This window comes from Pezoporus flaviventris, unplaced genomic scaffold (assembly GCF_033815535.1).
Source record: "Pezoporus flaviventris isolate CSIRO_AGI_PZ_B2104156 unplaced genomic scaffold, CSIRO_AGI_Pfla_v1 ptg000007l, whole genome shotgun sequence".
NCBI lineage: Eukaryota > Metazoa > Chordata > Aves > Psittaciformes > Psittacidae > Pezoporus > Pezoporus flaviventris.
The window spans coordinates 26,731,266-26,803,354 of record NW_026892555.1 but is presented as its reverse complement, the minus strand read 5'-3'; the positions used below and the strand labels follow the sequence as shown (position 1 = coordinate 26,803,354).

The window sequence follows — 72,089 nt, the reverse complement described above, 5'->3', positions numbered from 1 at the left end:
TCTTACAATGGGAGGAAAATCAGAATGGTCTTCCCTGTGGTACCATCAGAAAAAAAAAAAAATCTGTTTGCAATGCTTACCATGACTATTAAAAAAAGTACACTTTAAATATATAAAATGAAAGCACCATGCAACCATATTAACAATACAAAGCACGATTGAAGAGATTTAAAAGGCATAAATATTTTTTTTTCTTGCTTTCTTTCTGATTTTGGTGTCTTTTACTGTTTGGATACTTTGCCACCACTTTTAAATGCCATCTCTATCAGAGACCCTTCTCCAGCCAACATTAAAGAAACCATTCTGTCACCTAAACACAGTAATTTCTATCCCTGTAAGTACCCTGAGACAATGTGCTAAGATTATTTATGGAGTTCCAGGGTAAAAAATAGGAATAAAAATGTCAAAACTCCTCTCACTTCTCTTTTTGTTAACCCTGATGCTTCTAAATACGAGTGAGAAATCTTGTTTTATATCATTAACTTGGCAGTATGAGAGGAGGCTGTGAAGAACAATATCTTGGGACTTACTTGTTTCTGTCAGTTTATGTCAAACATTACATTTATTTTAATGAGGGGGTGTTACCTTTCATGTCTGCCTATGATAGCTAGATTAAACCAAATGGATAAAGACAAGAAAGCTAGCAAATTCTAAAGCATTAGGTATTTTTATAGCCGAGACCTCTATTAAAAAAGATAAATGTAGCTTTATAAAAAATAAAAATAAAATAAAAAATATCTTCATTAATTGGTTATAAAATCAAGTCATTTTGCTTAAAGGTGGACAGAAGTGTTTATTCCTCCTTAGAGTTTTCCTGAAGAATTTCCTTTGAAGTTTCTGGTGCTGCTTGCTGGCAGAGAAGACTCATGAACTCAGGCAAATAACATGCTCTAGCATGGTAGCTTCCATGCTGTTACTCTTCTTTGTGTGAATGGCATGAAGAAATTTCAGTACACTAGCTAGATTATTGAGGAAAAGACACCTTCAGCTTCTGAACAATACAGTCCTGAAATTTTCCCTTTCATCCAAGCAATGTGTACAACTGTTGTTTGAGCAGAGTACTGTGTGATGCCATGCAGTTTGTGTTATATTTCATTACACCCTATAATGTTGGCAATTCTTGGCTTACAATGCCTCCTTCTATTTTTTTGTAGCAGGGACTGAAGGGAAAGACAGCTGCCTGCTACCAGCTTTTAACCCAAACAAACTAAAAGGGGTTATAGTCACCATTACTTCCATCACAGATGTGGAAGACACACCTGTTTCCTTGGGACTGTATTTACCCCCAGATAAGAACTGTCAAAGACTGTTGATAGACTACAAAACAGAGTGAAAGGAAGAACAAAAACAAGAGGAATAGGACATTGCTCCAGGTTAGACTTTGCACTGAATTTAGAGGATAAAAGAATTAGCTCACCATTTGCTGTGGCACAAACAAATTCTAAAAACCAATTTTAATCTAGATACCACCTAAGCTGTGATTCTTCTGGCTTGATGTGACATGCTACAAACTATAGCTGGTTCTACCAGTTAGAAAAGAATATTGTTTTAAATTTAGATAAATAATTTCCATTCAGTCCTCTATCAGCTTTTGTTTCATTCTGTGTTTCCTAATTTATTTTCACCTCACCAATACTATTTGTTTCATAGGCAAGGCAATTCACTCTTCACCTGGACAAAAAAAGTGGCATGCCTATGTATTCTCTCATGTGTTTCTTATATTGCTAAATGAGCTATTTGGTTCTTTTTAAACAACCTGATTAACATACTTTCTTTATTAAAATTCAGATATTTTTATATTTGCTTTATAAATCTTCCACCTGTACACCATTTGTTTATGGAAAAACTGTAAGGGATTTTAGTATAAACAAGACCTATGACTTTTATCTTTCATTCTTCATTTCCACCTCTCTGTTTCTCTGACAATTTTGCATCAAAGTGTTAATAACATCTTTCTGTTCTTCATCACAAACTCAAATACCACATAATCTGCTTTACACCTAATTACATTGTTTATTCTTTTAATCTGTGAAATAATTCTTCTACTGGTAATGTCTGTAAACTGTCAGCTGTATGTATTTCTAGAAGAGTGCGAACCACCATGTGATATGTGCCTCTTTTATAACTGCCTGAAGAGAACTAGACGCATAGGTATATCATGGGTAGAGCTATAATGCTACACAGCTCTGTTCACCTTGCCTTAAGAGTATTAGCACTGTTGCCTGAATTCTTCCTCTAGTTAATCTCCCAACTCTTCTGTTTTAAACCAGATCCAAAGACTTTAGATTAAGCTAAGAAAAGAATCCAAACTTTTCTTCCATGCACAGAATTTCCACCCAGCACTGTCCACACCATCTGTATGTAAAGGTCTGGAATATTTACAATTCACTCACAGAGAAAAAATTTCTGCATGTTAGAAATGCATGATTATAGTCTGAGGTTTTCTAGTCTTGTAAACCCAGAAAGAAGCCAGCGGCCTGAAGTTCACTCCATTCAATTCTAACTAATTTGCACAGCAAGTCCTGCAAAAGCTTCTTTTGGGCTGCATCATGATTTCATAAATTCTTCTATTCTTCCTATTTCCTAAAGAAGGAAAGAAAGAATCTTGGCATAAATAATAGTCATCATATAGCTGAATAAGACACAGAGGACATCCTGGTCTTAGAGACTTGTCCAGCAATAAAACTGAGCAGTGGGAGGAGACCATGGTTCATAGGGCCATAGTGCACTCTGCTCTTCATTGAATACCAAGAGTCTTGATTTCTTTAGCAGTAAAAGTGGGGACAGAAAGCATCACCATTTGTTTTGGAGTGCGAAGCAATTATCAGGTGTTCACACTGAAGTCATCACTGAGTGTATACTTTACCTCTGTGTTGCTCTGAAGTACAGCAGGGTCAATAACCCATCCTCCTTTTGCATATTTAATTGATTTTGGCTGCATACACTCCATTTTGGTAAGTGCACCACAGCTTGAGACGTAGACCTCCATAGCACTGTGTGCTGCTAGACATGGGACAAACAGAGGTTGATGCTGTCAAGGAAATAACATTATTTTTTTTTTTCCAGAATAGCTAATGCACTCTCTCAAGGAAACTTCCAGCTGCTCTGTTCATGCTGTTTTACCCTGAGAAAGGATTCAGCTGCAACTTGAATTTACAATTGAACAGATCCATTTAAGTTTAAATCATTGATAAAGTAAGGTTTTGGTGGAAGCATTCTTTTCAAAGTTTCCATTGATTTCTACATTTGAGTTTTCAGTAACTGAAATTTATGTGCCAGTTATGCACACTCTGTTAAGATACACATTTTGGTGAAAAAATCCAAACTATTGAATGTATCATGTTTCATATTCGCTACATGACCTCTATGGCTCTCACAGACACATTAGTTTCTCTACATTTAATCTGAAGGAAATAAAAATGGATCTAGTCTCTCACAAAATTTCATAGGCATGAATCAGTGCAGGACCCCCTCCAAAGTCTAGTCAGGATGACATACAAGATTCATGGTGTATGTCACCTCAGCCTGCAGAAACACAGAAAAAACAGCTTTGCTAGAAAGCCAAGGCAGCTACTTACTAAGAAAGCGCTACTAATTTTACTGTTTCATTCGTTTCTCTTTTCTTTTATTCAACCCCCATCTTTCACTGCGTCTTGTGATTCCCAAACCTATCTTTAATAGGTTAGATTGGATATCACTACATTTTTACTACATTTGTATAAGAGATTCTTCTGTAAAAGAAAGCGTTTGGAATGTCTTAATCTTTTCTAACAAGGAAGCAAAGGACCAAGATGTACAATAACTGCCTGAGCCACCAGAAAGTATAAATGTTTCCTCCAGAAAGGACAACTGCTTTACCATTCACATGGCACCTGTCATTTGGGACACTGAACAACTTTGGAAAATCTTCTCAAGGCAATAGCCAAGTCACTTAGATTTCAAATAAGAGCTATGTTGCTTGCATAACTCTTTCCTTCCTAGCAGATCACCATTAGGATATGTCTCTGCCGTGTGTTATTCTGACGGTTTGACTTAATAAGAGTGGACTATCTTGTAAGTGAATTGACACCAGTATTCACAGTTCTTAAAGGATGCAAGCCACACCAGCAATCTTCCAAAACACCTTTCTAAGACTGGTTCTCAGGAGTAGAGCTCTATGGAGTGGTAGAGACTGAGGCATAACATGGCACTCAGCCTCTACAGAATCTAGGAGAACTGTCCAGCTTCTTGCTATTACCTGTTTCCCTGTGCCTTCCCTACAAGAGCATCTGCGGACAAGGATGTGAGCTGGCTGGAGGAGAAGCCTGCTCTCCTTCAAACGACACAGAGATTCCTTGGGCATTGCACTCAATGGTGGGTGTTTTCTTTTGTTGTTTCTTTTTTAATCTGGCAAAGAATAGTAACAACTGGAAATCAGTTGTAGTTTAGGAATTCATGGACCATTATGAACAGTTCAGACACTGAAAAATTCAAAGCAGAAGCATTTACTAGGACTATTTTTAAGATGGCAGGAGTACATATTTACTCAGAATTTGATCAGTGATTTAATCAGTCACAGATTATTAATGGGAGTTGACCTTTGCTCTTTCCCTGGTTTTAATTTTGCGTCTTTCAATTCTTCATGAAGCAAGATGTCTTTTGCCATGTGCTTTTTCTCCATGTCATTGTTTCCCTGTTCAAAACATCTTGAAAACTTCCAGAAGAGGGACTGGCTTTCTTTGGAATGGTTTGGCTTCCTTAGTCCTGAATCCTTCACAGTAATTCCTTTTCCTAGATCAGGTAAGTTTCTGCTCCTTTACCACTGCCCTTTGCAGATGCGCTCATAATGGTACACTGGCACAAATTTCAGGTTACCTAAGGAAGCAAAACTATAAATTTTGCTGACCAAATTATTTTACAAGAGTAGCTGAGCCATCCATGCAGGAGGGAGAAAAATCTGCAAGAAAAGGATAGGGCAGAGAGCTGGGGAAGGGAGTACTGTTGTAGCTACTCTATCAGATGCCTTTCCTTGGCAATGCAAGACTCAGTTCTTCCACTGTTTTGATTCTGGGAGCCACAGTTGTGTTTCTTTGTTATAACTCCCTTTACCATTGCCCTTCCTAGTCTTGGCACTGCATTCATCTATTACCAAACTGGTGTCTTATTTTGTAGTACTTCAGTGGAAGTTTGTAGGCAGTTGTAGAACTGAATTTGACAATGATGTGTAGAATGTTTGGCGGCCCATAGTGATTGCTCTGCTGTACTGTTGAGGAGCTCAATTCAAGCATCCAGATTAATTTCAGGGGCAGTCAAAACACTTATTGCTTCACCTGCCATTCTTAATATTTAAAACCACACTTCCCACATGATTGTCCCTACTGTGGTGTTTGGGAAATTAAACAGAAATGACAGGTAACTGACAGGCATTTTAGAATACCTGTTTACTTTGGAGACTTTGTAAATCTAAAAGCTTCACAAAGCTACTTAGAATTCTGATCATCACTTTGTTTCCCTCTTAGATAATAATTCATTAATAATGATGGAATTATAGAATTATAGAATGATTTGGGTTGGAAGCAACCTTAAAGATCATCTAGTTCCAAACATACAGATTTATACAGAAAGCTGTCCCTTCAGGGCTGTAATGAGCAATGATGAATGAATGCCTATACCACCAGTCCTGTACTGGAGATTGTTAACTTCTCTTCAATTTCTACCACATCTACATTTTTAAAGAAGGAATGAGGTACAGACCAACAGAGTAATTTAAAAAAGTGCCACAAGCACATGGCAGTGGTGAAAATATAGAACTCTAAATAGAGAAGAAAGATAGGTATGAAAACCTCATACAGTGCAAGGTATTGAATCAAAGGTAACGAATTAAATTTGTTCTTCAGTATAAAGTAAGGTTTTCAAGATTGACAAAAAAAGGGAGAGTAACAACCAAGTATTAATTCCATGATATCCAAAGTTCTTTGCCTTTTTAAATTATTAATTGAATATATACTAGCCACAAAAAAAAAAAAAAAAGAGAACCAAATAACATACTTTCTGGAAGACCTTAACTTAGTACTCAGATTGCAAGTAAAACACAAAGAATTAAAACACTTTGCAAATTGTGACAAGGATTTTCCTGAGTCTTTTACAGAAGCAAGGGGTTTGGAACTAGATGATCTTAAGGTCCTTTCCAACCCTAGCTATTCTATGATTCTATGTTCATCCCCACTGCCAGCTTTGTGTCAATAAAGTATAACACAAAAATGCCGTGGCTTGTTTTTCTGTAATAAAAAAAGCCTTAATTCACCCAACTTCCTGAAGTCCTGTTCTAGAAAAGAGAGCTCAAGAGAGCTCCAAGGCTTCTACAGCAGCTCAGCATGGTGCGTGGAAATCACAGAATGGAAGTCAGTGTACTGTGTCACAGTGAACATGACAACTTGGCTTTCAGTCCTATGCCTATTCTTGTCTGTCTGTGCTTGCCTCTACCCATTTATCTTATCCTACATCTACCCCTGCTCTCAAACCTAGGCTCATCACAGCTGAGATCTGATCATTGCCTCTTATCTGTCAGACAAAGCTACCCTTATTCTTGTTCTTATCCTAAAAATAACAGGTCCATTGAACTAACTTTACTGCTGTCTGTCACCAGTCCATATTTATCCTGCTGTTGTGGTTTAAACCCAGTCAGGCAACTTGTTCACTCACTCCCAGTGAGTGGTGCCGGGCTGACAACAATCGAGGCCTCCCCCCTCCCAACCGGGGCTCTCCCCTTCCCCGTTCCCGGAGGAACGGGGAGGAGGATCGAAAGGGTGCAACTCCTACGGGCTGAGACAAGAACAGTCCAGCAACCAATGTACAACACAAATCACCACCGCTACTACCAACTACAACAATGATAAGGGAAAATAACAAGGGAAGAGAATACAATACCACCGGCCAAGAAACGAGTCCCACCCGGAAGCCCGTGTCCTTCTGGGTAACCCCCGGTTACCCCCCACCCCGGGCATGACGTGCTGTGGTATGGAATACCTCCCCGGCTAGCCCGGGTCAGGCGCCCCATCTCTGCTTCCTCACAGCTTCCCCTCCTCCCTGGCAGAGCATGAGCCTCACAAAGTCCTTGGTCAGGGTAAACATCACTTAGCAACAACCGAAAACATCGGTTTCACCAGCACTGTTCCCAGGCTGGAAGTCAAAACACAGCACTGCACCAGCTACCACGAAGGAGAAACATGGCTGCTACTGCTGAACCCAGGACACCTGCCATCTGCTTTATACTAACCTAATGTAATCCTCAAAAAAAAAAAACAAAACAAAAAAAAGCCTTCTCTTGCAAGTTCCTGTTCTATTGCTCATGTGATTGCTAATCCAAAATCCAAGAACGCTTCTGCTGTCAGTTAAATATTGGTACTGTTTGAAGGGGCTTCTGTTCTGACCTGCCAATGTGTGGCTAGTCATAGATTGGGCATAACTAAAACTATGTGTTAGAAAGGTATTAATTCCCTGGCAAATGGTACTTATACGATAATGTTACCTGAGTAAAGTCATGCTGGGGAGGGGAAGCTTTGCCTGTGTAGAACTCCTGAAGAAGCATGAATTAACTTTAAGCTCCTTGCTTGTGTGGAAAATTGAGCATGGCTTTTTAGACATGTGTGAAATCAAAGTGTAAATACATTTTATATTTAGAACTTACTGAAGTGGTTGGGTGTGATTGGTGAGTACTTCTCCCACTACTGTGTTTTGAGGAGCTCCTGAGCTCTTTTGCAATACCAGAGAAGCAGTCTCTTATAGCCTGCTGAAACTTCTCTGACCAAAAATTCTAAAGATACTTCTGCACCACAGTCAGGACTCAGCTCGATTTCCAGCAATATGATAGCTAGAATGACAAGCATGTTTTATGGCATCAAGTCTTCCCTCATCCTCCACGATACATTTTTTCTTCTATCACATTTTTCGTCTATATCTTGTTTATCTTATTAAAAAAAAATTAAAAAATAGTTCGTTTGTTTTATGATGCTTACACAGAGATTGACTTTTTTACTCTGGAGTGACCTCTTCATATGCCACATAATAATGTTGTTACATTATTTTTCTGAAATCTTCTCAGATTCCTTTTCAATGGAATTTAGGACTCAGTAAGAAAAGGCAAAATTTCACTCCATTCCTGTTTATAAAAGTCTCTGGGTCTTCTCCCAGGGATTGTGCATTTGATCCAACATTTCATCCCATGACATACCCAGATTTGGCTTTGGCATAGTTTCAGAATTGCTCTGGTACCTTTAAGAGCTTGAGGAAGCTGATGAGGGCAGGATGCAGCAGGCAAGGGTGTTGATCAGATAAAATCAGTGTATACTTGAGTTGGAGGCCCTCTTTAAATATACAACACTATACAGCACCCATTCCTTTTTAAATGAAAGACTCTTTTCTAAATGTTCAACCTGGACATATTTGTATGAGATAAAACTACTATTTTACTTTACTGTAGAATAACACATACCATATATAATACCCTTTTATTTTACTGTAATGTAGCTGAATACACATTTAAGTTTAAAATTATCTTAATTTTCTTAATTAATTCTTAAAAATCTTAATTTTCCAGTCAGCCATGTATTGCAGTTTAACATAACTGACGATATTCAGAACTGCGAGGGCTAGCAATCTTCTTTGGAATAGATGCAAATTACAGACTTTCCCTGACTTGGTGGCCTGCGCTTAAAATGCTACATCTAAGGTTTTTCTCTGTATTATGCTTATCTCTATCAATATTAAATTAATAAAATCTGTTAATATACATTGAAATTTAAGGGGTTTTCTCTGTTATTAGTATGGTCTTCCCTTTTCTAAAAAATATAATTTGTTCAATGATTTCAACAGAAACCAAGGTTTTTGTTGGGTAGCAAATTCATTACAAATGGCTAGTTTTCCCTGGTGTGTTCATAAAAACGTAACATTGAAGCAAACCTGGCTGAGGGAGAAGTACAGAAAAGGCTCTTTTAATACAGCTTTGTGTTGTTTATTTTGAAGAACATGAGTATATACATTTATTCTAGTTGCTTATGTTTCCTGACTACACATTTCCTAGCATGTTCAGACCTTGCAGTTTGACTGCCTGCCTTATCACTCCAGTATGAACTCCTTCCTGCTGCACCACTGCGCTGAACCTTGACCTGCAGAGATTAGCTCACCCTAGAGAAAGGGGTAAAGGGTAGTTTGGTGTCCCAGCCCTTTCAGGGTGATTACCAGAAAATGTAGTCACTAGTAATTTGTAGTAAAATGCAGCTAGTAATTTATTGATTCTTCTGTGTTATATACCGGTATTTTCCTCCAACAAAAGAGTATTTAAATGATATTCTCTGGAATGTGAAATAGTATAATTATAACTGATGATATGGTACTAGAAGATAATCAGCTTTTCCAGAAGTTAAAATATTTGCTAATCTTATGGCAAAACTACAAGGGCATCACTGTACATTCTGAACATACATAGTCAAAAGACTCCAGCATGACTGAGGACTCAAATTGAACAAAGTAATAATGCAACAAAACTGCTGGAAAAGAATTGTGCAGATCAATAAAAGACCTTTTATTTCTCTGTCTTATACCTAATGTTGCCAACCATTCAGATACCAGTTACTCCCTTTCAGCTATAATGGTACACACTCTGATGTTCACACAAAGCAAATGAAAGGACCATACCTACCACAGCAGTGGCAAATAACTCAGTGCAACACTATTACCCAAAACTGCACAAAACCATAATAGAGTAGGACAAAAGTAAATTAGTCATAGAACAACAGGATATGAGACTCTTTGAATTCCAATTTTATGTAAGAAAGATAAATTAGACTGTGCAGTTCTGAATGACTTTTAAATAAACATTGTGCATCCTGTCTATATGCACTTACATTAAGTGTGAATATACTTCCTTGATTCCAAGAGAACAAAACCAAACCCTCACTGATGGAGCATAAGCAAAAATACATGCAGTTTACTCACTTACTTGGACCATCAGATTTGAATTTTTCCATATATTCACCAAAAGGGTAGGTTTACTCATTTTTTCCATTTGTTGCTAGGCTTACAAGTACGCAAAGAGTAGGGTTTATTTCTCAGTAGGAACACAGAGGTCAATAGGTTGTATGGTCATAGAGGAAATCAGCAGCAGAGACCACGACAATGCCTACAAGATCTAACCTTACGTGTGTTGCTAACCAAGGAACCCATTGTTTGAACCAAGATCTCATTCCTGTGCAGTTTCCTAAACAGCAAAAGCACAAGCTCATCTGTATTGTGATGCCTGTTTACCACTTCTAAAGTTCCTCAAGCTGATGTATCCTCCTCCTAAACATGACAGAATATTATTCAGTGGAGTCCTAGCCAGATACCTGCACATGTAGCTCAGTTTTGTGCTCACTTCTGATCAACCATTCTCAAGTAATTCACTCAGTTCTGTAGATAGGAATTCTCAACATGTTTGAAAGTGACAAAGCACCAAACACATTGCTTTGGCCATTTGCCCTTTTAAAAATCCAGGTTGTGAATTATGTCAGTCTGACCTTGATAAAATCAATGCAGCTGTGAGCAATGGCAGCAGATAATGGAGAAGAATACATCCCAGTTGCTCAGGTGACTTCTCACATGTCATAAACAGACAACACTGCTTATTACATGTATTAACCTGCATTGCATTTTATCTAACAGTTTAATTGTGAATTGACAAAACACACATTTCTAAGGGTTTTTGGGCCTCTAAGTATTTGCCAATTAATTACTGTCTGCATGTACCATATTGTGCTCTGAATTCAAACATCTGCTCTGTGTTCTAGATGTTCTGAAAATTGTGTATTTTTAGCTCACAGTTTCACCCACCTAAGCAAAAGCAATGCCACGGCAGGACTCACATGCTTCTGAGACTCAGGCATTCAGCTTTCTGTTGTGACAAACACATATTACGTCCTCAATATCCATGTGTGGGAGCTGAAACTTTCATCAGAAACACACTATAATAAGGCTCTGAACCAGCTGACTTGACAAAGCTAATTGTCAAGTTTCCTCTCCACAAATAAAACTTTCTGCATTTTACCTTAGCTATGGTATTGTCCCATGAGTAGATGTGAATAGTTGATATAATAATAAGCTATTATTTCTCCAGACATTATTTGAAGTTTATCTTGTGCACAACACCAGAACAGAGGGCTGCATGTTCTTTGTTTTACTGAAGCTTTTAAGTTGCTCAGTGAACTGTGATCTTTAAAGAAGCTTGACTTTGATAGCTTTCTGTCCTATTGGATTTTCATCAAAATGAGTGCTAAGCAAGGATCCCATTACTGTTCAAATAGCTGTGCTAATGAATGATAAGCAGTACAAGATGACATGGCTGTGCACCACTATTTTTATCTCTCTTCTTCAAAGCTCAGTCTGCATTCCTTCTCCTGAAGCTCATCTGCAACTCCTAAGCCTTTGGTTAAGGAAAGGAACTCCAAAAGGACACCCTTTCAGGGTCACACTCCTTCAGGATCATCCCCCATCCATAGAGGAGTCAGCCTCTGGTCAACAGTTATATTAGTTTGTACTTGTATTCACAAAATTTACTATTGTAGGTTTTTTGCAAGCAGTGAATTTTTTAAATGCAACTGGACTTTCAATGTGCTGTATTTGCTAGAAGGTAGCAGGATAAGATAGACTCTGGACCCGCCTTGGTGTCTGACTGAGCTTGTAGTGTCCTTTCTTTCATTTGCCTATAAAGGGCTATAGAGTTTGGAAATTAGTATCAAGAAATACCAGGGGCGGGTGTGTTTGTGTGTGTAGAGGGGAGAAAGAAGGGTGTAAATCCCCATAAACCATACTTGAAATGCAGAGTTAAGAACAAACACAAAAAGGGTTTTTCTGGGAAAAAAAACAACAAACAAAACAAAACAAAAACAAAACACCCCCCCACCCCTCCTCACCCCACACAAAAACCCCAAACACTAAAACAAACCTCAAACCAAAACAACAAACCAACCAACCGCACACCAAAAAAAAGGTTCTTTTTGGTCTTATCTGTGTCTTTTAGGTCGTGGAAGGAAACTTGCAAAGATCATGACATTATCACAGCGAGTTCTCTAACAAGCATCTGTGGCTGTGAAACAGGCTATTTTTCACCGATGAAAATCTGCTGCTCTGATTCATCAGCATGTAAAGGGCTCCATCCTGTTTAAATAGAGCTACCATCAGAAGTACAGATGGAGTTCTGTAGTGCTTAGGAGCTGGTACTGAAAGGTTCAAGCGTGGCTTTCCCTGCCAAAGGGAGCAGGAAATCAGATGCTGGCATATAAATTCTCTAGTGTTAAGGAAATAAGCACATCCAGCCACCACCAGTGTGTTTTCTTTGTCCTTTCAGAAGATAACTTTGCATTTTTAGCTCAGAGTTTTGTCATCAGTGTCACAGAGGGCTTCTAACAGATACCCTCCAAGAAGCCTGTTTTCAAAACACTTCAATGAGCAAAACAATACTGAAAGTGTATTTTCAAAATACTGGGCCCAGAGAGTCCTTTCTAGAATAGAGTCTTTCCAACAGTCGCACCCTTGTTGTCCAATTCAGCTGCAAATTTCAATAGAGTTGAAGTAGGCTAAGTTATCAGTTAACCTACACATTCCTTGCTTTATCAGTCTTTTCACTAAAACGAATTTACTTTGGATACATTTATTAAACAAAACCATCTTTCGTGCAGGCACTCCAGCCTTAGTGAGAAATTAACACACCGGTGTTAACCAGGAAAAAATTTGACAGTATGTGATATAGAACGAAAAGTTAGTCAGAACAGGGGTCTAGATTAAAACACCAGCCGAAAGACAAATGACAAATACAGCAGAACAGAAATAACTAGTTTGACAACATTACTGCAAGCACAGGTCACCTTCTAAGCTTTCTATCAGTTGGATAAGCTGTGTGGCTTTCTCTCTAATGGAATATTAATCTGGTTTAGTTGTAATTAGCAAAACCAGTCATTACTTAAATAACAAACATTGAAGATAACTCAAAAAGGCTTGCATTTAGCCTTCTAATTATGGCAGTGAACTTGCACAGCTCTCCTTAATGGCAGCTTTAACTATTATTCAACAAGGTTTTAAGGAAAACATTAACAGGCAACACATGCACACCATCAGCCATGTGGACTCTCACAGGTACAGCCTTGAAGGTCACTTGGAACATCGGGTTTGTTTTTTTAACCCATATCTCAAAGAGCTTGTAAGTCTTTGGCTGCCATAACAGCAGAGCCAGCGGAGACCATGCTTTGCTCCCATGTTTTCTGGTGTGCTTCATGGTGAAAGCAGGCAATCATCACCTCATGAGTGCTGTCAATCAAGTATCTGCTCAGATCTTTTTCTAAATTGCAAGAATCCAGCACAGGCTTTCTGCCTCCCTTTTTTTTTTTTTTTCCTTAATAAAGCACACAAAATGCTCTTAGCAATGATGAGATTTTTATGGCTTAAAATAATTATGCATTAGTCTCTGGAGCTTAGTATAAACTATTTAATAGTACCTTACTCTGGCCACAGTATGTCTACAGTGGCTCCCACGTGGCAGAGTGCTGTAGACATTAATTTTAACAGCACAACTCTTACACATTACACAACCTGCATTATTCCAACAATGACATATGAAATTAACTGCCTGGATAATTTCAATATTACATGGAGTCATTAAAGCCCAGTTTAAATCAGTTCTGTCAATATATGTTTCCACTGGGAAAAGCAGAATATTAGTCTAAGACATAATAAAAAAATTTGTTAACCACTGCCATGCCTTGTATCCAGTAAAATATAATTCTGTTGCTTTGAACACTGATGCTCACCAGTAGCCTTGGAAGGTTAAAATCCAGATTGCTTGCCGTGCTTCAGATATATTCCTGCAAACACACTCTTTAATATTGCAGTCCAGAAAGTATTGAACAGCATCTTATCATATTTTAGGTATCTTTATGTATCTAGATACCAGACAGATATAAGCAATAGTGAAAATCTACTGTATGTCCAGAGCTCAAATCACACTAACATTTTTTGTTACATGTATTACAAATTCAGAAAAAGCTGTAGCTCATTGCCAGGTTTCTGCTGCTTAAAAATAAAGATCCATAGCAAGAATCATAGGGAGGAAGAGACAGAGGAAAGGAGGGAGGAAGGAAGGACTGTACAGTGGATCAGAATAGAGTAATTTCTGTGTTTAGTCTTCTTATTGGCAACTAATGACAGATGACTGTAAATAAGGAAAATTGTGTTTAAAATGGCTCCACATCAAGCATGAGAGACTTTGCTCAAATAAAGTCACTAGCTCGTAGGTGATATATTTTAGTAATGGAAAAAAGAGATAAGCTCTTTTGGCAAATAGACCTTTTAATCATATAAGTTGGAAAATACTTGAATCCACCACCTTGAAGCATGGGTCATGGCATACAGCAAGCGTGTGTAGTGAAGGAGGCTCAGTTCTTGTTTCAAAGTCCATGGCTTAGGCCTATGCATGCTGAAAATGTAGGAGTGTGGTAAGAGCAGAACAAAAATTCCTGTAAAAGTTTACTACTTACCCTGTTTTGGCTCCAGTGAACTTTGGTAAAGGCTGACAGTAATAATCTGTTCCTTGGGCAGTGCTGTACTTATAAATTTATTCATCTCACTTTTCCCTCCTCCCTCTTTGGAAATGCTCTGCTAAGTGTAATGAAAGCTGTTCAGCAATTTTAAGAGCGACGGTTTACGCTTCTCAGATGTGAAGACACAAAGAATTAACCCAAGATATAGCTGTGAAGAAAGAAAACCTGAAACAGAAGATGATAAGTCCAAAACATTCATACAGTGTTATAAATTTGCACAATGCTTTTCTCAGAGAGATGAGACACTGCAGCTTTACAGAGTGATCAGGAAGGGTTGGGTGGGCACCAGTACTGTGCAGCTGGGTCCTAGCACTGGCAGAGAAACTTATGCCGCAAATTTATCAAAGTCTAAAAGGTTTCAGGAGTAGTGATCTCCAGTCGGGTGCCCTGTAGTCTGTTTCAAAATCTCTCCTTGCAGCAGAAAGAAATATGGCTAGATAAGTAGAAAGGAATACAGACATAGCCTATTTTTTACTACTTGTTCCTAAGAAGAGTTCAAAATTCCACAAAACCTGAGATCTATAACAACATTCAGCTTTGAGAAAACTGAACTTAACCTAGGTTTTGTCTAGGTTTAAGGAGGGATGTTGGTGACATCTGTAAGTAAAATTTAGAGACAGTGACATAGTAGATTTGGCTGCATCTATGGAACCAAAAGATCTGTCATCTAATCAATATGAAGTCATAGAGTTTTAAAGTTTTACCTGAAATTATGCATGAAAACAATATTTCTCAAGTAAGTTTGTTCTTAATGCTCTTAAAATAACTTGTGGTAATACAAAGTAAACACCCAAGAATAAAATGTATAGTGTTAATGCAGATTGGCATGCTATCATAATAATGCTATCATAATAATGCTATCATTTCTATTAGTAGCTCTGTTATTCTATTAGAAGACAACAGTTTTGACTACATTAGGAAAGCACAATTTGAAAGGAGATATCTTTCTTTTTGCTAACTGATGCTGTTGGGAGAAAAAAAACAACCCACCAACCAAATAGGTATACTTTGGGCAAAACTGCAACTTTCAGTCCAGCACAGACTGAAAAAAAACTTCACTGAGTTTAACTAGGTTATACTAATAAGCTACACAATCAAAAAGTGAAGATGCTGTCATCTGTAGAGAATAGGGGAGTTTAAGAAGAGATCAGAGAAAGAAGAGAGAGAGAAAACCAATTATCTTCAGTGGAACCTTGAAGTGCTTGTGGGAAGACAGGGAATGTACCACAGAAGAAATAGCCCTCCTCTGTGATTTTGAATTCTACTAAATTAATGCTTTTTTCTTCCTAGATACATCTTTGGAAGGTGCTTCATGTCTCCCTGTAGGACCAGAAGCCATTCAGAGGTACTGTGCTTTGTCTGTGAAAAAGGCAAGATTTTATGTCACAGTGTTCATAAAATATTAGTTATCTCCTACTGGAGAAAAGCTTGATCATATCAAATTCACTGATAAGCGCTCTGTTTGTTAAAATATACTGACCTAAGTCAAATATCAAAAGCAACTTGAAACTGGGTGATTCAAGGGATTCATGTATCAATGCAAATGATTTGCTGTGTTACAGCTGGAAGATTATTTCACAATATCTCAATGATACTACCCATCAGCTTACATGATACTTTTGGGTGAGTACCGGTACAGAATTCATAACAAGTACCCAACACAGCTGGTTAAAAACTAGCTTAGGTGTGGCAGCACCAGACTGTGGTCACCAGTTATCTTACCCTTACTCACACTCCAGTAAAATCTCTGAAGCATTGCCCAGCCTAGTGCACATTTGGGTAGAAGTTTTTTGCCTCTTAAAGCAATGTTAATACAGAGCATGATTTCCAAATGCAGCTTGTGAAAGACAATCCTAGGTCATCCTCAGGTAAAAGGATAGGAGCCAGATTTAGCTGCCAGTTCTTCACTCATAGGGAAGTCACAGCAGAAGTGTTACAGTGATAACAATGTGACTGTTCAGGGAATGATGGAGTGGTACCTTTCTCAATAGTTCTCCAAGTTCCAGTCAGGAAATCCCTACTCTCTGAGATGAAACATCATCATTTGCTGAACTACAAAGTTAGTTTTCCAATACCGTGCCGGATATCCCATATGAAGATATCCTGTGGAAGCAGGATGAGCCTGGAAGAAAACAGACTGAACACTAAGTCTGACTTCACCTTGGAGTCACCCTTTACAAGATATTGCAGTTCAGAGAATGTTTCCAATGGACTACATGGGAACAATCAGTACTTGACAGCGTAGTATTTGGGGAATGAACTAATTAACCTTCATGTGATAAAGAATATTTCTTCCAGTATAACAGTAAGGATTTAGAAACCAATGCTACCTACAGTTATCTTCTCAAGGAGTTTATTTTTAAAAAGCACTTAAACCCGCACACACACAGACACATAAAATAGGACATACTTAGATCCAAGCTACTCACCTTCAATGATTGAATTAATCTGAAAACATAGTAGTCTTGACTTCCTAAAAATAAAACCTGACATTTAACTTCCCTACTATCTTTTTTTCCCCAGAAAATTATGATAGACTCAACATCTCCACACACTGGTAATTAGAAGGAGGAACAAAATGTACCTTTTCCTTTTTCTTCAGAAAATACATTGCAGTAAACTTTTTTCCAATAGGTAAAAACATGCCACTACTATTCTTTATACTGCATAAATACTTGCTCTTCTATCACGTATTTTAAAGTAATTTTCCAAGTGAGAGCATTGGTAGCAAACATCAGCAGGTTTCCTGTATGGAATAGCCATCATACACAAAATAGAATAAAACTAATGCGATTTAAATAATGATGCAACTTGCTTAATGAAAGCAGATGACTTGGATATTTTATTCACATTTTAGGGGACTTTTTCGTCTTTGTGTAGAATTTTTTTCTTACGAGATAAAAAAAAAAATAATCCTGAAGTAAGGCTTTTGTCTTCTTTACAGACCTCAGTCTCTCAGGATGGTGCCAATTTGGAAGTAAAGTATGGAAAATTTTTCTCCTGAAAACCATGTTTGTGAAAAATTTTCATAGGTATATTATCACTTGTTTTCTATAGGCAATGCATTTTTTTCTTTCATTTCTTCACGGAGAGTTATCCAAGTAAAGTGGCTGAAAACTGCCATCTACTGCCTCTGGAAGAAATAGCTGAAGCATCATGACTGGAAGAGCAAAAGCAGTTCTGACGTGGTCCTTCCTATGCCATTACAAGAAAGATTAGAAACTTGGGAGGAGACAACAGCACTTTCTCCCCCTTTTTTGTGCTATGTCAGACCCACAGGTTTTTATCTGGGGCAGCACATAAAGCACATCTGGAACATAGAATCATAGAATAGTTAGGGCTGGAAAGGTCTGTAAGATCTTAAGCCATGGCTTTAATGAACACTAATGCATATAGTCTGCTCTATGTGTATGTACGTACATACCTATGTGTTGGCATATATACACAGATCATCCACTGCATTGTTTTGGCCTTGGCATACTGGAAATAATTTCATATATACTCTCTTAGCAGCGCAGTTAAATTTCAGTCAGCTGTCAGACATTAAGATTATTGATATAAAGCTGGTTTCTACATCTGTTTCCTTATTGTTTTTGCTCTAAAGCTCCTTACTTCTAATGACTTTCAGACCCCAATTCTACACAGCAGACAAAATCCTTAGCTTGTATCCCTTGAACTTCAGAGGAGTTATCCTGGTACAGCGGTACCACTTCATTCAGAGAGTACATCTACCTGCACTTGTTTTTGTTGCTCTATTCCTGCTAGTGTACTGACATCCTAAAACTGTAAAAAACCCAACTTTTCCTTCTCATTCTAGGAAGAACTGTTATCTCCTAAAACAGAAAACATATTGCATGCAGATTTTTTGAGGCCTGGGTGGCAGCTACAAAACCACTGCAGTTATAATAGTCTTTCCCAGCTCCTTAAAACCTGGAAGACTTTCCAATTCCTAACAAGAAGATAATAAGATGATAATAAGAAGAGGGGGAAGCAAAAGAAGAAACACAGAAAAGGTTTCTGGGAGCAGCATTGCTTCAGGACCTAGTGAAGGAACCTTAAGACTCCAAATTAGATATGAAAATGCTGAAACAGTGCTGAAACAGACCTAAATTTCCAAGATATGTGTTATTTGTCTAGTTTTTAACAGGAACATATTTATCATGGGACATAAAGGGTCTGAAGAGGACTGTCTGTATGGAACAACCTAATGAGGAATTCTGGCAGAGAATTGCACGCAGAAAGAATTATATGCAGAGAATGATCAACTACTGCTTAGATCTTGCTCCAAAATTTGGTGACATTCAAAAGTAATAGATTACTTTTCTTACAGAAGCATATGTATATTCAGTTGGAAGGAGCATGGGACAGCCCACATAATAAAACTGACGTCTTGAATATGTTGGGCAGGCGGTTCCAAAAAAATACATCATTATTTCACTTTACCCCACCATCTGCTACGTTAAATGCTTCACACAATGCAAACTTTCCTGAAAATCTGCCAAATGCAGAAACTAAAATAATTATGTTCTCCAAATTAAGTTTGTTGTATTTGTACATCCCAGCTGAATCTGTTCAAGAGTTCATATCCTGTAAAAGATAAAGCTTCTTATACTGTATACAATGTGACAAACACGTCATGGTTGAGGGACATGAGATATCACTGTCAGTCACTTTGGCTTATTTTTCCCATGATGCTTGAAGTGAATCTGATCTACCTCATTTTGGTATAAGGTGCTCAGACATTTACTGCCTTGCAGTTGAGTTTCAGTATTCACTCACTGAAGGGCAGTAGGTTCCATCTGAAGACACAGTAATACTTTAAGTCAGCTTGTCTAGCTTAACCTATAATCATACTTTCAACTAAATGGACCAGCACATACAACAGATAGATCAGTTCTGTGACTGAGAGAAGGTTTAAAGTTTAAAATTATGGCTACATTCAGATTACAGAATTACAGCATTTCTGTCTGATATCCATTTCTGAAGGAGATCTTACAGTATATAAAATGATAAAATTCAGTCCGTAGGCTTTTTCAGAAGCTAAACTGTGTTTATTCTCCTCCCTCCTGTTTTCTTACATATTTTATGTACTCAACATTTCTTCCAATATCCTAGCCTGAAAAGTACATTTAATGTGATTAAAATTTACAACAGGGGAGAAAAGGAAAAACAAAACCCTAAACCATTAACATTTCTACATACACAGTTTAATTTGAAAACAAATTTTTTCTTGGCTCAAGTGAAGAATGAGCTCAACTGACAGAGGATTTTTGTTTGCTTTTTGGCAAAAGAAAAAAGAACATGATTTTAACTGACAAAAAATGAGAAATCACAACACTAACTACAAACATCAAAGAAGTGTAAAGCCATTTTTCTATCTTACATATCTACAAGATGTTTCTTACAGCCATAAAACAATTCACAGCTCTTTACACATGAAGAACTTTCCCCTGTTGCTTGACAAGCCAAATTACTTATCATCAAAGTACTTTGCATAAAAGTTCCTAGAATGTTGATGGGGTATGGCTGATGTCAATGGCTGACTAAGAGAGATTTACAGCAAAGTCCCTCGAAATATATGTTTTACAAACTCCATTCCTTGCTGGTGAGGGAAAGAATATTCAGTGTGTTTAACCACAATGCTGCAATGGGTTGCTCTGGAGTCACACAACTCCAAGGCTGGGAGCAACTATGTGACAGAAGATGGAAAGAATAAATGTGTTGTTACACCTTGGAAAACAGTATACTTCATGACTATCTTTCTGCCCATTTCCAGGCCTAGCTTGTATAAGATCAAAAAAAAATCTATGAAAGGCTACATATTCCCTTTGTTCAAAAGAGCAAATAGTAGCAAAAAGTTCATTAACAAAAATATCCGGTCTACTTCTTCTCTAATATGCACCCTTCTCATGTTGGCTACCAACAAGAACATGCATAACATAGCGCATGGCAGTGATAGTTTTGAAAACCTGGGACGATTACAAATAAACATTTCTAAAAAACGTCCTTTGTGGATGAACTGAAGGAGACAGTGCCACTGTCATTCCATTCCCATGATCAAAAGCACACTGCCCTTTGCCAGGTCTTCTCTCAAAGCCTTTACAAGCCGTTTGAATCCTACAGCCTTTCAGAGGGATTACCGATTTAATTAGGAAATCTGTGTTCATTTGTTTTCAGATATAGCTACATGCTTCTCACACGTGTCTAACTTCTTCAGTCAAATGAAGAAATTAAACTGAAGAACCAAAAAGAAAGACACACCCCAAAAAAAGACTTTGCTCCCCACATCCAGCATACAGGATCCCACTGCTTTTCAAAAGCTAACAAAACATAAACAAAAACCCCAGGTGAAAGTCCATAGTATCATTCCTTGGCTTCTGTTAAAAGCCAGGAAGAAATTACAACAGCTGAAAACTATCAAAATCAGAAACGTATCTGACCAAAGACTGGTTATTTCTACTGCCTACACCTGGTATTAAAGTAATTCTTTAGAACAGTTTGGGTGACAGTCTCCAGTCAAGCTCAAAGATACAAACATTTTATATATTCCTGCTTTCTGCCTCATACAGTAATGGGGTACACTAGTAAATTGGTCTTTTTGCATCATTCTTCCCTCTGCATCGTCCAAGAATCAGGTAAAAAACATGCAAATGAAAGGGAACATCAATGAGTGAGGAAAATTAGGATGAAATTACTGTAGAAGTAGTCTCATCAAGAATGAGATGTTCATCCAACAACTCTGATGAAAAAGGAAAAAAAAAACTTCATCATGTTCCTAAAAAGCTGCTAAACGGTTTTGCACCACATGTTCCTCTTTAGTAGAAAAACTGTCTTCCAAACTTTTCTAGCACATAACACTCTACCCCCAGAGAAATCTGCTTCTGCTTTCCAAAAAATATAAGTTCCGAATTGAAATGTCACATTGAAAAGTTACTAAGAACTATGTTAAACAACCTAGCCTGAAAAGCAGTGCAGTATTTATTGAGTCCATGTTCAGTATAAAATGTAATCTGTTGAAAGCACATTCCACTGGTCACACAAAAAGCTCCAGCACTTCCCCTTGTGAATGCAATCACAACCAGAAATTTTTCAAGCATTTATGGTGGGTGTATTGTTTTTAACAAGAATGCTACCATTGCCTCTCATGGTCCCAGGACTGGAAAAGGAATACGACCCTCATGGTCCACTCTGGAACTCTGGCCTCCAAGAGTGTTCTGCAGCAGCATGGTGGTATCAAGAAGCGCTGTTAATCTGAACACTGACTCTTGTTTCAGTTGCCAAAAAAAAGCATCAGAAATGCAGTGTCCTAAGATATTCAGCAATAGCACACATCAAGACCTCAGGTACCCTTGTGAGTCTGCAAGGAAGAGAGGATGAAGAACAGAAGATTAAGAGAATGGCAGGGAACAAATAGGAATAGAAAAAAAAAAAAGCCGAAAGAAAAAACAAATCAACACTAGCAATGTGATTAGTGCTACCCTTTCTTATCCATATCTGAATTGAACATATCGCATTTCATTCTTTTTTTCTGTTTATAGATGCACACATCATATTGTTGACTGCAACCCATGGTAGGTGATGCACCACAAATCTATCCTGTTTCTAACAACCTTCAGCTCTGAGATTCTTGTTTCTGGTGCCATAGTAACCTTGGCTACAGGGCAGCTATTGATTCGAAATACAAATACAGTTTGAGACAGTTTCAATGCACAAAAGGGTTATTGTGACTAATCTGAACAGTCCCTGCTTCAGCAGCAAATGCAGAACCCAAGTATCTAGTCACCTTGTTAGATATTTTGCACTGAAGGCTGATTTCTTCTTGTAATTTTCTATAAACTTACAACTAATATAAAAAACACAGAATGTGCAGGCAACATACTATTCTATTAGAGTCACAAATGCAGTACTACAGAAGTGTACCAATAGAACGATGTGTTTTTCAAGTGCCGAAGAAAAAAGAATCACATAAAAATCACAAGACCAACAAAACAAAAAGGATTGCCATCAATGACACCACTGTAAATGTTGCCTAACATGAACAGAACTTAGCACCATCAATGTCCTGCAACTTAGGTTATCCCACCTACTACCATCATGACTGATGCTCAGGTATTTTTGTCTTTTGACTTCATTTTAACTTCATAATAATAATAGCTGTCACTACTAGTGAGACTGTGTATTGCTGATGAAAGACACATCTCCGAGTTAAAAATTTGTTTCAGATTAACTCTTTCTTTTGAACAAAAAATCACCTGGACATAAAGGTATTTTGCAGCATACCTATGATTTTAACACTATTGTTATATACTGCCATTTACTTATGTTTCTACACTTTTTCACTATTGTGGCTTGTGTCATAGTCTATTTTTTGCCAACTTCATATAAAAATGTTTTCTGCAGCTGAATGATATATAGTCATTTGTACTTCAGTGGAGTGGAGGGAGGATACAAAATCGTATTCAATCAAAGCATCAGCATTCTACCTAAGTTTGAATAATAAGCAAAGATGAGGAGCAGCAGTAGGTCAGGCCCATGGGAGTCTGTCTCGCCCTCCCTGCAATCCCTTCCAGGCATGAGCAGCTTTCCCCTGTGTGCTCTACACAGTTCCTCTCTGCCTGGCTCCTTACAGAGGCACAGGCTGGCTGCCTTTCCAGCCAGCCACCTGTAGTAGCAGTAATGCCAATAGAAATGGAGCAGCATCCAGGAGGATTTGTGCATATGTACCCCTATGCAGTATCCTCCTCCTTAAGCAATGCTCTGGTTGTGCTTCGTGGGTCAACCAGACTTGGTACTATCAGGAATTATATTTTCATTAGTTTTCTGTTCATGATGTAGCACTCATGATTTGGGCACAAATTTGCAATAAATTGTACAAGTGAAAGGATAGTCACTCATACAGAGTATTGAAGCAATCACAATATTATATAAAAAAAATTCACAGTCTTCCTCACACCTCATTCCCCATATTCTTTTCTTCAAAAGAAGTTTAAAAGCTGATGTGAGCAGACTTTCAAATGTCTGTGAATTTTTCCAAAATTAATTTTGTAATTTCCTACTTGGAAATCAATTCTGTATTGAATCGTGCACACACAGCTGACTTCAAAACATGTTTAAAAGCTTTATTACAAACCTGAGAAAGGTAAAAGTAAGTATTTATCAAATAACAAACACAAATGTTGGTTACTTCTCAGCCAAGTTACTGCTCTATCTGTCAGGCTCAGTCAGGAATTCCTCATCCATTAAAAGGGCTATACATATTTCTGAGTGAGTCCTGATCTTAACAAGTGAATATTTTGAAAAATTATTACAATAATTTTTCACTATTTAAAATATTATTTCTTCTGGTGAGTGACTGCATTAGTACCTATGAATGAGAAAACTGGGTAAATCTGTATTGTTGTGAAATTTTAATAATTTAATATGATATATTGGACATCCCTTTGATTGTTAAAAAAGATGCCTCTTTTCCACTGTTGAAAAAGTGGGGACACAGACTCTATGTTCTTATCTGCATGTTAAGGACATTACAGTGTGTATGCAAAATAACTTCCACAGGAATGTCACTAATGACATTACAATTTATGCAAATTACACATTAAAATATTAGTGCAACATGCTAGAACTTCAATGACTTGCTTATAGATCACCTTTTCTTTTTTAATGCAATGAAACCACATGATAAACTTACATTCCTACTTCTTCCCATTTTACTGGATCACTTCAATGCCGCTTTGCCTCAGAGTGTGAAGTCAACTGGAAGGTGTATTTTTTTGGAATAAAATTTGTTTGGAGCAGATATGTTGGCAAGCCTTGAATGCATTACATTTAAATGTACAACACTTCCAATAGTGAAAAAAAAAGAGACGTGGCACTCCATGATTTCACACTAACTGCATGTATCTGGCTGGACCCTAGCATCTCCTTTCCTGTAGGAGGTGAGGTCCAGACAAATTCTCAGTCTTCTTATTTGCTCTCCACATATCTTATGTTTTAGACTCACTAGATGAATTTGGTTTCAATGTACTCCCCAGGACCATCTTTCTGCTCTACCCACAGCAGCAAATCTTCGTGCTAACTTTGTGCCAATAAGTATGACCACAGTTCCTAGGCCAGCTAAGAGGAGAGGAACAGAGGAGTGGAGTTATTAATCTCAAATAAAACCACAAATCCAAGCCTCACTGATACTGTGGAAATCCTGGGTCAGTTTGGATCTGAATAGGAGAAATGTTTGATTGATTGTTTGATTCTACGATTCTAAATGAATTAAGGCATGAAAAATACCAGCAGCAAGAAACCAAAACTGGGATTATGCCAAATTATTTGGTTGCAGTAACATAAGCGTGCCTTAAAGCTTACTCCGTGAATGCAGGACATTTATCACACTTACGTAAATGTGATGTAGGAGGTAAAAGAATTTTGATAAAATTATTTTTAACAAAACAATTCAGACTTGGATCTTGATTTTCAAGTACATTTCATGTACATTCATGTACATTAGGAACTGACGATATCCAGGTGCAGCCTGCAGTGGCTCTGCACATCTGTGCCCTCTGCTTTGAGCCAGCAATTGTAATAATATTGAACCTTCAGGTACAATTACTAAACTGACTGCCTAGTTTGGGGGCCTCACTAACGAAAGCAATCTATTTCTACTTTGAACTGCATGATCAGGCAAGCAATGGCATACAGCTGTCTTAGCTGAAAACTATTTTAGGAGATATAAATTAACATGGAGGACTAAATAATAAATAAAAGCAGATAACAGTATATATTAAAAATAATTCATACATGCATACATAATTCATACATGCATTCATACATGGATACATAATGCAGTCAAGAATTTTATCATTGGTAATCACAGTTTTAAAGGTGCTTACTCTAAACTACAATAATAATGAAACCCAACAAATAATATATATATTCTGCCTACGTGTAGGCATCACTTTGCAAAGCCAGACACCAGCTGCACTTTGCAAAGCCAGAGCATGAGCTGAAACATCACACTGTAGATAGGAAAATCCTACAAACATATTCTCAAATGTGTCTGGGCTTCCATTCAAGTTCTTTTTCAAGTAACCAGGTTGCTTGCAAAATGGGATATATACAGTGGAGTGTGAGAACTCTCTCTGAGAACTTTATAATTCACAAACTTAAAAAACTTTTTAATACATTCTGCAAATATATTTATGCTTTATACTTTTCTCTATCTCAGAGTAGTACTTTGCCTTGCCTATCGCATGCTTGTCTCGGGCACAGCTTTTAAACATTTGCTAACAGGATTTTTTTTAAATATTCAAAATATCTGAAGTACTTTGTTTTTTTGCAGAGCTGGATCACTGGCATGCTGCATGGCAACATGTTTAGTAGCTTATATCTCCCTTTTGAGGGAAGAGCAAATAACGCTTTTATGCAATTTAATTTGTACACCATATTTTGAAGTACCAGACAGTCATTCTAAACAGTTTATCAATTCACTAGTTGGACTAGAGATACCACAATTATTTTATTATCATGTCTGCTTTCTTTTTCTCTTAACACATTTTTAACGTGTTAGTTATTAATATTGTCTATTAATATTCTTAAATGAAGATAATGTATTAAAAACGTGTATATGCTCATGTGCTCATGTCCCCAAACCCATATATTGTGCTCATAATACCACTGAATCATGATAACAGACCTTTTGAATTCATATGCAAGGAAACGATTTTGAAAAGTTACCAGAAAGATATGCCATAACTTCATATCAACCATAATGAAAACCATATATTCTACAAATGCATGTATCTGTAGCAGTTAGATCACGTAAAATGGCTTATAATAAAGAAAACTAATAACTAATAATATTAGAAAATGTGATTGTGAGTCTTTGTTAATTAAATTTTGCAAACTGCTATGTCCACTAATAAGCCCACAAGCTGATTTAGCTGAATTAGTCCTTTGTATTCAGTAGAGTAATACATCCCTCTTTGTGTTGCAGGGACAAAAGAAAAGTGTCATCAGAGAGCTGCCTGCCTGCACACACAGACACACTCTATAAAAATTGCCATGTTATTATAAGCATGGAGGAATGCCACTAGGAAAACACAGGAAACCCAAACCAAGATTTGAGATAGCTAAATTCAATTATCAAACGTTTTCATTCACATTTGAGAGTGATATTTCAAAAGGCACTGTTTTGTTAGTGCCTGTTAAAAGCCCCTATGGCATTCTTTATGATTATTAGTGAAACTGAAATTAAATGGCAACTGACCCGTACAGTGTTCACTGGAGTCACATGCTTCAGAGACCTAGATACTGCATCTGCATCATTGTGTGATGAACAGCACGTACATTCCTACTTAGGATCTGCTTTGGAGTGCCAGTACGGATGAATGAAGGAAATTTGTGAAACTTCATACACTGATGCCATGATAAGAATGAATGTCCTTGCTTTCTGTTTTAAACTATATGATTGGTTTGCAAGCTTTTGTTTAATAAAAGACAATTGATGTCTCAGTAATGTCTCCATAACACATTAATTAATACAGAAGCCTGAAAGATTAAAAATGCTTCTTTAAAGAAGAAATTTAACATTGCCGTTAACTAAGTGTATATTGGGTATCTCAAATATTGAGAAAACCTAGCCATGCACACTTTAACATGCAGAATGAACAGCAGCATCCTAATGCCAGACAACATAAATCTGCTACCAGCATTATGCAGAAAGAGTGTTGTTTCTTAGGCACAATATTCTGAATTACTGTTTGTCAAAAAATACTTCAGTATCTCCCATAGCTTTTTATACAAAGTCAAACTGATGGCAACTTATCGATACCAATCACTTCCTCCATTTTCAACCTGTACACTGCTAGCGCTAATTTGCTAGTGTTCTGGTTCAAGAAGCAAGCTGCTCTTTTGCAGCAATCTAGGAAAACAGAAAAATAAGTCTGGTGTTTGAAGATGCCCAGAACTGAACTGTTAGTTATAATCCTTTCTAGTATGCTTAACTAGCTGAGTGTGTCAGAGACACAAAGGTTACTGCTTTTCTACATGTACTACTTCTGTCTAAATATATGCTGCCACATTATGGCAGGGGGGGTTGGAACTAGATGATCTTAAGGTCCTTTACAACTCTAACTATTCCATGATTCTATGATTCTATGTCATAAGTGCTAATTTCATCCAAGCTTTCCAAATTATAATTTTTTGTAGAAGACATGAAAAGTAGGTTATAAGCTCCACATTTCTTAATGTGCTCTAATAAAACACATCTGAAAGCACTCTGTGACAAGCACTTGAGGAACACTTGGTATCTTTTCTTCTCCGTTAGCAGAAAAATGCTATCCCATCACACATAGACCAAGCACACTGGGAAGAATCAGTCCCCAGCTATTAGTTTCTAGTTGCAACAGTAGCTTAAAACTTTGCATGATGTTTTCTACAACAAAATGTATAAAAGTCATGTTGTCTAATAAGCTCCTGTGTGGTTTGCAGAACTGGTGCCTTCACAGCTCAGTCTCAGCTCTATATTCCCAACACAGTCCTTTCACAGGGCCATGCTTTTCATGGAGAAACGTTCACTGCTTCTCCACACACAACCTAGCAAATTATTTTTGAAAGCACCTCCTCTGCTTCCAGAGATGTCCTTCTCTGCAAAATTGACCTCTGCTCTCACAACTGCAAAATCAACCACTGGCTAAGCTTTTCCTAAAGGTTTCCTTGCCTCAATAGAAAAGGAACACATAGGAACCAAAGTCAGATGTATGTTAGTGAGAGGCCTAACAGCATCTTGACAAGCAGTTGAACACAGGTCAAGCATAATGTACTTCAATTAAAACTTTGTGAAGACCCTATTTAAAGTTTCTCTGCAAAGAAGCCAAATATTGCCATTGTTCAGCAGGATTTGACATTTTTTTTTTGTTAGACTAGATGAGGAAGATGGAAGTTGGCCCTCCCTCCACCAGACAAGCTCCAGCAAAAACTGTCTTTCTTTGTTACCATCAAATTTTCCAAAATGAAGTGAACCTAAAATATAACAGCATCTTTAAGCAGACAAATGAGTCTGACTATTGAATTTGCATTCATAGAAGCTTGTCAAATAATAACCCTCTGTCTGCAGTCACTTTCTTATGAGCAACATAATTTAAGGTGATTTCAGGAGCAGAAAATTAAATCATTCACAGTGGATAGCTCTTCTAATAACAAGACACTTTTACCTCACAGGCAGCAGTGTTGTCAGTACTTGGGCATAATTAGGACTAGACATTGGTAATTTTGCTGTAAAGCAGCTGAATGAACAATAGAAGTTATTTAAAATAGACTTCAGTTAAAATGCTTAATACTGATGCAGGTTATTTACTTGAAAACTTCCACACAGCTACGTGACATTTTGCTTTGCTAAATATTAACATGCACAGAGTCTAAGGTAAGTCTTGTTTTCTAATCAGTCACTTCCCCTTTGGACTTTGCATACACAGATATTCATATCCCCTTAGATGACTGGTGGTGGAAACCAATATATATTCTGGGATTGTGGAAAGTGTAATCACCTAATGAAAACTTTAATGCAAAACACAATCCTATCTTAACCTAATTCTAGAAAAGGGGAGCGTAGGAAGCTAGCATTTTTAGTAAAATAACTGAGTACCATTAAAAGTCATAGAATCATAGAATCATAGAATCATGGAATAGTTAGGGTTGGAAAGGACCTTTAGATCATCTAGTTCCAACCCCCCTGCCATGGGCAGGGACACCTCACGCTAAATCATATCACCCAAGGCCTCTTCCAACCTGGTCTTGGACACTGCCAGGGATGGAGCATTCACAACTTCCCTGGGGAACCTATTCCAGTGCCTCACCACTCTAACAGGAAAGAATTTCCTCCTTATATCCAATCTAAACTTCCCCTGTTTAAGTTTGAACCCGTTACCCCTTGTCCTAACACTACAGTCCCTAATGAAGAGTCCCTCCCCAGCATCCCATAGGCCCCCTTCAGATACTGGAAGGCTGCTATGAGGTCTCCACGCAGCCTTCTCTTCTCCAGGCTGAGAAGTCTACAGGAATGTAAACAACACATTATAAGCAAAACATATTAAATGATAAGAATATCAAAGTTACGATTAACATTTAAAGTATGAAACTTCAAAGCAACACTAAGTCAGCATTTCCCTCTAAAATGCCTGTCTCCTCTTCTCTTTCTTTTAAAGATGAAGGAAAAAGAAATGTATAATCTACCATACAACTACATACTGAGTTTGGTCTGAAGGTTTTAAATTTCTGTTACCAGTTGTGATGCTTTAGCATACCACAAGCTTTTACTTCATTTCATAAAAATTTCATTCTCATCAAAACTCATTAGGTATAAATCACTGCATAATTTCATTTAAATCCCTTCCCTCATTATGGTTCCATTAAAGGTATCACATAGCATCCCACAAGCTTATCTTGTAAACTGTTCATCGACTATTTAGAAATATTCTTACATCAAATACCAGGATATGACTTTTTTTTTGCACCATAATGTCACTGCTCCTTCCACTGGAGAAGTTACTATAGATGATACACCAACCAAGTCAAAATTTGTCTTAAAGCAATCAGAAGAACAAACTGACAAAGAACATCAAAGACTGTTAGGGATATGCAGGCCTTCATCCAAGCTCCATGTCAAAGTTCAGCAAAATTCATGAACTACTGGATGCTCTGGAATAGTTCATATGGAAGCATCTGGCCCAATACTCAACTGATCTGTGTATGTCCCAAGAACCATGCTATTTTCAAGTTATCAGGGGGAACACATATACTGACTCTTTACTTGCTCCCAGAATATTAAATAACCAGCAGATTAGAGATGTGTAACCAGTCTTCTTCAGACGGTTCCATTTTTGTTCCACCTGGAAATTTTGTCTGAGCAGAAAAAACAATGAGGATTTCATTTGCTGGGAAAGTCAGATGCTCATGATTGGAGCAGTGTCTCTGATAGTGCTACAAAATTACTGCAAATCTTAGATGACAAGCCATTCATAGACCTGTGTTGACTCTTTGGACTTACTGAGCATCTGCCACTTGTATGATTCTATGAGTCTCATCCCATGTTGTTTTTTTTTTTTTATGTTTATCTGTAGTGGCACTTCTAGAAATACTATCAGCAGTAATTTAAGTGATAAGAAATGCTGCCAATTGAATATAGTTTTTCTATGTTTTACTTAGGGTTTGTATTTTGATTTGCTACGTGAGGCAGCCATAGCTGTAATGTCATATACCGAAACTTCCAGAAAAGCCCACTAATTTGAGGTCACTCCATCCCAGACACCCTGTGGCATATTTTCCACAGACAAGGGGAAATTAGGACACCAGTCTCACCAATGTCATCTGGGACTCAATTGCATTACAGCCTTCTTCAGCCTAGGAACTGTCCTCTGTGGGTCAGGTTTTCAAAGACATTTAGCATTTATAGCTGCCAAAACCTACAGACCACCTAGGTTTGTGAAATGGAAGAATTAGTAGCCATTTTGAAAAATTTGAATTATATATACATCAGAGTTGTAAAGAATGTAATGGAATATTCAGTTCAGCTTCAGCAAAGTTGTGGTTCCCTGCCCTTCATTAAGGCATCTGAAATAGGCATCTGAAATAATTCTGAAATAGTTGTATATTCTATTGTTTGGTTTTCTAAAGAACAGGTTAGAAAGGAAATTCTCCCACTCCAAATTCCTACAAATCACTTTCAATTTGCAATTTTAAATCCTCACCTTTATATTCAGCAGCTCAATTTGTTAATAAATAAAAATATATATTCGACTCATAATGTTCAAATTCATTCTGTTAATGTATAAATAATCATATTCAAATAACTGACTGCTAAGATACAGTAAACAGGTTACTGACTTCAGAAGGATTACCAAAAATATTTTTTTGTATCTTTAATATAAGTTCTTTGTTTTAATTGCAAAGCAAAATTATGACATTGTGAAAGTATCCATTCAAAATATATAGTTATGCAAAAACTCTCTATGAAAAGGTGTGGGTTTATTCTAATTAATACCATGCTTGCTTGCACGATTTTAATTGTACATCCCTTAACAGTAGTTAATCATGAAAACTTGTAAAATAAAAACTTAACTTTTAGTCTGCCAGCAGGCGAATCTGATCTAAAATCTCAGCCCTGCAGAAAAATCTACCCAAAATTTTTTAGTTCAAGCACAAAGAAGTATTTTTATAGTTAAGGATATTCTGTCAACCTGCCTTCTGAGTTACAGCTAACATTGGGAATTTCAAAATGAATCTGACTTAAGAAGTCAATGAAGTGGCAGGGAGGCATTGTTATGTCCATGAAGACTCACTTAAAAAGGAATAGACTAATGCCTTTGGCAGCTATGAGCAGATACTGCACAAGCCAGATGAAGTGGGACAAATTCTCTTCAAGAATGTTTTAAAATGAAAACAATTGAAAGCTCTCTCAGATGTAATATAGCCATTGCAGAAATAGAAAGACAGCTCTGAAAAATCCTTGCACAGCATTGTGAATTAGAAGAAAATCAGTGAACAGAAGCCTGCCAAAGAATAGGGACTAAGCAGAAAAGTACTGAAGCAACATGTACTTGAGAAGATTTGTTTGCTTTGCAGAACAGAAAGAAGAGGAAGGAAAACATGATTTTTTTATATATATATTTTTAAAAATATAACAAAAATTACAATCATTTGAAAACTAATTATGTGAAATTGCAGTAGCTGAAGATGTAGAGAAGCCCAACTTAAGGCAATTTTTACTGTGAGAAGCCCAACCTTTTTTTCCTTCCAGTAAATTATCTTCTCTGTAATTGGAGTTCTTTCCATATCTAATGAGTTGTTCACATACGTACCAATCAGAGTGAAAAGACTGTATGCATAGTACCAGCTTAAACCCTCTCTGTATTTTGCTTTTGTTCATAATATCAAGGCAAGGAACTGTAAATGTAATTTGTTCAAGATAATATAGAGAACTCATGGAGATTAGGGAATTAACCAGGCATTTAACAGTATTATTTTTTAACAACCTCTTTACCTATCGTCTATGAGTGTATAAAAGCAACACTTTTTGTTATAAAGTCTGAGTTTGGGGAATCTCCTTTTATAGAAGCAGACAGGAATGTGTTGATTATTTGTATTGTGTACTTCTAAACCTAAATGTCAAAAATGCACAGCAATTGTTAAAACCAACTCTGCCACTTTATTGAAGACTGAGATTAATTTATGAATGAGATTCCAGCATGTCAGAGAGAGGGAGCAAGCTACCAACAAAAGAGCTCACACAGCTAGTAAGGTTCTCATTAAGATGCAACAGAATATAATTTCTACGTGCTTTCTTTCGAGATTTATGATTTATTTTATCAGTCTTTAATAGCACAAAATACTGCAATATTAATAACAATAATTAAACAATTAGTAAAATAACTTTAGATCTAACCTAGCTCTATTGCAGTAGGTTGATCTCTTCAATATTGAGAGCTCATAGTCCAGTATTTGGTTTTGGATATGATTTTCCAATGAGCATAACTCTTGGAAATCAAACCTGTTCCTCACAGAATAAGCTGAGGCATTTCTACTTTTTGAAACCTTTCATGTTTAAATTGCAGTTTTATAACCTTACCCATTTTGATAATTGGCCTATTCGAATTTGGGGATTCTTTCTGAAGTGGTAAAGACAGAGGGTTTATATTCCTTTAAATAGCTGAACTACCTTTTTTTCAGACTTTCTACATCCACATATGCAGGGATGAAAATGACTCAGAATTTGTTTTCCTTTCTTATTACATTCATTAATAAAAAAAAAAGGTGTAAGTACCAAACTTTTATCGGGACTGTTTTGTATGTTAGTATTTCCGTCAGTTATATAACATTCATACAGATAAGGATAAAATAAAAGTAAAATCAGTAATTCTACATTTAAATAATTCTTAAGCGGTATCAAAGCTAGAAAAATTCTTATCAGAAATTGAAAGCAAATATTCAAATTGAATAATACTATATTCCCAAATTTAAATGCCCCATTTACAAAATATATTGATTTGGATCAGAGTATCCTTGCATATTTAAAGTTACTGGCACAGCAGTTCAGTGAAGGGCTAGCATTTTAAGACAGATACTATTGCTCCATCTAGCGAAAAATTGGAAGACATCAGGTGTCAAGTCTAAAGCTGTAGAACATGCTTTTTTGAATCTACAATTCATCGATCCACAAAAGAACAAAATATTCATTATGGAGTTAAATTCTATTCATACCCCTGTTAAAATTGAATTCTGATTTTACATTAAATCACAGGTTTAAGACCTTATTCATAACCTTTTGAGATAGAAGTCATAAATGGAAAATTGAACTGTAATGAAGGTTACAAGAAATAGGGTGTAAAAGTTCTCCATCCCAAATGACTGAAGTCCATCCCATCCCTGGATTCTCCCTCTTGCAATCAAATGTTCTCTAATCCCTATTGTTCTTTTAGTTTAATATCTTATTGTTTCAGTTTTTCTTGAGACTTTTTAATGATTTTTCCACCCTTGGATATCCCATCTCCCCTTTCAAACCATATTCAAGTTATACTCAAAATTTCCAGTAACAACCAACCCTTTCAACAGCTGCTTCCTAATACTGATTTTCTTAAATTGTGCTTTTTATGGTCAGAAATACACATCCATCATCTCCACTTGTTAAGCAGTGGAGAAATCAACAGAACTAAAATACTAGAAAACTATGCCCTCCAGGAAGATGTTCTTCCTCTTCTCCAGGTGCTCCAGTTCCTGTCTGGTCAGGAAAGGCTGGCTGATTTTCAAAATAATTCATGTGAAGAAACTTATCTTGCATTTGTGCACATTTTTATTTCTACATCATGCATCGTACATCGTTTATTTGTGCATAATGTTTGTAGAATGTAAAGTAACACAAATGCTGTGAGAACTGGTGCAATCACCCAGATTTGGTAAGAGAAGAAATAATATGAAGTCTCTCTTCAGTGTCTGTAATATGTAACTGCTCTTCCCCATTTAATAATTATTTAACAAGGATCCAGTGTAGTTAGGAACATGCTACTATCCAGGAGACTGGAAACCAAGTTTAAAGTGACAGCATTATATGAAGACAACTGAAAGTAAGAATTTAATGCTTCTAATTTTATTCTCTTTCATTCTGTGTCTGAATATTTAATAGATTTCACACTTGCAGCTTTTCTCTCAAGTCATACTAAGATACAATTCATACTAAAAGTTGAGCTTTTATTCTGTTTTCAGGAACCCATTTTTAAGAATTTTAAAGAGGTGGTGGGGGTTGCTAGGGAAAGAAAAAAAGTCATAATAACAATAAGAATGTTCTGTATAAATTCCTTATATTAATGTTTAAAACTGAAGGAGCTCAGAAATACCAAAGGCCATTACATCACAAAAAGTAATCATCCATATGTTCCATGTTTAAACATGAATTTTAACAATACTTCTTACCACTTTATTTGAAACAAGATTTATTGGATAAAATGCATTAAATGATACTTAAATGTTAATAATTTGCAACTCTGTCATTCAAGGAGCAACCATTTCTAAGTAAAATATATTTTTTTTCAATTCTATTTTGTCTCCCTATTAGATCTTCAATTATCTGCCATAAAAAAGACAGCTAACAGATGTCTGGCATGTTACACAGTGTAACACCAGTACACTCACCATCATATTCATTCAGAGTGTTTAACTGCTGTGCTTCTAGAGTAAGAAATAAAAGATCCTTCTCCAATTTATAACCAACTGAACGTGATGTTAACAAAATGCTACATTTTGCAGTCACATCTTCTGGCTGGTTTTTGAATAAGATAAAGTTGAAGGTCAAAAAAAGATCTTAATGGCCAATTGTTATATCAGCAAAAATAGCTGTCAGAATTTGCATCTGTTTTAGAAATGGGTATGATGATGAGGAAACCATTCAAGTTATGGTCCTCAGAATGGGGGATTTGGTATGGTAAAGTAAATTTGGGGAATTAATGGAACACTTGCACTTCATATGGAGTTGTCTGTGCATTTTATCTCAAAGCTTCATCATAATTATTTTGTTTTCATAGAACTGTAGAATCACAGAATGGTTTGGGTTGGAAAGCACCCTAAGATCATCTCGTTCCAATCCCCCCTGCCATGGGCAGGGATGCCTCACCCTAGACCGTGTTACCCAAGGCTTTGTCCAACTGAGCCTTGAACACTGCCAGGGATGGAGCATTTACCACTTCCTTGGGCAACCCACTTCAGTGCCTCAGCACTCTCAGAGTAAAGAACTGCCTTATATCTAACCTGAACCTCCTCTGTTTAAGTTTAAATCCATTGCCCCTTGTCCTGTCACTCCAGTCCCTGCTGAAGAGTCCCTCTCCAGCATACTTGTAGGCCCCCTTCAGATACTGGAAGGCTGTAACGAAGTCTCCATGCACCCTTCTCTTCTCCAGGCTGAACAGTTCCAACTTTCTCAGCCTGTCTTCATATGGGAGGTGCTCCAGCCCCTCATGATGTATCAAGGATAACCCCTGAAGAAATTGAAAGATACTACCTGTTGATTATGAATTTTGTGAGAGTTATGAATAACTGATCCATGAAGAAAAGGGTGTTGATGTGCATAAAAACTCCTGAAGAAAATTAAGATATCAGAAACAGAACAGATACTGTGCACAGAAGGGCTTAAGAACCTTAAAGATAAATGCAGGATCTAAATTCTTGCTGTCCTCACTGGAATTAGCCAGAACTTGAATCCTGAGCAGAAAGCTGTGAGCCCATGTGAATATCAGTGCCCAGAAGTACAAGTTATTCACACCAAAGTAGCCCAATTTTGTAAATGAATGCATAAATTTTGTAAAATTCCAGCTTCACTTCTGAAAGCATTCCAAAGCTTTGTTAATTCTCTCAAATCTGTTTTAATCTGGGTTTACATCTACTGATAATGATTTTCGTCTGGCTTCTCTCCAAAGACTTACCACTTTAAGGCTCTGATAAAATCCTTCTTATTACACTGGCATGTAATTCCTTGAATAATTCCTTGCTGACCTACAAAACTGCTGGATTGTTTTTTGGTGGCAAGCAAAGGGGAAAAGGAAGCTCTTTGATATTTCATAGCATCAGTGATATTTTTTGAACCCACTATAAAAATAACATTTCTAACAAGGAACAGGAGCAAAAGATGTATTTTATGTAAAGTCAGTCTGAAGCTAATCAAGTGATAGGAAAGTTGGGGGTGCATAATTGTTGAGATTACACAATTTACACAGCAAAGACACTGTAAATTGGCTGGGGTGTGGGTTTGCACTGGATGTGTCAGCTGGGTACATTTTTGTTGGCACAAGAGGGCTTAGCTATCAATAAAATCTGGGAATGCATCTTTATTATGCTTTAAAAATAGAAAGCAAAGTAGCTGGATTGTGTCTATACAGGTGCAGTCCTTCATTCTCCATCTTCATATATTTTATGAAAATATTTAATTTATTTCATATATTTTATTTAGTATACTTCTAGCTAGTTAGAGTGCTAGTGTCCATGCTGTATTTAGTTGTGTTTGATATTCATATTGCAGGTACTCAGCACTTCAGAAAGGCTGAATCTCAGTTTGCATACTGCAATCAGAATAGTCCTACTATTATTTCAGAAAATGGGGGATTATAACATACCATACATTGGAAGGGCTTTTAGGAATGAGTCACACCCATCAGAAATTTACAGCAGAACAATCCAGAATCTACAAAGTTTAAGGAGTTTTCATGTATTTGACTTTCAGTGCCAGCGCACTGTAACATATGAACCACTGGAAACACTGCACTCCAGAAGTCTCTAAATCAGTTTAGATACTATTACTTTGTTAGAAAATTGAAAGAGTTTTAATCCGAATAGTGCAGAGCTCATAATTTTTACCTAGCTGATCTAAAAATGATCCATTTTGAGGGGAGAGGGAAACAGCTGAAAGAAAAAGTTATGTTTTTAAAATGACAGGTTAGGAAGTATAGATCCCACATTAGGTCAAAAATTCCCCTTAACCAAGTAAAAAAGTTCTATCCACACAAATGAAGAAATCTGTTTCACCCACACTATAGTTGAAGCAAAACTATATAGTATAACAGCGAATCTGGCACACGTAATGCTAATTATCTGTGTAACCAATTACACAGTTAAGAATTGAGTGAATTTTGTTTCTGGATAAGCAAAACCATAATTTAAAAACAGATCTGCCTAGCTAAAGCTGCTATAAATAGACTTCTAAATGAGATTCCAAGATGAAAAAATAGAATCTTTAACATTCCACTGAGGTAACACCACTTACTCACTCTTCTGCTGATTCTTGGTCATTTGTTCTTCACTATTAACCTCGTGGCTCTGAGCTGTCAAAATTGTTTTAAAAAAATGTAAAAAAAAATAAAAAAGGAGGAAGCTCAGGAAAATCCACGGATACAGCAAAAGCACAGGTCAACCAGAAATGATTTATTTGTTACTTCTGAATAAGTAATTTATTGTTAGCTTTATATTAGCTGAAAATAAACAAACAAAGCCCAGAACTTTTCCGAGTTTCTTTCCAATTGATGTCTTTCAGTGAAGGTGAAAGAAAACCGAAGAAATGTGGTTTATAGCAGTTGTTATGATGACCTCTTGTGGTTAAATACTAAACTAATTTTGTTTCACAGTTTCTCGAAAATTTTCAGTATCAAAGGTTAAATTCTCTTCTTAAATCTGAGTTGGTTCGTGTTGTTAATTCTGCTTAACCTGAATTAACTTCTCCTCCCAAACATACGATAAGGATTTATTTAGCTCACTGCTAAAAAAAATTCTTTTAAAAATATCTCAACCTTTGCACTTCACAAACTTCACAGGTCAGAGTATCATGTTTTCTCACTTGGTAATTTGTTAAAGCCAGGCCACAGCTCTATGTTATTCATTAGTATAAAGAACTATAATTCTAAAATAAAAACTTACCCACTAAAAAATGTTAAAGAACTCCTGTGGTACTAGCCACTCGGTATAATAAATTAGAACAATAGATATTAAACATTATATAGATAGATTAGAACAATAGACACTGAACATATACATTTTTTTACAGACATTTAATGCATTAGCTTATTATATGTATTGTCTAAATTGACACACTGTCTCCTTTCATCAATTTTTCTTGTAACAAAAAGCAGAGAACTGAGCATTTTCTGATGTTGCATGCAGCCTTTTAACCAGGATCATATCACCTGACACTCTAATAGACAGCCTGACACTCAAGACTTTAGCCTGACTTTGCAGTTTCCAGAAATTATTCAAGATTACACATATTTCATGAAACAACTTTGCTGAGTGATTACACTTCAAGTGATGGTCCCTACAGTATTTATGGATCTTGTGGTAGCACTTTCTCACTGGAGGATCACCAGTGGAGGCATTTGCACTTGCCAGACAGTATTCACATGACCCCACACCTTACTAAATTTAGGATATATTGCAAAGCCTTTCTGCACTGGCTCTGCCGTCTGAAGGCTTGGAAGCTCGTTGGCAGCATAACCTTGGACTGTCACCAGCGGGATATGTGCCATGTTCTGATATGCTGTGATTGCAGCTGGGGGTGTCTGAACTCAGCTGCTGCAAGACATTACTTGTTTATATAACACACACTTTAGAGATGTGGGGGTTAAAACCGAACACTCCTCTTAGTGTATACAACGATGAGTCCCTCGTATCATTACCTCTCCTTATTTCTTTTCCTTGAAGAAATTAATACCAGAGGCTGCCAAGCAAAACACACTAGAACAATGATGATGACAACATAAAAAAAAAAGCAGATTTAATTGAAAATGTGGCTGTCTTCATGCGTCAGTAGGGAAGCACTGACAGTGGTCATGTATCCTGAAAATCTCCCTGATTTTTGAAATATCATCAACAAAATTCCCTGACAGTTTCCTGCACAAGGAGGATCTGAGCCCTGCTGGCATGCAGACTTTAGAGACAAAACCAAACTGCTCATCTGTGGGAGGGAGCTGTTTTATTTCTATTGTCTAATAGGCCTAATCTATCTCATTTTTCTTCAGCTGGGTTAAGTCTGCAGTACTAAGAACTGACCAAATTAAAACTGTAAGCCTAATTTACAAGGAGTGAACTTCAATACTCTAGATACCATTTGAACTCTCAACTAATTACTGCTTGCATGTATGAGCATGTGATTTTTTTAACAATGTCTAAATGCTGTCATTATTTCCCCTGTAGTCAATTACAAGCATAGCAATAACCAGCCTGAGACAATTTTAACCCTGAAGGATCAGTTAGTATTACTCCCGTGGCTCAGTCTGGCCTGCCAGGTGGCTCATGGTCACTTCTTGCCCATTGGAGGCTCCTGGCCAGCCAGCCAAGAAGCCAGACCTGTAATGACCTTCCTAAAGGAGGTAACGGGTGGCTGCTTGGGCAGTAAACACCCAAGGACCTCGTGCCTCATTGTATGGCCTGCAAAGCCTTGCTATGCCAGGAGCAAGGTAGTATAGACAGGAATCACTTAGTGAGTAAAGAGACGTTATCAGTCTATTGGCTCCCAGGATAGGGCAAAGATCTTACAGCCACAGCCTTGTCCCTATGGCTGCAAACTCACAACTCTCGCTGCAGCCACATTTCAGCACAAGGGATCAATAGAAAAGACACGCTGCATGTCTTCACCTGACATAATACACCAAACACGTTCAGACATTGAAAACTGAGTCTGAGTGTTGAGATGAGGTTGGCAGACAGCTGTTGTAATTTCTGTTGCTGGTGTTAACCCTCCAATCGTGCATCAAACTTCAGACAACTCACTCCAACGTTCCCAAGCTCTAGTTAACTACATATCTAAATATCACCTTGTGTGTGATAAAACTTTCCCTTCCCGTAAAGCTTGCAGATGTGTTGCATACACTAGTGAATTTAGGGAGAAAAAGAACTTTTTGTGTTGATTTCAGAAGCATAGCCACTTTGAACTGTCAGGCACTTAAATCCAAAAGGCAGCAGACTTAAAGTTCAATATGAAAGTCACTGACACATTTACCAGTTTTGAATTTAAACTGAATCAAAATCAGGAAGTCTAAAAAGGGTCTAAATTTGCATTACTGAAAACAATCTTTATTTTGAAAGAGGAAAAATACTACGTTTTTTCCCACATCTTAGTGGGAAATACTAGAGTATTTTATTGGAACTTGAACAAACCCCAGTTTTAAGGTCAGTTCTGGATATTCACTTTAAAGGCTAACAAAAGTCAAACCCTTCAAGAACCTTTCATCCATGGGCATGATCTAATATTCATTGTGATTATTATTAGCATCTTAGAATTCTGATACATACTTATTGATAGTGATCAGCAGAAGAAAACTTCCAACAATCAAAAACATTAAAAAAAAAGGTGTACAGAGACAACAAAAAAAATCATGAGTTCCTTGAATAGCCTATGTTCTACCACAGCCCACCATTGTAGAGCAGAAACTTTTTTTCAGCAGGTATTCACAGATAACTTCTTGTTTGCAATGCATTTTTTAAAATGCAAACATGCTATCAGGCTTTGTAATATGCTTTCTTATTATTCTGTCAGTACAGAGCATTCTTGTAAGCAGTGGTTAAATCTTATACTTCCTTTTTGGCTTCTCTTTCAACAATAGTAGGTTCATTTTCTAACTCTGGCAGGAGGGAGTTGGTTTTGCTGGGTGGCTGTTGTGTAAGCATCAAGTATACAGGAATTACACTAGGAGCAATAAACAGGAAGAAACCAGTTGGTAAAACACAATCATAGGCTGGCAGAAAATCAGTGACTCTTTGTCACTCCTTCCAAAGAGGAGGAAAACAGTTGGTGGCAGATACTCCGTACCATCAAGTACCCAGAAGAGAAATTAAATCTCCTTTTCTCCATGCCGGGATACTCAGAGTTTTACTTCAATGTGGACCATGGCTACTTGGAGGGTCTAGTCCGAGGATTCAAAGCTGGGATCTTGACAAGTGCAGACTATGTCAACTTAGCACAGTGCGAGACGCTAGAAGGTAAGTCTGCTGGTTTATTTGGGAAGAAATATGGTTGCTTAGGCCTTTGAAAAAGGGAAGGTAAAAGCCTGAATTATTGAGAGCTTATCTGAAAAAACAGAGATGACCCTGATGTCCTCTGAAGAGCTGTTCTCATATTTAATAGCTTTCCAGATAAATTACCCTAGGATTGCACAGACTGTGATTTGAAAGCAATCCAGATGATGAGGTTTTCCAGTTTACTGATAAGGTTTGGAAATCTCTTCCATTGAGTTCCTATGGAGATTAGTAACCTTCTCACAGATTTTAACTACTCTACAAAACTGTTCAAGCATAGAAGTTTCATATCATTTAGCTGGATAAAATAGTTCCCCAAAATCTTACTAAAAGCTTACCATTTGGCTACGAGTTTCTCTAGAAAAGGTATAATTTTAGTACTTTATTAGTTCACAAGTTTTAGGGCAGTGGGGGACAGTCTACTTCCCAGGAAAAGAAAACCTGGTAACAAAGATAAAACTGAACGATTCTCAAGCTTTGAGAAAAAAAAAAAAAAAAAAAAAAGCTTATTTCAAGGTGACTTTGCCACCATAATAAAGAGAACACACACTAGTTTCCAAAACAGCCTTCTGTGGCCAAGACTGGTCACAGCCTGATGAGGACAGACTTGTACAAAGAATCATATGACAAACCTTTAGTCACTTGGCAGGAAAAAAAATGCGACAGAAAAAAAAAAAATCACTTTTCTACAGGAACATAAAGTTTTTTTCCCTGACTCTAAAATTAAAACTATAATTGCACACTGAAATAATTTCTTTAGCATGAAGTTTATCAGATTAATTTGAAAAAGGAACAAGGAGAAATAATAAGTTCACTCTGGTTTAAGCACTGGTTGCTTTGTGTATGCAGCAATGGATTTTAGGAAATGTGGAGCTCAGAACCTGATGATTCCCATATACAACAAAATTTTGAGGCTGCCTAAACTATTAATGTAATCACAACATAAGCCTGGGGAGGTTGTTTGCCATTCATCTGGCAGACTAAAACAACTACATTTAAATAGATTCATGTAGGTATTTAGCTGTCAGCAGGATAAAGTTCCTCTCATAGTTAGAGATTGTCAATACAGTCAATGAGATCTAGACTTTTCAACTGACCAAGTGCCTGTACCTACTTCAGCTGAAGAGCTGTGTCAGCTCACTATTTCATACAATGGCAGTTTAGACACATAAACACATGTAGGCACTTACTTCAAGAACTGAAATTTATTGCTTATGTCAGCTAGGCAAAGTCAACAGATTCTGTAGCCTATTTGTACCAGAAGTTTTGATCCATGAAATGTAAAGACTTTTGATATTGTATTTGATTGTTCAAGTCAGAAAGTCCTGCTCCACAAATTCACAGGCTTCAGAAGAAGCTAATAGAGTTTCAAAAATCTCTAAAAGATGTGAAGGACAGAATGATGGAAGTATTAAACCTTGCTCTTACTCCACTTGTTTGTGCAGAGGAGCTCAATAAATTATGTCATCAAAATCTCCATGAAGAAAAAAACCCTGATAAAATCCTTGTTACTTCTGAATAAGATGAAAATGCACAGGTTTAAATACCTTCTAAACACAACAAGAAAAAAGGAAATTTTCCCTCATCCTTCCCAGAAGATTGCTTGCTCAGGCTAAGTTAAGAATAGTTGAGAAAAACAACCTAAATTTCATGTCATGCTGTGAGGAAGTTATTTAGAACCAGAAAAAGTAGTTTTGAAACATTTCTGAGATATATAAACCTTCAACATTATTAAGAGCTGCAACAGATGGACAGTTCAAGATAGAGAGATAAAATACTTTCGTAAGTAAGACTTATGGTAGAAAGAATAATTTTTTAATATTTGAACCTTCTGCTTTCTAATGTTTGTTCAATTTTAGAATGTAAATTATTTCAGCAACAGAAGCAGCAGCCTTCATCAATCCACCTACACGCACACCTCTACTACCCACAACCACTTTCCTTTTTCTCTATTCAGCTACATACCTTTCTCCATTGTAACACTTCCTCTTTTACACAGCTACCAGATTATCACCAGTTATCTACCAAATGTATAATCTATAATGAAAATATAAGAAGTACTGGATTTCTACACAAGACTAAAGACACCTACCTCTCTAAACATGCAGGATGGTGTAACATTGAATTTGTACCATGAGCATACAGTTCACCAAAAGCACAGACCCTTACCTTTAAAGTAAAAAATCATAGAATCATAGAATAGTTAGGGTTGGAAAGGACCTTAAGATCATCTAGTTCCAACCCCCCTGCCATGGGCAGGGACACATCACACTAAACCATATCACCCAAGGCTCTGTTCAACCTGGCCTTGAACACAACCAGGCATGGAGCATTCACAACTTCCTTGAGCAACCAATTGCAGTGCCTCACCACCCCAACAGTAAAGATTATTCAACCTAAACCTCCCCTGTTTAAGCTTTAACCGGTTACCCCTTGTCCTATCACTACAGTCCCTAATGAAGTGGCCATCCCCAGCATCCCTATAGGCCCCCTTCAGATACTGGAAGGCTGCTAGGAGGTCTCCACACAGCCTTCTCTTCTCCAGGCTGAACAGCCTAAACTTTCGCAGCCTGTCTTCATACGGGAGGTGCTCCAGTCCCCTGATCATCCTCGTGGCCCTCCTCTGGACTTGTTCCAACAGCTCCATGTCCTTCTTATGTTGAGGACACCGGAACTGTACACGATACTCCAAGTGAGGTCTCACAAGAGCAGAGTAGAGGGGCAGGATCACCTCCTTCGACCTGCTGGTCACACTCCTTTTGATGCAGCCCAGGATATGGTTGGCTTTCTGGGCTGCAAGCGCACACTACCTGCTCATGTTCATTTTCTCATCGAGCAGCATCTCCAAGTCTTTCTCCACAGGGCTGCTCTGAATCTCTTCTCTGCCCAACCTGTAGCTGTGCCTGGGATCGCTCCGACCCAAGTGTAGGAGCTTGCACTTGGCACAGTTCAATTTCATAAGATTGGCATCAGCCCACCTCACAAGTGTGTCAAGGTCCCTCTGGATGGCATTCCTTCCCTCCAGGGTATCAACTGAACCACACAGCTTCGTGTCATCGGCAAACTTGCTGAGGGCGCACTCAATCCCACTGTCCATGTCGCTGAGAAAGATGTTGAACAAGACGGGTCCGAACACCGATCCCTGAGGGACACCACTCGTTATTGGTCTGCAGCTGGACATTGAGCCATTGACCACAACCTTTTGTATGTGGCCAGCCAGCCAGCGGTCCATCTATCAAATTGATGTCTCTCCAATTTAGAGACAAGGATGTCATGTGGGACTGTGTCGAACGCTTTGCACAAGTCCAGGTAGATGACATCAACTGCTCTACCCCTGTCTGTCAGTTCTGTAGCCCCATCATAGAAGGCCACCAAATTGGTCAGGCAGGATTTCCCCTTAGTGAAGCCATGCTGGCTTTCACCAAGCACCTTGTTGATTTTCATGTGCCTTAGCATGCCTTCCAGGAGAATCTGCTTCAAGATTTTGCCAGGCACAGAGGTGAGATTGACTGGTCTGTAGTTCCCTGAAGCTTTATGCATAGAATTGAAAGATTCAGCATGTGGATTTGTGCTGCAGTACTATTGTGCTTATCTAATAGTACCTTCAGTTCCTGTCATGTACACTAAAAGGTAATAAATTTACCCCATTCTGCATTCTGTTACATAACACCACACCACAAAACTTTGCCTAAGTTAAAAATATTATAAATATGCTAAAACAAACAAGCAGAAACAAAACCAAAACCACTGCAAGTAACCCATAAATAGAATCAAAAAGACCTTTTAATTTCAAAGTGGTTTTGATATCTCTAGAGGGGAAACCATAATGTCAGTACAGAAGAACCACAAGAAATCTGTAGGTTAGTGCTTTACATATGCTTGATCATCACAAAGTGTAACATTGAGACAGAAAGAAAAAAGGAGGCTGTGAATTGACTTAGGATACCACCATGTCCTCTCAATTCAGGGCCACACAGAGAGAAGTCTTCAGGTTAATTTAAACATCCTTGTGGGCTTGTTTGAATTATTATAATTTCCATGGAAGTACCCTGCTGCAATGCTGGCTTGAAACCTCTGCAACATGGCATTCTACTAGCTTGACCCTATTCCCTCTGAGGAATGGGATCCCCAGAGGAACCCTAATGACAGTCTTTGGAGTAGGATATGGGGGTGTTAAATTCTTTTCTTGCTTCCTTGTGTGATGGAAAGACTACTGCTCTCTAGAAGGGAAACTTGGTCACAGAAGGACAAGCAGCCCAGCTCTGCTTCCACCAATACTGCTGAAATAAGTTCACTTAACTCGCCAGAGCCAGGAGAGACCAGCACATAGTGGCTGAAATAACTGTAATTGAAAACATGGTAGTGGGCTATCAAAGTGAGGAGTCAGACAAGACACCATGTGCTTGGTGCCAAGAGACCAGGTTCACTCTTTGTTTAAGTTCTTTCTATACTCCTTCTTTCTGATCAGCATCATGTTAAATTAGTCTGACTTTGTGCATTAATTCTCTTTAGGCAAACTGGTACTTGTGTTTGGTCACTGTTCAATTGTGAGTAAAATCATGTGATTTAACTAAATAATGTGACATTATTTTAAAGTCATACGTTTCCTACATATGATTTTCCTGCATAGAATTGTAGGATGAAATACGTGATGCAGATGGATGACAATAATACTGACAGCTGAAATAAAGCAATTTTCTTTCCTAGTGATCTTGTGGACATGCTGAAAAGCCCAGAGTCTTGTGTAGGTCTCCAAGAGCCCCTGAGCAAAGGAGCAGCTAGCATCACTAAAAAGTTTTGGTGGACAGGAATATCTGAAGCCCATGTAACACTCACCCACCTACTTCTGCCAGGTCATCAGGTCACATTACTATTACAGGTGTCTGAGTGTGTTAAATCCTCAGGTCTTGTTATAAATACCAACAGCAAAAGGGCAGACTATAATTTAAGACCAGCAGAGCAGACTGAACTGCACTGAGCTCTGTCATGGTGGGAACTGATTATAGAATCATAGAATCATAGAACAGTTAGGGTTGGAAAGGACCTTAAGATCATCTAGTTCCAACCCCCCTGCCGTGGGCAGGGACACCTTACGCTAAATCGTATCACCCAAGGCCTCGTCCAACCTGGTCAATTACAACATTCCTGACTGATATTATATGGTATTGGAGCTTGTGGACAACTATTTTCTTTTGTTGTTTTGGCCAAGGCCAGGAGATAGGGTTTAATTTTGTTTCTTTTATACAGTATGCATGCTGGTGTTTATTAAATCAGTTAGAAGAAATACTTTTATAAAGCAGGCTGTGGAACTGACAGGGTCCTAAATGGAATGATCCCAGCACAGTATTTCCTCCTTAGCTTTTGAGAGCCAGCTAAAGCTAATTAGTGTTACAGCCAATATTTTTCATGCTTTACATTAGGGCATGGTTTCTGAAGCCACTCAGTCAACCAAAGAACTAATGAAGGTAACAGCCTTGTCAAAATACTCTCAGTCAGCAGCTTCGGCTTCTGTTCATCCCATGATAATGTTAAACACACTTTGGAATGGTCAGTGCTTGGGATTGATATTTGGGTTTTGCAGTCTGCTTTAGGTACCTGAAAACCTATGTGTTTGAAATGCATTTACAGAATATAACTCAAGGTAGACATCAGTGGCTAGTCTGAAAGGGAACTGAGGAAAGCTGGAATTCAGCTCTCTACATGTACTGATGCAGTATTATTTGATCCCACCATAAGCCAAGTATTTTTAATTTCTTTGCAATAAAAAGAGATAGTAAAAATAATCAGTTTTCACAGTAAGCATAGCTGTGATATAAAATATTAGTGATTTTTAAAAAAGATGGTCTTACAAATTTAGGCTCATTTTGGGGCATAATTCTGCATTTTTATTTATCTCTTAATCTTGCTTACCTTCTTTTCTTTTCTTTTCTTTTCTTTTCTTTTCTTTTCTTTTCTTTTCTTTTCTTTTTTCTTTTTTCTCTTTTCTTGTCTTTCTTTCCTAAATTGTGTACTTCTTTTTTTTTTTTTTTTTAATAACATAATTTCAGTCTATTGCAGGAAGTTCTACAGAATTGCTAACAAATCCTGAGTGCTAGCTGAGTAAGGCTATCACATCCAAGAATCTGTTGATGATTTCATATGGATTTGATGGATGGACTATTTCGTAGATAAGGTATTGGCTGGATGGCCACCAGTGGGTAGTGGACAATGACTGAGAGACAGGATGCCTTTCAGAGGGACCTGGACAAGCTCAAGAAGTGGTTCCTGTGAACCTCATGAGGTTCAATAAGGCCAAGTGCAAGGTCCTGCTCCTGGGTTAGGGCAATCCCCAGTATCAACACAAGCTGGGGGATGAAGGGATTGAGAGTAGCCCTGAGGAGAAGGACTTCGGGGTACTGGTGGATGAAAAGCTGGATGTAAGCTGACAGTGTGCACTTTGCAGCCCAGAAAGCCAATCATATCCTGGGCTGTGCCAAAAGGACCATGGCCAGTGGGTAAAGGGAAGTGATTCCCCTGCTCTGATGAGATCCCACCTAGAGTACTCTGTCCATCTCTGGAGTTCTCAGTATAGGAAAAATACGGACTTGTTGGAGTGGGTCCAGAGGAAGACCACGAAAATGATCAGGGGTATGGAACACTTCTCCTATGAGATGGCTTGAGAGAGTTGGGGTTGTTCAGCCTGGAGAAGAGAAGGCTCCAGAAAGGCCTTATTGTGGCATTTCAATACTTAAAGAGGACTGACAAAAAAGATGTCTTATAAGAAAGTCTGCCCAATAGGAGAGGGGGTAATGGTTTTAAATCAAAAGAGGGGAGATTCAGGCTAGATAGAAAGATTACGTTTTTTATGATGTCAAACACTAGAACAGGCTGCCTAGAGAGGTTGGAAACATTCAAGGTTATGTTGGACAGGGCTTTGAGCAATTTGATCTAGTTGAAGAGGTCCCTGCTCATTGCAAAGGTGGGTGGAACAGATAACCTTAAAGGACCCTTCCAATCTAAACCACTAGATGATTCTGTAACTAGTAAAGTGAGTTCAAGTGGCAACCAACCTGCATAGAAAACTCTGAGGGCTCTCTTATCTCAGTAAGGGAGAGTAAGGCAGAAGTTTGAATTTGCAGTGTACTAGTTCTTTTGCTTTGTGTCTCACTGTTGGCAACCTTACTGCATGCTAAGAAAGAATACACATGGGGAAATAGGAAAGAGTAGCTACGATACTGATAACTGCACACCTTGCTAACTGCATATTAACTTCCCTTATTTCAGTCAGTGGAAGTGTTGCTGTCTTTCCCCCTAAATATCCAGGTTTTACCTAGAAATCTAAACATTGTGAATGCCCAAACCATATATTATTAGACCAATCTACAATTTACAGTAGTTTTAATATAGCATTTGAACATAATTATGCAATATAGCAGGGGCTTTTCTAAAAATAAATGTTACACTGCTTTGAACCCTAAGAACCAATTCAAATTCTTACTTTTGCTTCATGGTGGAAAATGGCTAGAGGAGGAATTGTGTCAAATGAATTCTCTGATATTATGAAAGTGTCTTTCAACTTTGTTGCCCAAGCAACATATTTTCCTCAGTTACCAGGGTCAGAAGCTCAGACAGAATATGACACGATAACGCAAATTTCTGGAATAACTTCATAGGATCTGGTAGTTGCAGCCATAAATCAAACAAAGCCAAAGTAGAAATGCTAAGAGAGTGTAACTCGGCCATTTTAAGTGCTTCAGTGCAGAAGCCATTTGGAGCCCAGTATCTGAGCCAGGCAAGATGTGTTCTCTCTTCTTCTTCAGGCAGCCCGATAATAATAAGCTGGTAATATTAACTGAGATTTAAATGTTTCATATGAAAAATCAAGACCTTAACAATTCCTATTCATAGATTAACAGTGCACAGGGGTGCAGGAGACAAAACAACTGATATATTATAATGGTGCAAATCAGTGAAAGCAAAACACTGAACAAATCTGACTGGGAAAGGGCTAGGGAGTAACTAGAAGTAACTAACACTGTACCTGTTGTGGTTGGAAATGAAAGCTGCTGGTGAAACTTCAGACAAAGGTGCAAGTTATTTGTGCTTTCCTGTGGCATGCAGTAACTCTTACCAGTAGAAGGCAGTACAAAAATGCATTAATTATGCATTAACTCTATATTGAATGTATGCCCAAATCTTTTTGATAAACAGTCGCTTAATCTGAGAGTATAATGTTAGAAATTAACATTTAAAATGTTTATTTTGTTTGTAGGCAATAATAATGACAGTTTATTCTCATGGTCTTCCCTGAATCTAATTCCAGATCTGAAGTTACATCTGCAGACTACAGACTATGGCAACTTCTTGGCTAACGAAACTGGCCCTCTCACTATTTCCACCATCGATGAAAAACTGAAAGCAAAGCTACTTGCAGAATTTCATTACTTCAGAAACCATGCTTTTGAACCACTTGCCACATTTTTGAATTTTATTACGTAAGTAATATTACCACATAGCTCACCACACAAAGACCACACAGTTACCCATTAAAACAGTGTAAATGTATTGTACTGGAATTTCCATCAAGTCTCAGAAATAGCAAAATTACTCTGATACTGCAATATTTACATACTTTATTTGGTAATATAAGCTCTGAAAAGATACACATATGAAGACCTGTTGTTATTGCAAGTACTTATTTTAAAGAACACAAGCAGATTTTTTCTGTATTCAGTGGCAGGAGGAGTGGTAGAGATTGAGAAAAATGGTTTTAATTTTCAAACATTATTTAAGTCAGAGACCTTGCAAAACTTAAGTTTGTAGGGGTGACTCCTGCAAGATGAAGTTTCACGATATACAGGGCAGTGGTTTAATTCCCAGGCATGACAAGTTAAGACTTTTTTAAAAGGGGAAAGACGACACATCATACACCTACCATACTTTTCATACCATCTGAACATTAAAAACAGTTGTGTCTTGCAAGATACTAAGATCCAAGAACCTTTTTTAAAGTACAAGTACCATTTGATGCCAGATTAATAGACAGTTCTGGTCTCAATACAGTCATAAACAAATAAAACTTGTAAATGAATGGTTTAACCAACTTTAGGAAAACGGATTTAACAGTACCAGCATGTATTAGAGAAATATCAGCAGGATATTTTACCTCAATGATGCTCACTCCCCTTATCTTAATATATTATAACAAGAACAGTAGACTGGTCAGTTTACTTTCAAGGAGATTTTGTATCATAACAGTAAAATAAAGTACCATTATTCTTTTTTCTTTTTTTGTGTCAAGTGTAGCTGAGCACTTTTAGGCTCATATATCAACAAGATCTTAGAGACTGTCCTCAGAGAGCTGTGACCAGTAGGCATGCAATGTTTACAATTTGCTTCAGGGAAATGAAAGTGAAAATAGGAAAATTATGGCAGCTCTTTTCTCACACTGACTGACACACATGTGTACATGTATAGGCACAAACTCTGCACACTGCTGTTTTTTGAATAATGGAGACACTAGTTTAAGATATTTAACACAATTATTAAATCACTGATCTGCACTTCACCAGATCCTTAATCACCCTCACAGGTTTTGTGTGAGATCATATTAATTCCTATGTCTCTAGCTGCATTCAGAATCAACAACACAAGCTGAAGACTGGCATCCTTGTTCTAAGCATCCAAGGGAATAGCTTTCCCATTTCCAAGTCACTGACAAATTTGTCATTGTCCTCTCCAACAGTAAAACTAGTAAGAAGCTGATAGAAAACTTAGCAATAAAGAAGAAATCTGTGAGAACCCGTTCTTAGTTTCCTCATGGGAGGATGTTTATTGCCGAGTGAGAAGAAAGCCCCAAGATTGGTCGCCTTGCATGAACTCAACAGTTTTAGTGCTGAGATTCCCCTGCGTTTCTCTGTCCAGATGGTCTATAGGAAACAACAAAATCCCAAACTTGAGAAACTGCCAGCTCAGGTGATATGCATTTGATATATAGTGAACGTACAAACCTGTAAGTACTGCGCTTGTTTCTGACTTTGGTATTTTTGCTACTTTTCAAAACTCTTCGTTTTGTATTTTTTCAAAGGGAAATTCATTTTAAAGACATATCTTTTCCTTTTTCTTTCAAATACAGATACAGCTATATGATTGACAACATAATCCTTTTAATAACTGGCACATTACATCAGCGGCCCATAGCTGAACTGGTTCCCAAGTGCCATCCACTGGGGAGCTTTGAGCAAATGGAAGCAGTCAGCATTGCCTCAAACCCCACTGAGCTGTTCAATGCAATTTTGGTTGACACACCGTTAGGTAAGAGCACTAAATTATTTTTTATTTGCTTCTTGAAACTATTCATCCTATATTCTTAATGACATCTCAGATGAAGTAACGTTTTCCACTGGATATGCTGTGTTTCAGTAACACAGAACACAAAGTGTGGATCAAGCAGTTCTAAAGTGGCGTTCAAGACATTTTCTAGTAACATTTATTAATAGGTATCAACCTTGGGTAGCAGACACAAAGAAGTGCAATAAATACCTTTTATAGCCAAAGCAGCCACTGATTTAGAGCATCTAGATTTTTATTTCAACACCTGCATTTATAACTCAAAAATAGTGGACAGTTACTAATAAATATTAGATGTTGTGGTAGAACCTAGATTCCCTCTTAGGATTTGGGCATGATTCAAACACAAAGAAAATCACTACTTTGAAGAACTAAATCTAAAAGCAAAACAGCGTCAAGGTTGGGAATGTTCATTCTGAAACTGGGATGAAACTCTGCTCAGTGTGGTGCAGCACCCAACACGATCCAAAATTAACAAGCTGTGGGGCAGTGCTGGGAAAGGTACCAAGAATAAGATGGAAGTGGACAGATTTAACATGTATGAAACCACTGCATGCCCTCACCTTGAGTACTATTGGGTTCTGCTTTCTCAGGAAGGCATGGTAGGTTGGCCCCACAATGTGGGGACAAAATGGGGAAAAGAGCTTGTAGGTTGAGATCTCCTACAAAATATTACTGCAGGCAAAACAGACTCAAATTGGGCAAAATTAACCTGATTTATTGTTGATTAATATATGTAGAATTAATTACTGATCCAGGCATTATGAAACAAACAGAAAAGAAACATTTACATACTTAGGGAAAACATCCTTCTCCTTCCTTTGCCGCTCCTTCTCCAGGCTCCTCTCCTCTGCCACCTTGTTATCATTGCAGGTTACACTTCATCCCTTTGGAGATCAATGAGCGGCACAAGGAGAAGGGGGAGTTTACAGTCAGTATATGACAGTTTCTCTCTACCTCTCCTTCCTCCTTACCTTCTGTTCCAGCATGGGCTCTCCTTGGCTGCAGTTTCTGTCAGGAGTACCTGCTCCAGCACAGGTCCTCCACAGGCAGCAGGGCCATGGATCAACTCCTCCTCCTTCTCCTCCTCCTCTTCCTCCTTCTCTTCTTCCTGCTCTTCTTCCTCTTCTTTCACCCTGGTGTTCCCTCTGCTGTTTCTCTTTTTTTTTTTTTAACACCTCTTTTTTACATCCTGCATTTTTTTCCTTATGTAAGTCCTTAAGAGGCACCTCCCACTAGGTTGAGGGCTCAGCTGTGCCCTGTGGTGGGTCCCCTGGAACTGTCTGGAATTGGTTATATCCAGCACAGGACAGATCCAGCTTCCTCACAGAGGCTGCCCTGCAGCCCCTGCTGCCAGGACCTGGGCACCAACACCCCATACAGTGAAATCAGAGGAGGTACACAGCTGGGCAGCTAAATGAATAAGGGGATAGCACTGCTGTGTGCAGACACACTAAAAAAGGCTGGGATCAGTTTGGTGAAGACAAGGCTGGAAAGAGATATGAACAGTGTTTACAAAGTTCTGAGGGCCACAGTGAACTATGAACTGTTGCTTACCAAATCCTTTAGAAGACAAAATCCCAGCAGAAAACTGGTTTTACAAAACACTTTTTACCCAGCTGAAAGTAAATTTCCCGATTTTTTATTTATTTTTTTTTTCTCTAAACAAATTTGTAAAATCAGAGAGCAGTATCAGATCTTTAAAAAGACAGGATGAATTCAAGGGCAATTTATCTACAAAGATACAGTAAAGTGCACTGTCAAACCTACATCCTCTAATGTTGTTCATCCAAAACCTGGATGCTGGAACAGTAGGAAGGGGGAAGACCACAAATCACAGCCAGGCTCAGGTGCTCTAAATACCATCTTCAGTTGCCACTGTTTGAGACAACACCCTGCCATGCAGCACTGATCTGTCCCACTGGCACAACTTAGAAGCAGTAAGGGATTGTCATGCTTTTGTTGGTTATGAATACAGTATTTTTATGCAGTCCAACTGCACAAATGAACTTCATCATCTATCTCCCTGTTCAAAAGCTTTCTGTCTAGCTAGTTCTGCAGAGGAGCTGGAAGCACAGAGGTTCAAGGTCAAGGCTTCTGCCTCTTACTGGTTACAACCTGTTTCCTTTCCTCTACTACAGACATGCTCAAAGAGGAAAAGGGAAAATGGGAAAGAGGATTCTCCTTAACAATTGCAGAATGGCTGCATGATTTAAGATAAAAATTACCTTTCATGTTCCTCACTAGAAAATCTCCCGATGCCCAGACCATACACTTCAGAGAAGATTAGGGCTTTCATTAGCCTTTTCCATCTGATTTGCTCTGGAGATGTGGGCTCTGGCTGTAGCGTTGATTGATTCCCCTCACAGCAGATTCTCATTAAAAAAAGGGGGGGGGGGGGGGGGTAGGGAATAGGAGGATAAGGGGAAAAGCAAGAGGATTCCTCTTCCTCTCTGCTATATCAGTCTTATACAACAGAAACCTCAGATCCTTACTTGCACACTGGTGAATGACAATAGACAAGAGATGCATATTATCAGCATGTAGATTTATACTGCAATATAATAAACTCTGCTTTCAGCTGCTTTCTTTCAAGACTGCTTGTCTGAAAATGACCTGGATGAAATGAACATTGAAATAATGCGCAACAAACTGTACAAGGCAAGTTCTTGCAACATAATAATATTTGGGGCTTTTCAAAGTGTCTCAGAAGAGGAGATGAGTATCATTAATCTTGTTTTATGGATGGGGAAACAGAAGCATAGTGAGATAAAGCAAGCTGTCTAAGGTCACCTGACTGATGGCAAGTCCAAGAATCAAATCCAGCTCTTGTCATTCCTATGCCACTGTTTGGAGTGTTTTCAAATTTTAGGTCTGCATCCAAATTCTAATTTAATACCTCATTAAAGAAAATGCTGTAGATGTCAGGCTAATATCCAGATCCATTTGTTTGCGAATAACTCGGTTATCCACCAAATGCCAGAGAACTGTTAGCGCCTAAGTGAACCTAGACAGGCTTTTGGCTAACATTGATTTTTATTTGTAAAAGGCAGATGTGATTTAAAAAGGTCTGATAACTTTGAGTCTATTTTTTTTTTACCTAAGGGTTTTGTATAATTTTCTTCCTTTTAAAATTATCTTTGGCACTGCTACAGAACACTGCTGTAAAGCTATGCATCTAACATGTACCATGCATTTTCAATGTACTTTACAAATATTAGCACACAGGTCAATACTCATAGGATGGTCTCTTTCATTCTGCTGCTGGCTCATCCCAGCACATTCTCTCCAAATTATTTTATCTTGCTTTCACAATGGATACCCCAGACTGCAGGAAGTATTCTTACAGTGATCTGATTGCATTAGGAGAAAACAAATTTTTCTGTTTGTCTTACAAATGATATTTATAAATTCCCAAGCCAGTATTTGATTCTTAAATATTCTGCTTTCTCTCATTCAAAACAACGTCAGTTTTGCCCAAGTATTTGAATTCTTTCATTGTACTACTAAAATAGACACTCTTTTTCCATTTGATAACATACAGATTTGGTTCTTATATCCTGTGTGGATGACCATACATTTACACTTAATATTTTTTTTTTCTTCTCACTCTTCTAAGTATCAGGGGGATCATTCTTCAAACACTTCTAAATTATTAATATAGCTTTTCTCCTCTGCTTCATCTGTCAGTGTGATCAGTTATGTTTCAGCTCTACTATCAGATAGCCCTCTACTGAACCTAATGCATAATCCCATGCAGCAGATTCCCCTTGAGATGTCCCTATTTAAAATTCACTTAATTGCACAGTTAGTGACAGCTTCTTTTAACAAGATTGTGTGAAGTTGTAGCAAATGCATTTTGGTAACATAAATGTTTGCTAAAATAGTATTTTGGGGGGATGGGGGGGGGGGGTGTACTGCATCTTTGAGATATTTAGATATTTAAGATCCTTCCTGACAGGTATTTTGAAATGGGTATGACGGCCAGAACCCTTAATAGACCAGAGGGCTCTGCAGACCAGTATTACAGAAGCTTTCTTTGTTGTTTCATCCTAATCCAGGGTTTACGGTAGAGCAGTAGGGATTAGTTTGTGCATCCTCATAGTGCTGGCCCAACGGCTGTGGCTTATTCCCAAATCCCCTCCTCCACAGTATAAATGCAGGGTTTCCTTCAGCCATCTGCCTATTATGCAGTGGAAGCTCAATGGAGCTTGAGTGCTCCTTCTTTAGAGAGCAAAGAAAACATATTTGTCCTTCAACAATTTTTGAAAAAATCTGAACCCATACTGTAGTAACAAGACATCTGCATTTCAATATTTGAACTTTAAATCCAGCAAGTTAATTAAGCACATACTTGAATTTAAATTCATAAGTAGAATTATCAAATTTAATAGAAATATATAAAAATTAGGTTCATGATTATGTGCTGTGCTGGTCCAGGTCTTAAGTAGAATCTAAAATATTTCTCTTCTTCTTTCATGTATAGTCTTATCTTGAGACATTTTATAAATTTTGTGAAAAACAAGGTGGTTCAACAGCAGAAATAATGAGACCTATTCTTGAGGTAAGAAAAATTCAGTCCTTGTACATGAAAGTACTCCACAGTGCTTTGATTATGAGGTTACTTTGTTTTTCCTGTTCCTTCTGTTTCCATTTGCAATGTTGTTGGTCAAATGTTTGATTCTCCTCTGAATAAAAACTGTTTTTATAAGATGTAATGGAGATTTTATTCTAGGATGACTTTTATTTCTTGACTAGAGGTGCAGCTATTCCATTACCAGAGAGGAGTTGGCCTCAGTTAATATTTTTCTGTAACAGAGAGCAGAACAGAATAAATTTTTCACTAAACTCAAACTGTTGCCCATTAGCATTTCTCTGTGTTATGCAGGAAAAAATAAAAAAACACACACACAAAATAATCATTATTATTACACCTCCTAGCTCAAAATTGAATTTGAGAGAGCTAAGGTCTGGCATTATTGTATATTTACTAATCAATAATCTTTCAGCGTCATGGCACTATTATGTTTGTTTACTCTCCTATTAACAGTTGAAGTTGTAGTTGAATGACCTTTGAAACTACTGTCGTACAGAAAAGTCCAACATTCCACGTTTTACTTTTGTCTCTACTCAGGATAGTTTTTTTTTCTTCTATGACATACAAAATTCCTAACATCCTCCTACCCAAATCATACCTTCAGCGCAGTGAATGATACAGTTGTATCTGTTACTGTAATGAACGATGCAGAATTTCTGAAAAGTTCCTAAAATTGACTTCTCAGCATTCATCTCTTTATTTCTAACCACCCCTCCCCCCCCCCCCCCCTTCCCCCCGTGGGATTTATCACATGTGGTTAGAGAGCCAGATCACACATTTGCCCCCAGGAGTCTTTTTTTTTTTTTTGATAAGCAAAACTGAAGGAAATTCCCTTCACTCTGATGACATCATACTAAAAGTTTGCATCATAAAGGAGAGATCATACTCCTGGGAACTCTCTCCTGAAGGAAGAATGAGCCTAAATTATATCTTACAAAACCAAGGGATTGCAATTTCATTTTGTATTTAACAAGGTCATAATGTTTCAGTTTATATTCTAACAAAAATATTCTTAATCAAGTTAAACTGACCAGAATTTAAGAATTTTCAATATTCTTTATTGAAAAAATTAAAATCAAGAGATTGTCTGTGGAGCTAAAGACTTGCTTCCACAGTTGATCCAAGATTTTTCGGAAAGTTCATTATTAGCTAGAAATTCATAATGAGAGTAGATGACTTACCAACTTTAGTTTAAAAATGTTGTAAAACACTTTAGCCTATGATAAGCTTCTTTAAAATTCTTACCTAACATCAATCAGCCAGGAGGATAAACTTTTTGAAAATGATTTCTTTTTCTATAACATTTTAATAGTGTGAAGACTCAGATGCAGCAGATTGCTAATGGTTGTATTCACAAAAAGCCAAAGTTTAATTATTCAAAAGAATGCTTGCTATTTATTTTGTAATCTTATATGTAAGACTACCAACCTGACCTTGTAAGGATGAGGCTCCCAAATGCCTTGATCACTAGTCATGATGCCAACCTTCCACACTGAAAATACTGATGATCTCTCTTGTACCATGGAAGAGTGGGGAACATGCACCGGGTTGCATGTTTAACCCTGAATGTGCAAGAAACTGCAGAACCCCATGCTAATTCTCAAATAGCTGACATGCTATTTCAGTTTCCCATATGGAAACTAGAGCATTTAGGAAATGGTCATCCTGTGACTCCACCTCTACCTCCAGCAATCAAATATCCCAAGTCACAAAGTAATTGCCTCATGGCCTTACTCACTATGAAGAACTTCATATGCCAATAATTTGATGAACTGATACATCTGTATGGATGGGACTGATCCTGCAAATTTTCTCCAACTGGGAGTCACCAGAAGTACGCCCAAAACCTGCCAGCATTAGTTGCAATTGCATTTAAGAATGCTTTTTTCCAACAAACTACAGATCTAACAGCTAAATTCTACATGGCTTTAACAAGCTGAAAAAGCCAAAGCATTTGTCTTTCCAAACAATTTCACTGGGGTTGATATGCCTGTTCATATTAATATGGTAAGTGAAATTTGACCCTGTTATTCATTAGCTAGAAATCCTTTCAAGCACGCTTATTTTCTTCTCATTATTTCTCTATTGTTTACTCATTTTCCTTACTCTGAAGTCAGTGCCAGAGGGCAGCTGGGTCCCTGTTACAGTGTGTTCCAGTACACAGGAGTAGGATCTATGAATATGTGCTTAACTGCTGAAGTTGTAGAACTGTGTTGCAACTGCAGTCATCTTATGCAACAGAAAAGAGCACCTTTCTGCTTAAAACAGATCAGAATTTTACAGCATGAGAAATTTTGCAAGCTGCACAAAATGTGGATATACTATATATGCTTCCTTTGAAGATCCTTCTGCATAATCTCTACAATTAGCAAGGGCTCTGCTGTTCTTACAACATGAAAGTAGGTAATAAATAAAACTGTAATCAATTTTGATTTCAAAAGAATAGCTTTAAATCAGACTGAATTGAGTGAGATTATTTTTATTTACCATTATATTTTTAATTCATGACAAATGAAATTTTGCCTTGTATAAAAGGACAACCTGAGATCTAGACATCAGAATGACTTTCAGTCTACTGCTGCAGGGAAAATACAGACACTAAAGGCATCTAAAGCTGGGAGAAGAAATACAGCCTCTGATTCTATGGATTAAAAATTAGCTTGTATTTGAACCACTTGAAAGCTTTAACTTGGCAAGTCAACAGCACCCTCCACAGTATTAAACTATCATTTTAAATATGTGCATTCAGAAACTTTTTTTTTTTCTCCAGAATTTCCTTTCAGCCTTTACTCTCAACAGCACTTTGAGTTAACCCAGAATAGTACTACTGATTCTTGGTACTTTCCTGTATTATTTGTAAGAGCTTTATTTCATAACTTCAGAGGAGTGTGTGAGGAGATTTTCTGTTGTCAGCATCTGGGTAACTAAACTGGGAAATAAGGAAGTAGCAGAGATTATATTTTCAGCGAACAGGATAAAAGCTGTACTTGCAAAACACTGTTCAGTTTTCTAGTTAAAATCTAACACTTATTTGCAAATAAGGATTTACAATTTTTAATATAAGGTATGTTTCTAATGCTCTGAAGTACACTTTTTTTTTAAGTTTCCATAGTTTACCTTACTGATTCCCCCTATATCCCACCTTAATTTAGAGTGAGATCTGTAATAACACCTCTTTGTTCTTTGTTTTGCATATTAAGTTTGAGGCAGACAGACGTGCCTTTATCATCACCATTAATTCATTTGGCACTGAGCTGAGTAAAGATGACCGAGAGAAGCTGTATCCAACCTGTGGAAAACTGCATCCAGAAGGCTTACACCTGCTGGCCAATGCAGATGACTACGAACAAGTGAAGTGTGTTGCAGATTACTATGCAGTATGTAATCTAATTTCTTAGAACAAAAAGCCAAAATACAAATACTTAACATCTTTTGACGTCTGCAAAGTTTCAGAGATTTCACATAACTCAAAAGCATATTTGAGAGAGGAAAAAAAACAATGAAGATAACAAAGATCCCATAAAGACATATATGGAATCAAAGGCCTTTGATACAAAGACATAAGATACACTATCACCTTAGTGTGATACAAACTTCTTCTTACAGTGATGTTTAGATAAGACCAAACCACATTCTAATAAACAAAATGTTTCCTACATCATTAACCTTCCCCAAATTGAGTTTTACTTCACAGCTCCTACTTCCAAGATTTTGAAGCAAATGCATAAGTCATTTTAAAGTGAGCTGACCAAACAATTCATGTCATAGATCAGTGCAAACCTGATATATTGCTAGGGTAGTGTAAAAAAATGCCTTTCTGAAAAGTTTTCTCTAAATCAGTGATTGAAGTAGATGAAGTTGTTAATATTGATGCAACTAGTGCTGTTATTGAAGATTAATCAATATGCAACACTGAATTAACTGTGATGTTCTGACTACCTATATTATTTAAGCTACCTCCATGTAAGTACACAAAACAAAATTATATCTGGTCTACTCCTTTTCCCACAGAAGAAACAAAGCTAGAGGTGCACATCTGTTCCTGTGTATAAGCAGAATGTTAGAAGCATGTCACCATGTCAATGTGGTAACAGAGAAAGTTATTAATGTGATGGTGGGATACATACATGAATTTGGGAACCATTGTACTAGACCTATACTGTATTGCAACTTTACAGGAAAAACTAAACAAATGCACAGAAAAGCAAGTTACACAGAAATATAACACGTAAGAAATGAAAGTCAATTTTATCTGTGCAGAATATTCCAGGATGATGTATCAGACTAATGGATTTAGATACACTATTAACACATAAAGCAAATCCAGCTGGCTACTGGAAATAAAATGAGCAGCCATGTGAGGATCAGAGTTCAGGTTTTTGGCTCCATTTACAGCTCTGACTCTGACAGATAGTATTTGTACAAGAAGTTCAGTGCTCTCTGTCCAAGAGAGTGAAAGGTCATGTGTCATTCTACAATAAGTCAAGTCTCTTTTAGTGCCTTCAGTAAATTACTTTAAGTTATAGGAAATGACGGTAAGAAATACAAGAACAAACATGATCTTTCTTTCTTTTGCTGACTATATGCTTTTAACTTTTGATTTATGTAGAACTGTAATCTGTGCATGAGTTCTTATATACAGGAAGATTACATAATGTAGATTAATTGATAAAGTAATGTAAGGTATCTGTGCTGTACAGAATGCAAAAGCACCTCATTTCCACTGGGTGGTTGTTTATGCTTTTAGGAATACAAGGCTGTGTTTGAAAGTGTAGGGAGTGGCACTGGAGACAAGACACTGGAAGATGCATTTTTTGAACATGAGGTAAGAGCTTCTAACCTTCAAACACCAAAATGAAAGTTACCTAGATTAACATTTAAAACAAGAATGAGGACCCAGGCTTTTGATTCTATTATACCACATCATTCACCTTTATATTCAAGAACTCAGTATTTCTATGGCTGTTAACAATTGGCTGAATCATAATAGAAGGATTTACCTTTTTAAATAAAATAAATCCCAGGACTTTCTTCTGAAGACTAGTTATACAACTGTCAACCCAGATGGCCTATCCAAAAGCCATCTTGTACAAACTGCTTAACAAAATTTCTTTTGAAGAGTCTACTGAAACAGGTATTTCACCACTGTCTGTTACTTAACCTTAATGTTGCTGTAGTTTATTACCAAAATTAATCCACAGATGACATTTCAGTTATATTTATATTCAAGACACTCCTAAATCTAATCATGGTTGCAAAGCTACATAGAAATCCTGATCATAAAAGATGCCATAGAAAAATCACATTTGCTTTCTTTATCATAACACTTGTTTCAACTTTTCCACAGGTAAAGCTGAATGTGCTTGCATTCAACAACCAGTTTCATTTTGGAGTATTTTATGCCTACGTAAAGTTAAAGGAACAAGAATGTAGGAATATTGTGTGGATTGCTGAATGTATTTCTCAGAGGCACAGAACCAAAATTAACAACTACATTCCAATCTTCTAAATTTTAGAATTGATAATCCTACAATGCTTGAGAACATGCATTATTTCACAGAGAAGAAAAATCTTATTTCAAAAGTTAACTGTTATCAGATGTTTTAAAGTATATTAATGATCCTCCTTCATAGTTTTTGCCAGTAGATTTTTTTCCCACTGTCCCCATTTTAATTTAACTGATCAATAAAAGCTTCCTGTAAGGTCTTACATATATATTGTTTCTATTTTGTGGAAGTAAGCTTTACATCAATGATGTCTGAAAAGCTTTTAAATGGCTTAATTTTGAATTCACTGTTTTCTCAAAGGGCCAGCTAAACCACTACTTCTATCATACACTTAGGGCCTTCACTGCATACAAGATGGTACAATAAACTTAAAACACAAACAGGAGAGAAACTTTAGAGTTACCCTCAGATTTCCCCATAGGTATCTCTCAAGAAAGAGCTTCCTGAACCTTTCTAACTGTGACATTCTCTTCAGCTCAGTGTAAATAAGTAACTTCATTTTCATGAAAATGTTTTCACTTATTTCTTGATGGTCACATGAGGAGCACCATTAGTCTCAAACAATCGGTGTCTGATCTACTCCACTGCAATACAAATATCTCCTTCTAGAACACCAAAGGCACTGTCTTCATGTATGCACTGGTAAACATTATGAAACATGAATGAAAATACCAGCCAAGTCTGTATCAGTTTTACATCAGACACAAGCAACTCCACGTCTGAGCTATTTGAGGACGTGGCTAAGACTGGTAACTAAAAATACAGCAAACAGTTGAAGCCAGATTGTAGCAGGACAAGATTAATTCTGCAGAAGAAAAAGGGAGGATTTTGAAAGCTGTATCAACATTCTGCCTTCCTGTTCCACCCAAAAAATCTGTCCTTTTATCTTTGAAATGGGCCATACCTTTATTTTCTGCATGACTCTCTAGTTTCAGGCTGAACAGCAAATCTCAATCTTCAGCTGACTATGCTTCCAGTAATATGATACAGAAATAAAATCAATTTCCTGCTGAGTAGACAGAATAATAAAACATATCTGAGGTCAACACAGAATTATGGAAAACATTCATGCATCATGGTTTTAAGAACTGAGATAAAATGTATCTTTATAATATACACATGTGCACATGCATTCATATATAAAAAATAGAAAAAGTTACAACTTTTATAGCTAAACCCACACTTCTTAAATTGTAAATATAGCCAAAGGGTTATATCCCATACTGATTTAAACGAGAATTGAGAAGATTTTTAATATTTTGCTTTCTGGTGAATCACAGACAATCTTACATTATTACTTGAAAAAATGCTTTTCATACAGTTTCCTTTAATTTACCAGGAATTTAGAAAAATTGACTTGAAAGAAATGAGCCCATATGAAAACAATACAAATTGTATTTTTATACTGAGGCTTGTTTGTTTAATAGATCTTGTACTTCAGAAGTAAAAAAAAACCCTAACAAGCTGAAATGTAAGAGTTGTGGACTGCAATTTAATTTTGTCATGTGCAGTTGTTTCTTCGCACTGCTTTTATTATCTTGCATTTCTTAATTTGTATTTCCCAGTCTACTCTGTGACCAACACTTTCCAGCTCACACTTACATCACAAACTACTTCACAAATTGCAATGAGGTAATATGGCTATATTGTCTCAAATTTGCATCTTTCTGTAATTTTTAGTAACATCATTAAAAAAAAATGTTGTGAGCAGGAAAATAACAAAGTTAACTGGTCTGGGACACAGAAACTGAATTCATAGAATTCAGCAGAGCGCATGACTACTTCTTCTGTGCTGATAAATCAAGCCTCCCTACTTGCACAAAACAAACTGGCTGGCTTTCCGCCAAGAATTTTCTGAAGTGATTTGAAGGGGAAAGAATCTGCTCTCCACCCTAAACCGTTCTGTGCCAGGGAAGATATGCAGCTGCTATGGCTACAGTCTGTGGATACTGTTAGCTCAGAAAGAAATGAGTAGGAACAGCAGCGTACATGACTGTGCTGTCAGCAGAACTGGTCTTTAGACTGTGAAAAGGGTAGCATCAGTGTTGATTGATGCTTTCTTGAAAACAAATTTCTTCTATTTTCTAAGTAAGGAATAGGATGTACTAGGCATCAGTTATATTCAATTTAAGAATAAGCAAGAGAAGCAAAAGACAAAGGAAGTAGGACTTCAAAGTTGTAAGTCCTCAGACAACTTTTTCTAGAAATACTAGAATTTATATTAGTCTTCATGCTGGTGTGTATATATAGATATAGAAATACAGTAAAAAAAAAATCTCCAACAATATCTTACAGTGGAAGTCCAGATCACAGATTCTCTACTACGAGCATCATTAACTTCTTAATGTTGAATTGTAGGATAAGGGAACATGAGGCAATGAGCTACTTTTCTTGTTCCTCCTCATACCTCTCAAACAGCAGGAACTTGTGTTCACACTCTTAAATATCTAAGGCTATCCAGACAAATTCGTTCAGTGTGATTATGCTAACTATGCCCCTTTGCCTGTGTCTTCAGGGAGAGATGAATGAGTTTCTGGTGAACTCTGAGACATGCCAGCAGGCTTGACTTGCTTGTCATCTGCGCACAAACAGCTGAGCAGCACTGATGAACCGGGCTGCAGTTTAAGCACTTCCCATGTCCAGTCCCTCCTTCCTGCACAAATAACCATTTGTGTCTGTGTTAGGAACTGAAGATTTACAGGTTGAATCACATCAGAATGTGGCTTTAAGACTAGCTCTGGATTCACAGTCAGTTGACAAAAGTAGATTCTCTCATCCTGGTTCTATCAATTCCAGTATGACCTTCAGGTAACATGAAAAACAATCCAATACCATACTTTGCTTATTCTGCACATTTATGGATATTAAAGTTAATATAACTTAATTTTCTTTCATACATGACTATATGATGCTTTGTGTTTTTACTATGCCTAAGCTACAGAACAAAAAGCTATTCAACAGTTTTCTTTAAGACCAAATCAGCAGATCCAAAGTATGTGAATGGAGTGATAGCTGGTCATCATTTGGATTTGCATCAGAACTATAAAGCTGTTAGCATGAAGATTACTGTAACAGTTTAAACAAGAGATAAGACAAGGTCCAATGATGTGCTATACAACTGTATTGCCCTATCACAGAGAGTGGAGAAATGATGCAATATAAATCACATTAAAAAAGAAGTGAGGAAAGGCAGTAATATCTACCAGGCACTTAGGACAGTTCACGTGACACAAAAACTTATCTCAGACACAGAAAATCACTCAGTATATTGGGATAAGACCCAGATGACAAAGAGAAAATAAGAAATGAGATCAAAGAAATTGCAAGAAAAACCTCTCAAAGTACCCAGGTAAAATTTTTTATCACAGACAGTGAGAAACATGTGACTATTTGGAATCCATACTTACTGGGCCTTCCAATTAAAAATAAATAAATAAATAAAAATTCCAACGCACGTAAGTCAGGTTGCAGTGTTAATGCAAACATTCCACATATGGAACAGTCACTGGCAATCCCATCCTGACTGTGCAAGCCAGAAAAATGAACACCCTATTTTCTATTAGGTTGGAGCTTCTCCAGGAGTGAAAAGAAGAAAATCTAATTGCACTAAAAGTCTGCAACACATAACTCCAGTAAATATAAGTCACAAGCCTACTCACAGGTGCCATTTTTATAGCATAATTTATCTGTTAAAATGAAACTTTAAAGTTCTAAGTCTTTTGGAAAATATAGGCCTGAAGAAATAATCATAAAAATTATGAAAAAATACAGTCTCGGAAGGAAGTGACTGTCACAGAATTTCTGTTTAAATTTTTGTTTTACTTTGTCCTTGCAATTATTGTCTGTTGTCAAATGACATACTCAGGGGGGTGGCTCTTGCCTTCAGCATGATGGAATCTCTTGTCACCAGCATTTTGAAAAGCTTGCTGAAATCTTTGCTATCTTGATGCTGACATGTAGCAGTGCAGTTTAAGAGGAAAATAGCATACAAAACAGTACAGGCTATTCATTATCATGAAAATACTAACAAGCTGAAACTAACTCATATATTTTTGAAATGAAAGAAAATGGTCAATTTCCACATAAAGGACCTTATAACTGTGTTGATGTGCCCCTTTTCAGACTCAGTCCAAGTTGCTACATGTTCATCTCTGTCAGCTTCAGACAGACAATGAAATCCTCACTGAGTTCTCTTGCACAGACATAACGCAATGTATTTAAGCATTACTTAAAAATCTATGGAAGTTCATTATGTGTTCTAACCTGCTCCTTACAAGGAGCAGGTAGAAGCTGCAAGGTCCTTGATTAGGAAACGGCCATATTTTCTTTTTTTTCCAATCTAGAAAATCTAAATATTCTTATTCGAATTATACTGAAAATATATATACTGATTTTCTTTTGTGCCATATTGTTCTCTTAAACTTCTGTTTTATTATATGCACATGCATGGGTACACACACATACATGTGTATTGACTACAAAATTTTATACTGAGTCACACATCAGCTAGAAATTGAGAGCCAACATTGGGTACATCAGTCTAGAACAAATAAAAGAATGTCGCTTCACAACATTTTCCAGTGAAAATGTAAACAACATTTAAAAAATGTAAACAACAAAAATGTAAACATTTTTCCAGTGAGAATGTAAACAATTAAAACACTTGAAAGATTTATAATAAAATCGACGTAAGACAAATAAAGCAAACTGTTTTTGCTTTTTCAACTAAACTGATTTAGATCATTCTCTTCATACCATACAGCACAAGAGGCAAATGAGAGCACTCAAATAATTACAGGCCTGATGTAAGCTCACAAAAATTCTTTATACCTACAACAATACTTCAGTCAAGTTCCGCTGAGCCCTGTACCAGTGCCGTTTACAGCCTCTGACTGTATTAGCAAAAACACCCAACAACCCAAATGAGCCTGACTGTGGCAGAGTTTGGGGACAAAAGCTGCCCCTTGCATGGCAAAAAACAAGAAACAGACACAAGGAAGCCACATATTCTGTGCCCTTAGTGTGGAAATTTTAAAAATTCAAAAAGCTGAAATGACTTTTTAAAAAAGTCTTGTGCCCCACCCCAATCAGAGCTTAGACAGTAAAGGCTTACTGACATATATATTAGCAAAAGATAGGATTGAACCATCACAACTGTTACATAGCCAAAGTGTTTTATCTATCATCTGTTACACAAAGAGGGAGTACTAACACTGTTACAAATGTGCAGAAACCAAAGGAGCCAAAATAAACCAGATGAAGTTTATTTATAGCAAATATTATGAATTTTTTTAGATGCATGAAAACCACAAATTCCAAACTAAATCAAGTCTAAACAATATGTTATAAAATCATGGCACAAAAAAAAAAAATAGCAAAAGCATATAAATACATACAGTAAAAGCTACTGTAGCTAATAGCCCACTAATCTGCTCTTATGGAAAAAAATTACAGTGCTCCCACTGAATTCAGTAGGAGCACTGTAATAGCGCTCCAGAGTTAGAACCTCCAGGGAGAGTAAGTTGCTGTGTTTGTGTGAGCTGAACATGAAAGATTTATGAGAAAAACCTGAATCTGTCCTTAGAGATGCCTGGTAGGGTAGATTGTGGTGCTCAGTGTCCTGCAGCAGCCAGGATGCTGAGATCTGTTGTACTGGGTAGTTAACCAGCATGGTGACTGTGCCCACCACAGGTCCAAAAGCATTGATCAGCTGATTGAAAAAGATAACATTTTCTTAGAACCCTTAGATGTGTTACTGTGGATGGCTGATGATATCAATGTCTTTGAGCACATTTCCCTACCCCTATTGTCTGAGAGGATCTGCCAACACTATCATCACTACTTCCCTCTCTCGTCTTCATGATCTGAAATTAGAGCACTTCTGCATTTAAGTTCAGGTTCAGAGGTCTGACTAATTAAACAGACCAATTCAGCATACTGGGAGTCAGCCACATGAACCCTTCTCAGTTTGCTCAATAAAAACATGCAGAAACCGAACAGTGAAAGCCACTGAAACCAATGAAAGCCACTGCTATTAAAGCCTGCTCGTAAAAGTGACTGCAAAAAACCATGTCATGACTTCCATATCAAAGACTTACTTCTATCATTCTAATGCAAAGAGTCTGTCATTTAAAGGTGCTAGCTTCAATGTTTTTCTCTTAAAAATAGCAGCAACAGTTTACAACCTCTACCACAAAATAGAGGCTATCAGTCTACAGGTAATCATATCAGTGTAGCTTTTTGTTTACTGTTTTCAGATCAGTTCTTGCTATTAAATCATGAGAAATAAGTTATAGTTTGTAGTTTATCTTAATCTCTCAGGACTTTATCCTTAGAATCATAGAATCATAGAATTGTTAGAGTTGGAAAGGACTTTAAGATCATCTAGTTCCAACCCCCCTGCCGTGGGCAGGGACACCTTACGCTAAATCATATCACCCAAGGCCTTGTCCAACCTGGTCTTGAACACTGCCAGGGATGGAGCATTCACAACCTCCCTGAGCAACCTATTCCTATATCCTTACCAAAGCACAAGTCAATTTTGCATTAAAACAAAACCTTGCCAAAAGTATTAACTCAATGATCAAAATACTGGCCTTTCCAATCAAACCTCCTTGTTCTAATCATGTGTGCAATAAATGCTATTTCTTCTTAGTGTCTCTCAGCAAATCAAATGTTTCATTGCACAAGTTTTCAAGGGGTGTGGGCTAGACCTTGAGCAAACATTCTAACTACCTGTCCAGTCTTATCCTTCAAGTGGGCAGCTCCACAGCTCTTGAAATTGAAAAATAAAATAATAATAATAAAAAAAAAATTAAGTTACTAAACCAGATTGCAAGCGTTCATTCAAGAACATGCAATACTGCAAACTCCACAGCCCTGAACCATATTTGTGACCTAGCAGTAAAACAAAACAGCAAACAGGAAAACAAGAAACTAGAAAGTTCTTTTTTATAAGCATTACTTAGGATGCAGGCTGCTGTATTCCATACCACTAGAAAACTTCATGGATGGCATATCCATTTTTAGGAGTTTGCTATTTAAACACAGTGCAAATCAAACACAAAGCCAACTAAAGGTGGGAAGAGTGGTTTACTAATAGGCATTATTGTCTGGAATTACACTAAGTAGTCCATATGCTGCTCTAATGATCTCAAGAATGAAAAACAAATGTCTACTGTATTCTTAAGGAAATCCATACAGGATTAATCTCAGAAGCCCCTTCATTAACAACCAGGACTTCAGGCTCAAAAAAAATAAAAAAAAAAATCACTGTTATGGGAAGATCCATATTGTTCTTAAATACGACACAATGAATGGTATCAGACATGATTTGCCTCTACAGGAGAGTTAAACAGTACAGATCACAAGACAAACTGCATTTCTAGGGTTTCTTGGTAGCACAACAGGCAGTGAATTGCCATATTGTGAGAAACAGCAGAAAATTCAATTTTGTAAATGGCAGCTCAGAACAATAAAGAAATTCCCACTTCTGGGTGTGAAATAACACTGATATGGTTTAATATCCCAGTGTATTTTTAAGCAAAACCCCTAATGCTGAAGAGTTTGCTGTAGTTAGAACTACGGCTCTAGACACTAGGAAGTCTGGGAAGTTTAAAGTAGTGACAACAACCAAGGAGGTATAGGATCCACACTTGTACAGCTTGTACAACATGTACATAATCAGATTACCCTAATCATGACTAGGTTCAATTTGAGACAGCTGCTGCTTTTGTTTAAATGTTGAGATGGATAATATGAGGAGTATACCATGTGAGGAGGATGATAGAGAACAAAGTTGACCCAGCTCTCTGCCTTCTTAAACTACTGCAACATTTTTTCTTCTACTTAGGCTTTGTGTTCTTAGGGAATAAAAATGGTAATACAGCTCCACATGAGTAATGAGCCTCTGAAATGCTGCAGACAAAACATATTTACCAAACAATACTCACTTGTATCCTAATGAAGCGATAGCAATTAAAATGGAGAAGCTTTCAAATATGTTCTACTCTTTGATTTTACTTACAAAATAGGTGAGGGAGGGAGGTATGTAGGTATGTTTTAATTTGTATAACAATGTCTATAGGTCTTAGTCAAGATAATGAGTCCCTTCACTCACCATCAGAGTACATAGTCTGAGAGCTAAAACCTGAGACTGCCAGGTACACGGCCAATTCACAGTGTGCCCTAACATTAATGTGTAGTGTCTGGACAGCTTAAACAACTCAAAATGGATCCTGCACACTGAGGAAAGGGATGTATATTGCTGATCAACAGCAAACACTAAGTACAGAACACAGCTATACTCTGAAGCATAAGTGGGCTATCCAGTGCTGGAACAGGAGGCTGTTCCTAGGCATATGTGCCAACAACTACATTAACTTATTAAATCCCTCAGATGGGAGATCTTGGGGTCAGCCTCTGCTGCCAGAACCACTTCTTTATCTATAGACAACAGTGAAAGAGCTGAAACAGTTTTGGCTGGCTGCTGAATAATCCAGGCTCAATGAAATGTCCTAACTAGCATCATTTTAAGGCATGAATTTGCAAGTCTGAGACACTAGAAACAAGATGAAAGTGGGCCCTGAAACCAACAGATTTTGGGTCTCTTGAGTTCTCGCAGATGTACAGAGTGACTCTGCATGACAGGAAATAGTTTGGAATCGCACCAGTTCCTGCTCCTAAGTGAGTTCAAGCAAGACTCAGTCACTAACTTGTTCAGACTGACACAGTGCTGGGCAAAAGAAAGGCAGAAATCCAGTAAACCAACTGGAAAATTTTGAAATCAAATGACAGGTGAATTTAGACATTTTGAAGAGTCAGAGGCTGAACAAGGCTTGCCTGGAGCAATTTTAGAATCAAAAGCTTCAAGCATGCCAGAGTTCTGTTTCCAGTGCCAAAGTCCTAATTGGTTTAAGCCTTATAAACAACACAGAATGGAAAAATATTAACACGTTAGTGCTGGTGGATCAAAGAACAGAGTGATTTCCCAAAGCCACTTTGGCAAAAGAGACAAGAATTGAGCACACATTTCTCAAGTCCTAGTCTACAATTTCCATCAGAAGATTCCTTTCAAAAAATTTATTTACCAAATAATGCATGGTTCACCTTCCTAGGAGTAGGTCAAATTATCATCAAAGAATAACTACCTTGAAGACTCTCTATTTTCTCTTTTGTTGTGCTAAACAATCTAAACAAACTCAGACTTTCCTAGTAGATCACATTTTCTAGATGTCTGATAAAATCTGCTGGTTTGCTCTGCACTGTTTCCACTTCTAAAGTGCACCAATTAAAATGAGTTTTGAGCAGAGCACCAGGCACATTAATGAGAATGATTATTACTAAAAAAACTCTAAACATTTTAGATTGTGCACATATGAAGTACACAATATAAGCAGAAAGAAAAATAAATAAAACCTTCTGGAAATTTAAGTCTCCCAAAAGTTCTATCACCTACTTAAGGATGCTGGTAAACAAAGTTGGATTATTACTCAGACAGTATTTGAAGTCACAGAAAGAGCAAATAACTGACATATTCTGGCAAAGCCATGCAGCCTCCTGAATGGGGACAATGATGTAATTTCACTGACAGAAAAAAACAGACAGTCTGTCTCTGAAATCAGAAATATAGAGACCAATGAAAAACCTGTCATAAACCTGAACCAGTAAAATGACATAACCTAATGGAACTCTTATATCGGTTCTAAACTAACTTTATAGAAATTTTGCTTGAGAACAGTAATGGACTTATCTCAAGTAATGTGTCTGAATCTGAAAAAAAAAATGTTTTTCAGGAGGTATTTGCTAACGTACACAAAGTTAATGCTAGCTGTAATAGGCTGATTTTTACAAGATAAGCAGTAGTGCAGACTAAGTTGTATTTTGTCCAAATGCATCTGGGTGCAGTTTCTCGTTGGCTAAGAAAAATGATGCTCATGCTCAGTTCAATGGCTTCTCTACCTGTAACACAGTAATTTATGACTCCTAACATAACTAATAGCAACATTTCATGAAAATAATCTATCAGTT

General features: G+C 37.3%; 1 protein-coding gene across 1 annotated transcript; it reads left to right on the top strand.

Moving 5' to 3' along the window:
• Positions 1-41,307: 41,307 nt before the first annotated feature.
• Positions 41,308-62,262, top strand: ATP6V0D2 (ATPase H+ transporting V0 subunit d2). Its single transcript, XM_061448185.1, has 8 exons — positions 41,308-41,591; positions 49,930-50,101; positions 51,742-51,920; positions 54,538-54,617; positions 56,443-56,520; positions 59,754-59,930; positions 61,301-61,378; positions 61,901-62,262. The coding sequence occupies exons 1-8, from the start codon at positions 41,462-41,464 to the stop codon at positions 62,060-62,062; spliced, it is 1,056 nt and encodes a 351-aa protein (XP_061304169.1). The 5' UTR covers positions 41,308-41,461; the 3' UTR covers positions 62,063-62,262.
• Positions 62,263-72,089: the final 9,827 nt, after the last annotated feature.

Bases quoted from the DNA above. Each gene is read 5' to 3' on its own strand.
- ATP6V0D2 (XM_061448185.1), top strand. From the start codon at position 41,462: ATGCCGGGATACTCAGAGTTTTACTTCAATGTGGACCATGGCTACTTG. The intron at 54,618-56,442 runs GCAAGTTCTTGC...TTTCATGTATAG, and splicing joins TGCGCAACAAACTGTACAAG to TCTTATCTTGAGACATTTTA. The intron at 61,379-61,900 runs GTAAGAGCTTCT...ACTTTTCCACAG, and splicing joins ATGCATTTTTTGAACATGAG to GTAAAGCTGAATGTGCTTGC.